We start from the raw sequence: 72089 nt of genomic DNA on the forward strand, positions 1-72089 counted from the left end.
CCTCTTGCAATCCAGGATCCCTTGGGGGATGTGCGAGAGCCAATTTTGGCTCAATCCTGCAGGCCGAGGGACCCCATTGGTGCACGAATTCATGCACCAGGACTCTAGTCATATTAGAACAGTGGTTGCCAAACTTTCGAACCTCACGGACCACTAAATTCATAGTTTTAAATCCCGTGGACCACTAATATGATTTTTTTAAAAGAAGATAAATACATTTGTAAAATAATGATCAGAGAAATTCCATTTTATTAATATGAAATGCACCCATTTAATATAACAACACTATAAATACTTATTTAACCATAACAAAATTTTCAAAGGTTGTTTAATTGTAAAAAATTTATTAAAGTAAGTTTAATTTTTACAAAATAATTGAAGCTTATTTAAGTATTACACATTTCTAGAGTGTGATATTTGCTCCTGTTTACTTGAAATAAGTTTATGATTTTTGGCTACAATGACATTACTGTAAGATGGAGAGCTGCATTTATTTCAAGCCAAGACCAGTACTGAGTTTTAATTGCTGTGACAGATGAAAATGTTTTTTTTCACACAAATATATTGTTGAAAATTGAATCAAAATTTTCATTGCTTTTTCACTCAGCAATGGTTACTCACTTTTTTTTTCCCATTGACCTTCCCCCAGCCTCCCCTAACCCCTGGCACATGCCATCATCCCCCTCCCCCAGTGTCTTGTGTCCATTGGTTGTGCTATATGCATGCATACAAGTCCTTCAGTTGATCTCTTTCCACCCCCTCCCCAACACTCCCCAGCCTTCCCGCTGTAATTTGACAGTCTGTTCAATGCTTTACTGCCTCTGTATCTATATTTTATTCATCAGGTTATAATTTTCTTTATTTTCCATAACTGAGTGAGATCATGTGGTACTTTTCTTTCATTGCCTGGCTTATTTCACTTAACATAATGCTCTCCAGTTCCATCCATGCTGCTACAAATGGTAAGAATCCTTCTTTTTTATAGCAGCGTAGTATTCCATTGTGTAGATGTACTATAGTTTTCTGATCCAGTCATCTGCGGATAGGCACCTACGCTGTTTCCAAAACTTAGCTATGGTGAATTGTGCTGCTATGAACATAGGGGAGCATATATCCTTTCTGATTGCTGTTTCTAGTTTCTTGGGATATATTCCTAGAAGTGGGATCTCTGGGTCAAATGGGAGTTCCATTTTTAGTTTTTTGAGGAAACTCCATACTGTTCTCCACAGTGGCTGCACCAGTCTGCATTCCCACCAGCAGTGCACCAGGGTTTCTTTTTCTCCACATCCTCGCCAGCACTTGTACTTTGTTGATTGGTTAATGATAGCCATTCTGACAGGTGTGAGATGGTACCACATTGTTGTTTTGATTTGCATCTCTCAGATAATTAATGACTTTGAGCATGTTTTCATATGTCTCTTGCCCTTCCTTCTGTCTCCTTTTGAAAAGTATCTATTTAGGTCCATTGCCCATTTTTTTTAATGGATGGTTTATCTTCCTTTTAAGTTGTATGAGTTCCCTGTAAATGTAGGAGATTAAACTTTTATCAGTGATAACATTTGCAAATATGCTCTCCCATAAAGTGGGCCTTCTTGCTGTTTTGTTGATGGTTTCTTTTGCAGTGCAAAAGCTTTTTATTTTTATGTAGTCCCATTTGTTTGTTTTCTCTTTAGCTTCCATTGCCCTAGGAGCAGTATCGGTGAAGAAATTGCTTTGGCATATGTCTGAGATTTTGCTGCCTGTGGATTCCTCTAGTATTTTTAGGCCTGTAGAGCTATAAACTTCCCTCTCAGGACTGCTTTCATTGTGTCCCATAGCATTTGCATTGTTGTGTTTTTATTGTCATTAGGCTCCAGGATGTTTTTAATTTCTTCTTTGATCTCGTTGATCACCCAATCATTGTTTAATAGCATGCTATTTAGCTTCCAAGTGTTTGAATTCTTTGGAATGTTTTTATTGTAGTTTATTTCTAATATTATGCCATTGTGGTCTGAGAAAATGCTTGATATGCTTTCAATCTTTTTGAATTTGGGGAGACTTTGCTTGTGACCCAATATGTGGTCTATTTTTGAAAATGTCCCATGTGCACTTGAGAAGAACATATATTCCGTGGCTTTGGGGTGAAATGCTCTGAAGATGTCAATTAGGTCCATTGATCAAGTGCGTCATTTAGAATTGCTGTTTCTTTGCTGATTTTTTGTCTAGAGGATTTATCTAGTGATGTCAGTGGTGTATTAAAGTCTCCTACTATGATGGTATTGTTGTCAATCTCTCCCTTGATATCTTCTAGGAGTTCTTTTATGTATTTGGGTGCTCCTGCATTGGGTGCATATATGTTTACCAGAGTTATATCTTCTTGTTGAATTGCTCCCTTTAGTATTATGTAGTGGCCTTCCTTATCTCTTGTTATGGCCTTTACTTTGAGGTCTATTTTATCAGATATAAGTATCGCAACCCTAGCTTTTTTCTCATTTCCATTTGCCTGAAAAATGTTTTTCCATCCCTTCACTCTCAGTCTGTGTGAATCCTTTGCTCTGAGGTGGGTCTCTTGTAGACAGCAAATATATGGGTCATGTTTTCTTATCCATTCAGCTACCCTATGTCTTTTGATTGGTGCATTTAATCCATTTACATTTAATGTTATTATTGACAAGTACATATTTGTTGTCATATTTTTCCTTAATGTTTGTGTTTCTTTTTACCTCTCTCTTTCTTCTTTTTACAGCAGTCCCTTTAGCATTTCTTGCATTGCTGGCTTGGTAGTGATAAACTCTCTTAGCCCTTTTTTGTCTGTGAAGCTCCTGATTCCACCTTCAATTTTGAATGATAGCCTTGCGGGGTATAATATTCTTGGATTCAGACGCTTGCTTTGCATCACTTTGTATATTTTATTCCGTTCCCTTCTGGCCTGGTGTGTTTCTGTTGAGAAATCAGTTGATATTCTAATAGGAGAACCCTTGTAGATACCTTTCTGTCTCTCTCTGGCAGCCTTTAAGATTCTCACTTTGTCATTAGTGTTCGCCAATTTAATTATGATGTGTCTTGGTGTCGGTCTTTTGGGGTTCAACTTGTTTGGGACTCTATGTACTTCTTGGACTTGTATAGTTTTTTTCTTGCTAATATCAGGGAAGTTTTCTGTCATTATTTCTTCAAACAGGTTTTCTATTCCTTGCTTCTCTTCCTCTCCTTCTGGTATCCCTATAATTCTAATATTTTTTTGTTTTGTGTTGTCCCAAAGCTCCCTTAGGCTCTCCTCTTGCTTTTTAAGTCTTCTTTCCAGTTGTTGCTGTGTTTGTGTGTTTTTTCCTACCTTGACTTCTAATTCTCAGCCTCTTCTAGTCCATTGTTTAAGCCTTCCATTGTGTTCTTTATTGCAGCTATGTCGTTCTTCATCTCCTCTTGGTTTCTTTTCATGTTGGTGACATTCTCATTCAGCTCCTCATAGTTCTCATTGAGTTGTGTGTATTTGTCATCCATCCATTTAAACATCCTTATAACCATTACTCTGAATTCTTTCTCTGTTAAGCTGCTAGCCTCAATTGCATTTACCTCACTTCCTGGTGATTCCTCTTTTTCTTTCCTTTGGGGATTGCTTTTTTGTCTTCCCATGTTTTCCTGTAATGTTTTAATTGTAGATCCAATCGCATTGCTACCCAGGTTCTTTTGCTGATGGTGCTACTGGTGTAATCTCTCAGTTCTCCTGGGCTTGGTAATCTAGTGTAGCTCCCTACTTGAGCTATTTGGATTCTCTTGATGTAGGCCTGCGAGCTTGAAAGGCACAACTGCAGTGTCTAGAAGTCAGCAGCCATGGAGGGAAGTATCCCAATTTTTGCTGTCTTGCACCCTTAATTGAAATCATGCGTGCCCAGTGGGGACTCACAGTGGCACCAAGGAACTGTCTGTCAGTGTGATGTGGCTCAGGGGGCCTGCAGTCTGAAAAGGCGTGACTGTGATACCCAGAGTTCTGTAGTTATGGGGTGGGCAGACTCAGCTTTTGCTGCTGCACCTGTGGTGGATAGGCACTTACTCCCAGAGGCGGATCACAGGAGTACCCACTGTAAGTTTTCCAGCGAGGCACACTGAAGCACTCTGAAGGGCCCTGGCAATGTAGCTGTGTAATAGAGGTGCCTAGCTTCTAAAGATATCTCTTTAGGGCAGATCCTATGGCTTCAGGGAGTATTCAGATTCCATGGTGTTATTGAGGGTGGGATCTGGGTGTGGCTATATTGATTGCCTGGAGACTGGAGAAAGGGGCTATCTATCAGGAGAAAATGGCGACCGGGGCTTAGATATGACTCAGTACCAGACTCACTTCCACCTCTCCTAGACCGTCCACTGCCTGCTATCCCCAGATTCCACAACTCCACCCCTTCTTCTGCACCTCAGCCACAGGTAAGTGTCTGTATCCTAAAGGTCCTACGAACTAGGTTCAGTGGAGAAAGGCACAGGCGCCAGAGCGAGGAGGGACCGCGTCTCTGCAAGTTCCTCTCTTGCTGGCACTGCATGGTCTGGCAGCTCTCCAGGGCTGCCTTTGAGCTCAGATCCCAAATCCAGACTCCAAGTTCTAAAATCCCCTACCTCCCGCAGTCCCGTGGACCCTTTTTTTTTTTTTTTTCAGTCAGACGCTTTGCCTTTCCTCAGGGACGCGGCTTGGTGCCGTGTAGTTTCTCCCTGACCTTCTGGGCACAGAGGTCCGGCAGATTATACTGCCTAGATCTTTGATTTTACCTTTATCGGGGGGATCTCTGCCCTTCCCGGCTGCAAACTGTCTCACCAGCTGCACCTCCTTCGCCAATTCGGGCTGGATTCCAATAGTTTCAGCTGCTCCCTCTATTTACTCTGGGACAAGGCTCAGGACATGTCCATCTATTCCACCGCCATTTTGTCTCCCCTATCTACTTGCATTTGAAGAGACTTTTCCTATGACCCATCATATAGCCTATCTTAGAAAATGACACATGTGCACTTGAGAAGAATGTATATTCTGTGCCTTTGGGATGAAATGTTCTGAAGATGTCAATTAATTCCATCTGGTCTAGTGAGTCATTTAGGATTGATGTTTCTTTGCTGATTTTTTGTTTAGAGGATTTGTCCAATGGTGATAGTGGGGTATTAAAGTCTCCTACTATGATTGTATTGCTGTCAATCTCTCCCTTGATATCCTCCAGGAGGTTTTTTTTATGTATTTGGGTGCTCCTGTATTGTGTGCCTATATGTTTACCAGAGTTATTTCTTCTTGTTGGATTGCTCCCTTTAGTATTATGAAGTGGCCTTCCTTGTCTATTGTTATGTCCTTCACTTTGAGATCCAATTTGTCAGATATAAATATTGCTACCCCAGCTTTTTTTTTCATTTCCATTCGCCTGAAAAACCTTTTTCCATCCCTTCACCATCAGTCTGTGTGCGTCTTTTTTTCTTAGGTGGGTTTCCGGTAGACTGCAGATATACGGGTCATGTTTTGTTATCCACTCAGTTACCCTATGTCTTTTGATTGGGGTATTTAATCAATTTACATTTAAAGTTATTATTGATAGGTACTTGTTTGCTGCCATTTTTATTCTTTATCCCTGTGTTCCTTTTTTGCTTCCTATTTCTTCTTTTTACAGCAGACCCTTTGGCATATCTTGCATTGCTGGTTTGGTGGTAATAAAGTCCCTTAGTTCTTTTTTGTCTATGAAGCTCCTGATTTCACCCTCATTTTTGATTGATAGCCTTGCTGGGTACAGTATTCTTAGATTCAGACCCTTTCTTTGCATGAATCTGAATATTTCATTCCATTCCCTTCTGGTCTGATGAGTTTCTGTTGAGAAATCAGTCGCTAGTCTGATGGAGTAACCTTTGTAAGTAACTTTCTGTCTCTCTCTTGCCGCTTTTAAGATTCTTACTTTGTCGTTGGTGTTTGCCAATTTAGTTATTATGTGCCTTTGCGTCGGTCTTTTGGGGTTCATTTTGTTTGGGACTCTGTGAGCTTCTTGGATTTGTGTGGGTTTTTTCTTCCCTATATCAGGGAATTTTTCTGTCATTATTTCTTCAAACAGGTTTTCTCTTCCTTGCTCAGTTTCCTCTCCTTCTGGATCCCCTATTATGCGGATGTTGTTTTGTTTCATGTTGTCCCAAAGTTCCCTTAGGCTCTCCTCCTGCTTTTTAATTTTTTTTTCTAGGAGTTGCTCTACTTGGGTATTTTTTCCTACCTTGTCTTCTAGCTCACTGATGGGGTCCTCTGCTTCTTCTACTCTACTGTTGATGCTTTCTATTGAGTTATTTATAGCAGTGATATCATTTTTCATTTCCTCTTGGTTCTTACACATATTTTTAATTTGTCTTCCATTCTATTCAGCCCCCTTATGACCATTTCTCTGAATTCTTTCTCTGACAGGTTGCTTACCTCCATTTTGTTTACTTCCTTTGCTGGTGATGCCTCCTTTTCTTTCATATGGGGGCTGTTTCTTTGTCTCCCCATGATCTCTCTACTCCGGGTGTCTGGTTATGTAGTTCTCTCTCTCCTTTCCCTAGGTGTAATCTGACCTTTCCTTGAGAAGGTGCAGAGCTCCCCCAAGTCAGTGTATTCATGCTGCCTGAGATACGGTGTTCCTGGTTTCACAGTTCATCCCTGGGTGTTCTGTTTGTAGTGTCATGGGATGTATAGGCTTCTGATAACAGCCACTCTCCTCTTTAAGATGGCACAGTCTGCACGGTAGAGCCCATCGCTCTGGGAGAGATTTCAGCAGCAGTGTAGGCTGCCTGGTCAGGGGAGCCCAGTCCAGCAGTCCCCAACAGTCTCTTGGAGTATACTTGACCCTCACCCACAAATATACACTCCCTGTATGTCCACACACTCTCCTTTCATTCTCTCGCTCACACGCTATCTTACAGTCTTCCTTCCCTTCGGCAGCCATCTTCCTCTCCCCCCAATGGGTACTCACTTATAATGGAGATCCAAAAATGAGGTCTTGATAAGGATGACTGAAATTTAGCTTTAAGACTGTTGTCGGATGATAGATCAATGAGGCTTTCTTTTTCATTCATGCTTAAATTGCTATCTTCAATGTTTGCTGCAAATGGATCTATTGTCCACATATTGCCCTGTCTGGGATCTTCTTTCTTTGGGTAATAATGACCAAAAGATTCTGTGAGTGATTGTAAGTGCTGTTGAACAATGGTTACCACTTGACGGTTGACATCCTTCTCTCTCATATATTCATCAGTTTGAAAACATTTGCAGATCTTCTTTAGCCAACTGTGTTTGCCACAATAATATTTTCTTTTGAAAAGCATCCATTTTACCTCATAGTGTGAACACGTCCTTAAGTTTTCCTTGCAAGGATATGTTTAGTACATTTAATAGCGAAAAAAATATCTGCCAGGTATGCAAGCTTGGCTACCTACTTATTGTCAGAGAAGAGTTCTTGTAATTTTGGATTATTTTGCCACTGGAAAAAATATTTTGACTTCTTCATGCAGGGCAAAGTCGGGTTAGTATCCTGCCCCTCGACAGCTATCTCACCTCAGCCTGGAGAAGAAGGTGAATATATTGGGAACCCATTTCTTCACAAAGTGCCTCAAATATTTGAGAATTGAGCACTTTGTGTTGAATTTCATTTATAATGTTAATAACACCTGATAATACTTCGTGTAGTTCTGGGGACATTTTTTTTGCTGCAAGTTGCTCACGTTGTATAATGCAGTGTGTAGACAAAATGTCTGGGTGACCAACATTTTTTACCTTTGCAACAATTCCTGAAAGATGTCCAGTCATGTTTGTGGCACTGTCTGTACGTATCCCAATACATTTTTCCCATTCAATTCCATGATCCAGGAAATGACTATCAAGTGCTTCAAAAATCCCAGAGCTAGTTGTTCTACCCTGCAAGTTGAGTGAACAAAGTAGTTCTTGTAACACTCCTTCACACTCGACCCTCACAAAACAAAGGAGAAGTGCCTTGTTACTTAGGTCCGTTGATTCAAGTTGAATTGAATAAAATGGTGAATTTTTCACCATTTTTATAACTTGACTTTCAATATCTTCAGCCATGTCTTCAATTCTGCGTTTGTCAGTGTTAGTGGGCATATGAATTGCTTTCAGTTTCTAGACAGCCTGCTTTCCCAAAACCTCTTCACAGGCTTGTAACATGCAAGGCTTAATCAATTCTTCTCCAATCATATATGGCTTTTTATTTTTTGCGATCTGAAGTGCTATCAAATGAGAAGCCTTTAATAAGGATTTATCTCCAACAGTCATTTTTGTTAGAGCAATTACTTGATTTTGTATATTTTCACACATTCTTTGAAATATTCAAGTGGTTTTTTAGCTAAATCCAGGCATTTTGATTGCAAGTGTATTTCAAGTTTTGAAGGTTTCATGGCATCATTGGATAAACTCTCAGAACACACAACACAAAGCAGCCGTAGATTCAGCTCACTATCAGGTTCTTGAACAAATCCAAATTTCAAGTAGTTTGAAACATATTTTCTTGATACTTTGAGTTTTTTCTTCTCTCTGCCTCCAGTTCAAATGTTCTTTCTAATGGTGCCTGATGAGGACTGTGGAGACTCTGATTCATTGGTCAGCTTACGGTTAAGTGAAGTACACATATTACTATTGTTACTATTATCATTAGTTACATTATCTTTTGTGTTACTAAATAAATGTAAAATATTTATTTGCTTTTTTTCACTCATTATGGGTTTATTTCATTCTAATCTAAAACCAAACAAGAAATGATAGTTATTAAAGTCAAAGTAACGGATGACATTAAATATAACAGTTAAAGAAAATACATAGTTACATACAATACACAAATAAAATAAAACAATTGGATGAGAATCAGTAATTGCAGAGCAGGTGACTGCTGTAATGGTCGAAACAACACTGAAGCCTCTTGCACCTCTCTTCTTTCCCCCCTCTCTAGTTACTAGAAAGGAGAATTCACAAAATGTACTAGTTATTTTGTGAATTTAGTGCAATTTAAAGGTGAAAATTGTCATTCAGCTAGAATATAAGAATTTCTTAGAATATTTTTTGTTTTATTATTATTTACTAGAGGCCTGGTGCACGAAAATTAGTGCACTCAGGGGGGTCCCTCAGCCCGGCCTGTGTCCTCTTGCAGTCCAGGACTCCTTGGGGGTTGTCCACCTGCCAGCTTAGGCCCACTCCCCGGGGGAACGGGCCTAAGCTGGCAGTCAGACATCCCTCTGGCAGCCCAGGTGCCCTCAGGGGATGTCTGACTGATAGCTTAGGCCTGCAGCGAGCGGGCTTAAGCTGTAGCCGGACATCCTTAGTGCTGCCGAGGAGGTGGGAGAGGCTTCTGCCACCACTGCTTTGTTTGCAGCCATCAGCCCAGCTTGTGGCTGAGCAAAGCTCCACCTGTGGGGGTGCACTGACCACCAGGGGGCAGCTACTGTGTTGAGCGTCTGCCCCCTGGTGGTCAGTGCACATCATAGCAACCAGTCGTTCCTGGTTGTTGAGCCTTTAGGGTCAATTTGCATCCTACCCTTTCATTCTATAGGATTAGGATTAATAGAACATAAAAAATGCAAATAATGTCCAAATTTTTCTACGGACCACCAAAATTTTCTCACGTACCACCAGTAGTCTGCAGACCACCAGTTGGCAACTGCTGTATTAGAATATTATGAAAGACTGTATGCCACCAAATTCAATAACCTATAAGAAATGGATAAATTCCCATAATTATATAACACTAGTGGCCTGGTGCATGAAATTCATGCATGGGGGGCTTACCTCAGCCCAGCCTGCACCCTCTCTAATCAGGGACCCCTTGGGATTAGGCCTAAACCAGCAGTTAGACATCCCTCTCGCAATCTGGGACCACTGGCTCCTAACCACTCACCTGCCTGCCTGCCTGATCGCCACTAACTGCCCTCCCCTGCCAACCTGATCTTTCCCCTAACTGCTTTTCCCTGCTGGCCTGGTTTCCCCCAACTGTCCTCCCCTTCCAGCCTTATCTCACCACCAACTGCTCTCCCCTGCCGACCTGGTTACCCTCAACTTCCCTCCCCTGCTGGCCTGATCTTGCACCCAACTTCCCTCCTCTGCCAGCCTGATCACCCCTAATGGCTTCTGCCTTGGCCCCCATCACCATGGCTTTGTTCAGAAGGAATTGTGGATGTCTGGAAGATGGCCAGTCAACCCGGTCTAATTAGCATATTACCCTTTTAGTAGTATAGATAGATTATATAGGATAGGATTGCTTAAATGGCGGTGGGGGAAGCCTTTTTCATCAGGAGGAGATGCTCTTGGCAGACAAAAATACATAAACCCTACATCTGGACTGATAGCCAGCCATATGCACTATACTGCTAAACCAGTCATTAAAAAATTGAACTGCTTTCTTACACCAAACAGTTGTTGCCCTTAAAACCCCTCCTCAGCCCCCACCTTAGGTTCTGCCTTTGCAGTTCACACAGATTTGGTTCTGATTGGTTGGTTATATGCCAGTCAGTGTCAAAAGCTCCGCCTCCTAGGCAGCCATTGGCTCCTTGCACTTCACCCAGATTTGGTTCTGATTGGTCGGTTTCTATGCCAGTCAGCTTCTCTGGGCCTATCAATGGGCCTGATCAGAGAGGCAGGACTGATCAGCAGCCCCAGTGAAGGCCTGAGATTAAGAGAGGCACGGCTGCTGGCCAGGCCCAGAACAAAAGAGAGAGGCAAGAGCTGATCAACAGCTGCCATGGAGGCTATGGATCAGACCCTGCTTCTCTCTCCCTGGGCCTCTCTTCAGGCCTGATCCTCAGCCCCCTTGGCAGTCAGTGCTGGGACCAGGCTCCCACAGCCAAGGTAGGTCGAGCCTTTGGTTGTTTTGGATGTTACAGACCCTGGGTTTTTATATATTAAGATTCCTAGTCTAAATCATGAAAAATTGGAAAATCTAAATAGACCAATCTGTAGTGAGGAAATTGAATAAAAACACACATCAAAAACCTCCCAAAAAATAAAAATCTGGGATCAGATGGCTTCACCAGTGAATTCTACCAAATGTTCAAATAAGATTTAAATCTTATCCTTCTCAGAAAGAAAGCCAAGATGGCAGCATAGGTAAGCACCTAAACTGCTGCCTCGCATAACAATTTCAAAACTACAACTAAAAGACAGAATGGACATCATTCAGAACCACAGGAAGGCTGGCTGAGTGGAAATTCTACAACTAGAAGGAAAGAGAAAAGCTCACGGAGAATCATAGGAGCAGCAAAGAACTGAGGTACGGAAATGCACTCAGAGAGGAAGGGCGACTGAGGGCCTGGCTGACTTTCTCTGGCAGGAGGGGGAAGGAAGCCTCCAAATGCACTGAACCCTAGTTCCAACTGCACTGAAACCCAGGTCTGGGCGAAACCCTGGGGACCCACGCTCTTACAGGGGGAATCTGGACTGTCAGGCGGAAACTCAGGGAAGTCGCTGAAGGCAGAGGTCTGGAGGCGCGCACGCAAGGGCAGGGCTGACGGAAAGCCAAGACTATCTGCTCCGCTCTGAGACTCCGCCCCATCCAAGCTGAGCACAGAGGCTTTCGCAATTTTGCAAGTCTAATCCTATAAGTCTGTCTCCAGCACTGAACCTCTCCCAGCGTAGAAACAGCTGATCCTCACAGCCAACTGGCCTGGAGGTCTGTTCCTCCCAGTGATACCAACAACAATCAAGACTTAACTACAACAAGGCTGTGCACACAGTCCACAAAGGGGTGCACCAAGAGTGTCCACATCAGGTTAACTGGGGAGGCCGACCCACTGGGCCATATAGGAAACCTAGCACACAAAGCTACCCTACCAACTCTGGGAATCAGCGATAATGTGGAGACAAAGAAACAGATCACAAACGAAAGAAATGGAGGAAAACAAACGACTGGATATAGAATTCAAAACCACGGTTATAAGGTTTTTCAAGAATATCTTAGGAAAGGCCGATAAATTTAGCGAGACTCTCAAGGATATGAAAAAGGACCAACTAGAAATTAAACATACACTGACTGAAATAAAAAATATTATACAGAGACCCAACATCAGACTAGAGGAACGCAAGAATCAAGTCAAAGATTTGAAAAACAAAGAAGCAAAAAACACTCAGCTGGAAAAGCAAAAAGAAAAAAGAATCCAAAAAGTTGAAGATAGTGTAAGAAGCCTCTGGGACAACTTCAAGCGTACCAACATCAGAATTATGGGGGTGCCAGAAGAAGAGAGAGAGCAAGATACTGAAAACCTATTTGAAGAAATAATGACAGAAAACTTCCCCTACCTGGTGAAAGAAATAGACTTACAAGTCCAGAAAATGCACAGAACCCCAAACAAAAGGAATCCAAAGAGGACCACACCAAGACACATCATAATTAAAATGCCAAGGGCAAAAGACAAAGAGAGAATATTAAAAGCAGCAAGAGAAAAACAGTTAATTACCTACAAGGGAGCATCCATACGATTGTCAGCTGATTTCTCAACAGAAACTGTGCAGGCCAGACGGGAGTGGCAAGAAATATTCAAAGTGATGAAAAGCAAGAACCCACAACCAAGATTACTCTACCCAGCAAAGTTATCATTCAGAATGGAAGGTCAGATAAAGAGCTTCACAGATAAGAAAAAGCTAAAGGAGTTCATCACCACCAAACCAGTATTATATGAAATGCTGAAAGGTATTCTTTAAGAAGAGGAAGAAGAACAAAGTAAAGATAAAAATTATGAACAACAAATACATATCTATCAACAAGTGAATCTAAAAATTAAGTGAATTAAAAATCTGAGGAACAGAATAAACTGGTGAATATAATAGAATCAGGGGCATAGAAAGGGAGTGCACTGATAATTCTCAGGGGGAAAGGGTATGGGGGGTGCAGGAAGAGACTGGACAAAAATTGTACACCTATGGATGAGGACAGTGGGGGGGAGGCAAGGGCAGAGGGTGGGGTGGGAACCAGGTGGAGGGGAGCTATTGGGGGGGGAAGGAGAAACAATTGTAATAATCTGAACAATAAAGATTTATTAAATTTAAAAAAAATAAATCTTATCCTTCTCAAACTCTTCCAAAAATTTGAAGAAGAGACAATACTTCCTAACACATTTTATGAGGCCAATATAACCCTGATACCAAAACCTGACAAAGATAACAGAAAAAAAGAAAACTACAGGCCAATATATCTGATAAATACAGATGAAGAAAACCTAAATAAAATACTAGTAAATCAAATACAACAGTACATGCAAAAAATAATACATCACAATCAAGTGGGGTTCATTCCATGGACACAAGGATGTTTCAACATTAGCAAATCAATTAATGTAATATACCACATTAACAGAAGATAAAAGTCATATGATCTTATTTGTACATGCAGAAAAAGAATTTGATAAAATACAACATCCATTTATGATTAAAATACTAATAAAATAGGTATAGAATGAAAGTACCTCAACATCATAAAGGCCATCTATGATAAACCCTCAGCTAATATCATACTCAATGATGAAAAATTGAAAGTTTTTCCTCTAAGATCAGGAAACAAGGATGTCCATGCTAACCACTCTTATTCAACACTAGAGGCCTGGTGCATTAAATTCGTGCATGGAGGGGTGGTCCCTCAGCCCAGCCTGCACCTTCTCCAATCTGGGACCCCTTGGGGGATGTCTGACTGCTGGTTTAGGCCCGATCCCTCTCACAATCTGGGACCACTGGCTCCTAACTGTTCACCTGCCTGCTTGCCTGATTGCCCCTAACCCCTCTGCCTGCCGGCCTGATTGCCCCTACCTCGCCCCCCTGCCAGCCTGATTGCCCCTACCTTGCCCCCCTGCTGGCCTGATCACCCCTAACTTGCCCCATTGGCAGCCTGATTGCCACTAACTGCCTTTGTCTTGGCCCCCAGTCTGGCCTCCTCTGCGGGAGGTGACCTGGCGTATTAAGGGAAGGCATCACCCCCATTACCCTGCTGCTGCTGCCACTGCAAGCTTGAGGCTCAGCCCTTTGCAGCTGCCCATGGCTGCCTGAGCCTAGGCAGGCAGTCCTGAAGACATCCAATCTAATTAGCATATTACCCTTTTATTAGTATAGATTTGGGGACCATTACAACCACGCAGAACTTAGAGAAAACACATGGCCCTGGCCAGTTTGGCTTAATGGAGAGAGCAGTGGCCTGTGGACTGATAGGTCCCAGGTTTGATTCTGGTCAGGGGCACATGCCGGGGTTGCAGGCTCAATCCCCAGTAGGGGGCCTGCTGGAGGCAGCTGATCAGTGATTCTTATCATTGATGTCTCTCTCTCTCTCTCTCTCTCTCTCTCTCTCTCTCTCTCTCTCTCTCTCCCCCTTTCTCTCTGAAATCAATAAAAATACTTAAAAAAAAGAAAAGACATGATCTTCACTTTAGGCTTTGTCATTTTACAATATCCTTTGTACAGTATTTTAACTTCCCTCAACTTCCTTTACCCACCCTTAAAATGCAATCTATTTTGGGGAAGATGATCAAGAAAGTGATTCTAGTGGGTAGAAGAATTTTTGAAGGGTATGGGGTAGTGAATATATTTAAAAATTGAGCATGGTGATGGTTGTACCACTCTGAATTTACTGTAAAAAAAAAACAGTTCATTGTACACTTTAGGTGACCTGTACAGTATATGAATTATATCTCAACAAAGCTGTTCTATTATTTCTTTTTAAATAAATACCAGTCTTATAATCAACTGCAGATGTTTTCAGAGGCCCCCCAGGATTTGTTTACCATGTCCAAACCATGGCTACAACTCCTAGTTGCCTCCAGTCCTGGTGGATCTGGATGGTGTGGTTTGCAAAGGAGAAGGTGGCAAGAGGCTTGTGGAATTTCTGAAACCCCATTCCCACAGTTTCCTCATAGGGCACCAGGGCCATTTCCACTGTGCCAGCTCTGTGTTTCCTTTAACCTGTTGGGCAAAAGAATCCTGCATGCTCTAGTCAGAAAGTGCATTCTCTCCTAGGTGGCCTGAATGTTTATTTTAAGGTCATTTTATGGATTCAAAAGAATAAAGAGAGATGTGGAAAGCTTTTGTCAAATTCCTTTTACATGGTTCTTCCAGTCTCATGGGAAGTGAGATGTGACTCTGAATTCATCCAAAAGGGTGTCTTTGGGCAAAAGCACCCAGAATGGCACAACTCCTGCAGGATGCCCTGCACACTTTGCTATCAGGACTCAGGGGGGCTTGAGGGTGATCGAGGCAGTGGTGCCAACACAGGACCCTGGAGAAGGTAGTGCTTTTACACTGCCCTGGCCCGCATGGACTTCAGCTGCACCCACCAAGGTGGGCAGGGTGTGTCTGCTGTTTTGTTTTGGTCTGGCCTCCATCCAGTCAGCCACGGACCCATGCCTGCACTGAGACTGTGAACAGTTCAATGGTCCTACTTTTTGGTGGATGGTGGACGCATTTCCACCTCCTGGAGACTGGAAGTTAGACACTAGCGGCTTCCGAGTCGCTCATGGGGAAAGAGCAGCCCTAGGTCCAGAACAGACTTGGGTGTCCTCGGCTAGGAGGCCTCCCCAAGCTAGGGGCCGCTGGCAGTTGGAAGGCCGGCCACAACCTCGATCATGGAGGGGGTCCCTTCTGGGGCTCTGGCCAGACTATGCTAGGAGCTACCCACAGTTTGAAAGCTGGCTGCACCCCTGATCATGGTGGGGTCCCCTCATGGTGACCATTCATCCCACTCCCTCAGCATCCTAGCCTGCTGTTCAGTCACCCGTCAGGGCATTTTGGTCATTACGGACCCTGGATTTTTATATATTAGGATAGTTCTGGAAGTCCTAGCCATAGCAATAAGGCAAGAGAAATAAATGAAAAGCATCCAAGTAGGGAAGAAAGAAGTAAAACTATCATTTTTTGTGGATGACATATTCTGTAGATAGAAAACTCTAAAGACTCCACTAAAGAGCTATTAGAAGGAGTTTAGAAAAAAATGGCGGTGGAATAGACAGACGTGTCCAGAACCTTGTCCCGGAGCAGATAGAAAGAACAGCTGAAGGTTGCATGGGGAGTGTTTGTTGGTGACTTGAAGAACAGCTATACTCCAGGAGACGGTGGGGGACTGCAGGATGGGGCTCCCCTGACCGGGCAGCCCCCACTGCTGTTGGGTTCCCTCCCAGAGCGACCGATCGGAAGTGGAGACCTCGCCATCTTGAAGGGGAAAGTGGATGTTATCGGAAGCCTGAAAATCTACAACTGTGGCACCCACTGAACAGCTGCAAACCCCTAAGCACTGGACGCCAATTGGTGCAAATACGCGGATTCAGAGGAGCTCTACACTCCACCACAGAAAGGTCAGATTTCGCCTGGGAAAAGGTGAGGTCTCTGCTCCTGGCAGGAGAGAAAAATGTGCACAATGCAGGAGCTGGGGGACCGGGGAAAGTCTGCACCTAGAAAAATCCATGGCTGTTGGGGCTGGCATGATCCGTGAATGTGGAAGGGAGTCCTCAGAGCTGCTAACAGAAAAGAACTCTTAAAAGCAACCCATTTTGATCTGATGCAAAAGGACAGCCTAAAAATTTTAAAAGTGTGCCAGCTGCTTAGACCCAAGAGGGAAAAATGCAAAGACTTGCGTGCAGCCCCAGATTTCACACACTTATGCTGGCTCTTTTTGTTTGTTTCTTTTGTTTTTTCTTTTTCCTTTAAATCCTTGCTTCTGATTACTAAGCCCAATACATAGGATCACCCAATTGGGGACACCCTAAGAGACTGCAGGGGAAAGTTGTTTTTCTGGAACCTGGAGATCAGAGTGGGGAATAACCATCAGAGTACCAGCTCTGGGGCAACCGACTCCCACATACCGGTACTGATTGCCACAGGGAAAGCAGGATCTAAGCAATAGCTAGAGAGGATCTATAGACCCGGAGGTCAATCCAGAAACACTGCCACCCAGGGATTGAATCACAATTTGACTCTTGTGTAAACACAAATAAATGAATACAAGAAATTAAGACACACTGCCTGCTTCAAAATCAGGACTGGCTTACAACACTGAGGAGCAGTGGAATGCAGGGAACTGAAATACTGTCCTGACTAGGAAATAGGCATATGAAACAGAACAGTAGAGGAAGTGAATGACCTTCACTACTGCACATTTTTATTTTTATTTATTTTTTATTTTTTACTTAAGAAACTAATTTTTTTCTTTTTTTCTCAATTGATTTTACCTTTTTAATTATTACATTTTTATTTTCAATCAGTATTATTACTACTACTATTTTACCTTTTTTTAAAAAAAAGTATCATTTTATTTTCTCTTCATTTTACTTTGGGATTAGTGTCTACATTCTATTTTCATCTTCCCTTTAGCATCATTTTACTCTATCTCAACTTTACCTTCATGCCATCACTCTCTTCCTAACTTTTCCCCTTTTGTTGTCCTGTTTCTCTTACCCTTTTCCTGCTTTACATTTTCCCTATTCTTTCTTTTTACCCCCTGTTATAATTTCACCCTACTTATATAACTAATTTCCAATCCCCTGATCCAAGTCCATACACACCTCTCTCTTCTCTGTCTTCACTATCCAAAAAATTGTTTTTCTCTCTGTTCTTTTGTTGTAGTTTATTTGATTGTTGATTATATCGATTTTTTATGCTTGTTTGTGAGATTGTTTTGCTTATTCTTTTTTTTGTTTGTTTTGTTTTTGTTTGTGTTTTTCTTCTGTTTTCCCTCAACTGGCTTGATATTAGTTGTTGTATGTACTTTGCATTCATCTCCAGGTACTTGTTGCAGGCATTTGTTGGGATTAGTGGCTGTTCTATTGGAGTTTTCTCCCCATATATATAATTTGTTGCCCTCTTCGTTCGTATTCTCTTTCTTTTCTGTCTTATTTTGTTTTTTCCTTTTCCCAATTTCATTTTTGCACTACTTTTTTTCTTTTTTTTCTCTTCTTCTTTCTCTCCTATTCTCTAATGTGCCTTTCTCTGGTGGTCCCATTTATTTTGGGTTATTTATATCGTCAATACATTTCTGTTCAGTGCCTTGTGCATTGTACCTGGTTGTATTGTATATTGTGTCTTTAAATCAATGCAGGAGAGAGAGAGAACTACATAACCAAACACCCAGAGAAGAGAGACCATGGGGAGACAAAGAAACAGCCCCCATATGAAAAAAAGCATCACCAGAAAAGGAAGTAAACAAAATGGAGGCAAGCTACCTGTCAGAGAAAGAATTCAGAGAAATGTTCATAAGGTGGCTGAAAAGAATGGAAGACAAATTCGACAATATGTGTAAGAACCAAGAGGAAATGAAGAAGAACCAAGAATAAATGAAAAATGACATCACTGCTGCAAAGAACTCAATAGAAAGCATCAAGAGTAGACTAGAAGAAGCAGAGGACCACATCACTGAGCTAGAATGCAAGGTAGGAACAAACACCAAGGTGGAGCAGCTTCTAGAAAAAAAATTGAAAAGCAGGAGGAGAGCCTAAGGGAACTTTAGGTCAAAACGAAACAAAACAACATCCACATAATAGGGGTTACAGAAGGAGAGGAAACTGAGCAAGGAAGAGAAAAACTGTTTGAAGAAATAATAACAGAAAACTTCCCTGATAAAGGAAAGAAAAAACCCACACAAATCCAAGAAGCTCACAGAGTCACTAGTAAAATGAACCCCAAAAGTCCGATGCCAAGGCACATTATAATTAAATTGAAAAACACCAATGATAAAGTAAGAATCTTAAAAGCAGCCAGAGAGAGACAGAAAGTAACCTACAAAGGAACCCCCATAAGACTAGCAACTGATTTCTCAACAGAAAAACATCAGTCCAGAAGGGAATGGAATGAAATATACAGAGTCAAGCAAAGAAAGGGTCTGAATCCAAGAATACTGTACACAGAAAGGCTACCAATCAAAATTGAGGGTGAAATCAGGAGCTTCATAGGCAAAAAAGGACTAAGGGACTTTATTACCACCAAACCAGCAATGCAAGAAATGCTAAAGGATCTGCTGTAAAAAAAAAAAGAAAAAAAAAAAAAGGGAGCGAAGAAGGAACACAGCAGTAAAGAACAAAAATGGCGACAAATAAAAAAAAATGGCGACAAATAAGCACCTATCAATAATAACTTTAAATATAAATGGATTAAATGCCCCAATAAAAAGACATAGGGTAATGATTGGATAAGAAAACAAGACCCATATATCTGCTGCCTACAAGAAACCCACCTCAGAAAAGAAGACAAACACAGAGTGAGGTTGAAGGGATGGAAAAAGGTTTTTCAGGTGAATGGAAATGAAAAAAATAAAATGCTGGGGTAGCAATACTTATATCTGACAAATTAGATCTCAAAGTAAATGACATAAACGGAGATAAGGAAGGCTACTTCATAATACTAAAGGGAGCAATCCAACAAGAAGAAATAACTCTGGTAAACATATATGCACCCAATACAGGACCAACAAAATACATTTAAAAAAAACTGCTGGAGGATATCAAGGAAGAGATTGATAGCAATACAATCATAGTAGGAGACTTTAATACCCCACTATCACCATTGGACAAATTCTCTAAACAAAATATCAGCAAAGAAACATCAATCCTAAATGACTCACAAGACCATATGGAATTAATTGACATCTTCAGAACATTTCAACCCAAAGCCACAGAATATACATTCTTCTCAAGTGCACATGTGTCATTTTCAAAGATAGACCATATGTTGGGTCATAGGCAAAGTCTCTTCAAATGCAAGAAGATATAAATAATATCAAGCATCTTCTCAGATCACAGTGGCATAAAACTGGAAATCAACTACAATAAAAACAATCCAAACAATCAAACACATAGATACTAAACAGCATGCTATTAAACAATGACTGGGTTACCAGAGAGATCAAAGAAGAAAAAAAAAAAACATCATGGCAACAAATGACAATGAAAACACAACAATCCATGGGACACAGTGAAAGCAGCCTTCAGAGGGAAGTTCATAGCTCTACAAGCCTATTGCAAAAAAACAAGAAACAATGGTAATAATTGACCTAACCATACAACTAAAAGAGTTAGAAAGAGAGCAACAAGAAACGCCCAGTGTAAGCAGAAGGAAGGAAATAATAAAGATCAGAGTGGAGATAAATGACATAGAGACCAAAAAAACAATACAAAAATCCAAAAAATCAAGAGCTGGTTCTCTGAAAGGATAAACAAGATTGATGAACCTCTAGCCAGTCTCACCAAGAAGCAAACAGAGAGGACACAAATAAACAAAATGAGAAATGAAAGAGGAGAAATAACAGCAGACCCCAATGAACTACAAAAGATTGTTAAAAAATACTATGAACAACTCTATTCCAACTAACTGGAGAACCTGGAGGAAATGGACATATTCTTAGAAAAATATAACCTTCCAAAACTCAATCAGGAAGAATCTAAACATCTCAATAGGCCAATAACTATGGAAGGAATTGAAGCAGTAATCAAAAAGCTTCCAGCAAACAAAAGCCTGGGGACAGATGGCTTCACAGGAGAGTTTTACCAAACATTCAAGGAAGAACTAAAACCTATCCTCCTCAGACTATCCCAAAAAATTCAAGAGGAAAGAACACTTCCAAGCTCATTCTATGAATACCAAAACCAGATAAAGACAACACAAGGAAAGAGAATTACAGGCCAATATACCTCATGAACATAGATTCCAAAATCCTCAATAAAATTTTAGCAAATCGGGTCCAGCAGTACATCAGAAAGATCATACACCATGACCAAGTAGGATTTATCCCAGGAATGCAAGGATGGTACAATATCCACAAATCAATAAACGTGATACATCACATAAACAAATTGAGAGTTAAAAACCACATAGTCATATCAATTCATGCAGAAAAAGCATTTAACAAAATCCAACACCCTTTCTTGATAAAAACTCTCAACAAGGTGGGAATAGAAGGATCATACCTCAACATAATAAAAGCCATATATGATAAACCCATAGCTAACATCATACTCAATGGGCAAAAACTAAAACCATTTCCCCTAAGAACAGGAACAAGACAGGGATGCCCACTCTCATCACTCCTGTTCAACAGTACTGGAAGTATTAGCCACTGCGATTAGACAAGAAGAAGAAATAAAAGGCATCCAAATTGGAAAAGAAGAAGTAAAGCTGTCCTTATTTGCAGATGACATGATATTGTACATAAAAACCATAAAGACTCCATCAAAAAACTAATAGACTCAATACATGAATTCGGCAATGTAGCAGTATACAAATTTAATGGCAAGAAATTTATGGCATTTCTATACACCAATTGTGCAGTTACAGAAAGAGAGACTCAAAAAACAATCCCATTTACCATCGCACCAAAAAAAATTTAAGATACCTAGGAATAAGCTAACTAAGGAGTTAAAAGACTTATACACGGAAAACTACAGGACACTAAAAAAAGAGATCGAGGAAGACATAAACAGATGATACAATATACCATGTTCATGGATTGGTAGAATCAACATCATTAAAATGTCCATACTACCCAAAGCAATCTATACATTCAATGAAATTCCCATTAAATTACCAAAGGCTTATTTCACAGACCTAGAAAGAACTCTCCAAAAATTCATCTGGTATACCTATAAGTAAATTATATCTAGAATATTTTTACTTTACAAAATTAATTTTCATTTGTAATGCTAACAGCAAGACACCCATGAAAAACACACATGATGTCTAAATAAGACAAAGGAAAATCGTTTGGGCAAAAATAAAAAGGATCCCAAATCAATTATATAGAAAAGATTCCTTTATTAACTTTTGGTAGAGAATATGTTTGTATATTTTCAGAAAACAACTCCAAGACCATGTGGATTCCTGCAACAGAGAGGAATTGACAGGTCTGCTCCAACCACGAAGACAAGAGGAGAAACAGTCCAGAGATGGAAGACGCTGACGCGACACCTTGCCACGCTAGGAGTCAGCAGCTGTGTGTCACAGCAGGTTGCCTAGGACCAAACCAGAGAGGGTCAGACCTGCATTGCCACCATGTGCCCACCATCCAGATATCATTGCTGACATGTACACATAAGGAACTGTTTGACATTGAAACGGGGAATCAGAACTGTTGGACATTGAAATTGGGACTCAAACATTTTTTGTTATATGTTTATTTCTAGTCTGCAGAGACAAGATATTTTAAAGGAAAGAAATGGGAAAAAATAGATACAGAGGCAAAGAAGCTGTCAAACTACAGCGGGAAGGCAGAGGAGGTTGAGGGGGCACTGTAAGAGATCAACTGAAGAACTAGTACGCATGCATATAAGCATAACCAATGGATACAAGACACTGGAGGGGCAGGTAAAGGCATGTACTGGGCGGTAGGGAAGGCCGGGGGAGAGGTTAATGGGGGGAAAAAAAGGAGACATATGTACTACTATTTGTAATACTTCAAACAATAAAAAAAATAAATAAATTTTAAAAAGACCTCGATTGGCCACAGCAATCCTGAGAAAGAAGAACAAAGTAGGTGGGTTCTCAATACCAGATTTCAAGCTGTAGTACAAAGCCACTGTTCTCAAAAAAGCCTTGCACTGGCACAAGAACAGACATATAGATCAATGGAATAGAATAGAAAATCCAGATATTGACCCAAACCACTCTGCTCAATTAATATTTGACAAAGGAGGCATGAACATACAATGGAGTCAAGACAGTCTCTTCAATAAATGGTGTTGGGGAAATTGGACAGATACATGCAAAAAAATGAAACTAGACCACCAACTTACACCATACACAAAAATAAACTCAAAATGGATACAGGACTTAAACATAAGACCAGAAACCATAAAAATACTAGAGGAATCCACAGGCAGAGTAATCTCAGAAATATGCCAAAGCAATTTCTTCACCGATTCCACTCCTAGGGCAATGAAATCTAAAGAGAAAATAAACAAATGGGACTACTTCAAGATAAAAATTTTTTGCACAGCAAAAGAAACCATCAACAAAACAACAAGAAGGCCCACTGAATGGGAGAACATATTTGCAAATGTCATCACTGATAAAGGTTTAATCTCCAACATCTACAGGGAACTTATACAACTTTTAAAAAGGAAGATAAATGATCCAATAAAAAAATGGGCAACCGACCTAAATAGAATCTTATCAAAAGAAGACAGAAGGAAGGCCAAGAGGCATATTAAAACATGCTGAAAGTCACTAATTATCTGAGAGCTGCAAATCAAAACGCCAATGTGGTTCCATCTCACACCTGTCAGAATTGCAACCATCAACAAATCAACAAACGACAAGTGCTGGTGAGAATGTGGAGAAAAAGGAACCCTCGCGCACTGCTGGTAGGAATGCAGACTGGTGCAGCCACTGTGGAGAACAGTATGGAGTTTACTCAAAAAACTAAAAGTGGAGCTCCCATTTGACCCAGTAATCCCACCTCCAGGAATATATCTCAAGAAACTAGAAGCACCAATCCGAAAGGATATATGCTCCCCTATGTTCATAGCACCACAATTCACTATAGCTAAGATTTGGAAACAGCCTAAATGCCCATAAGCAGCTGAGTGGATTAGAAAACTATAGTACATCTACACAATGCAATTCTACGCTGCTATAAAAAAGAAGGAATTCTTACCATTTGCAGCAGCATGGATGGCCCTGGAGAGCATTATGTTAAGTGAAATAAACCAGGCAATGAAAGAAAAATACCACATGATCTTACTCATTTATGGAAAATAAAGAACATTATAACCTGATGAATAAAAACATACAGAGGCAGTAAAGCACCGAACAGACTATCAAATTACAGGGGGAAGAATGGGCAGTGTTGGGGAGGGAGAAAAATAGATCAACCAAAGGTCTTGTATGCATGCATATAAGCACACCAGCGGACACAAGACACTGTGGGGGGGGTGAGAAGAGGGCATGTGACAGGGGGTAGGGGAGGCTGGGAGTAGGTCAATGGGGAAAAAAGGAGATATATGTACTAATATATGTAATATTTTAAACAATTAAAAATATTTAAAGAAATAAAGAGCTATTAGCAAAAAATAAATCCTATCTAATAAAAGAGTAATATGCAAATTGACCATACCTCCACTACACCCACCCACCACGCCCACCAGCCACGCCCTCCAGCCCATCAGGAGGGAATATGCAAATAAACCCAACCAAGATGGCTACAGCCACAGAGAGCAGGAGGGAGGCTTGGGTTTCCCCGGCAATGGAGGAAACCAAGCTTTTTGCCTGTCCTTGATAGTCCAGGCCTCCACTCAATGCTACAAAGTTTCAATTATAGAAGATAAATAAAGCCCAACAGAAATGGAGGCAGTCACGTAGCTGGAGAGAGCAGGAGGCTAGGGTTGCCCCCAGCGATGGAGGAAGCCAAGCTTCTGCAGCCCTGGCCAGCCCAGGCCTCAGCTTAAGGCTACAAAGTTTCAAGTATAGAAGATAGATAAATCCCAACAGAAATGGCTACCGCCACGGAGCAAGCAGAAGGCTTGGCTCCACTCCAGGCTACAAAGTTTCAATTGTAGAAGATAAATAAATCCCAGATCTCAGGGCCTCTGCTTGGGTCACTGGGGGGCATTGCCAACCTGCAAACCACCACAGGCCCCTCGCCCAGGCCGCCCCACAACCCAAGGGAACCCCCACCCTGATCTGGGACACCCTTCAGGGCAAACCAGCTGGTCCCCACCCATGCACCAGGCCTCTATCCTTTCTAATAAAAGAGTAATATGCAGATTGACCATCACTCCAACACACAAGATGGATACCCCCATGTGGTCAAAGATCCTGCCCCCATGTGGACACAAGATGGCCAGCAGAGGAGGGCAGTTGTGGGTGATCAGGCCAGCATGGGAGGGCAGTTGGGAGGGACCAGGCCTGCAAGGGAGGGCAGTTGGGGGTGATCAAGCCTGCTGGGGAGGGCAGTTAGGGGTGACCAGGCCTACAAGGGAAGGCAGTTAAGGGCAAACAGGTTGGCAGGGGAGCAGTTAGGCATTAATCAGGCTGGCAGGGGAGTGATTAGGGGGTGATCAGGCTGGCAGGCAGAAGTGGTTAGGGGCAATCAGGAAGGCAATTAGGCGAGCAGTTGGGAGCCAGCAGTCCTGGATTGTGAGAGGGATGTCCGACTGCCCATTTAGGCCCGTCCCACTGGGATTGGGCCTAAACGGGCAGTTGGACATCCCTTGAGGCGTTCCAGATTGGAGAGGGTGCAGGCTGGGCTGAGGGACAGCCCCCCCCCCCCCCCGTGCAAGAATTTTGTGCACCGGGCCTCTAGTATAATATAATTGCGGGATACAAAATCAATATACAAAATCCATTGCCTTCCTGTATACTAACAACAAAACTTCAGAGAAAGAAATGAAATACACACACACACACACACACACACACACACACACACACACAATTCCTTTTGCAATTGCAACTAAAATAATAAAATACCTAGGAATAAACTTAACAACGAATGTGAAAGACCTACATACTGTAAATTACAAAGAATTATAAAGAAAGATTAAAAAATAAACAACAAATGGAAAAATATCCCATGTTCATGGATTGGAAGTATAAACATAGTTAAAATGACCATATACCCAACGCAATATACAAGTTTCATGCATTCACCATCAAGATCTAATGTAATTTTTAAAGAAATAGAATAAGAAATCATCAGATTTTTATAAAACAACAAAAGACCCTGAATAGCCAAGGCAATCCTGAGAAAAAAGAACAAAGCTTGAGGTATCACACTATCTGACTTCAAATTATACTACAGACCTCCAATAATCAAAACAGCATGATGTTGGCAGAGAAACACACACAGAGATGTTTAGAACATTATGCTAAGTGAAATGAGTCAGAATGGAATAGAATAGAGAGCCTACCTATAAAACCACATGTATATGGACAGATAATTTTTGGCAAAGGAGCCAGAAACACATAATAGAGTGAAGATAGTCTCTTCAATAAATGATATTGGAAAAACTGGAAAGCCACATGCAAATGAGTGAAACTGGATTACAGTAAAAAATTAAACACAGTACAAAAATTAAATGAAAATGGATCAAAGACCCAAAACAATAGGTTACATAGGAGAAAATATAGGTACCAAAGTAATGGACCTTGATCATAGAGAACATTTTATGAACTTGATCCCCAGGCAAGGGAAGTAAAGGCAAAAATAAATGAATGAGACTATATCAAACTAAAAAGTTTCTGCACAGCAAAATAAACTGACAAAAAAATAAAAAGGCAGCCAACCAGATGGTAGATGGTACCTGCAAATAGTAGCTTTGACAAAGGTTTAATTTCCAAAATATTTCAAGAACTCGTAAAACTCAACAACAGACAAACAACCCAATCAAAAAGGGGGCAGAGGGCCTTAAAATATACCTCTCCCAGAAAACATATGAACAGCCAGTATATATATGAAAAGATTTTCAACCTCACTGTCAATTACAGAAATTCAAATCAAAATTACAATAAGATACCTCCTCACACCTATTAAAGTGTACACTATCAACAAAACAAGCAATAAAATGTTGAAAAAAAGGGAATCCTCGGAGAAACCAAGATGGCGGCATAGGTAAACACCTGAACTTGCTGCCTAGCACAACCACTTCAAAACAACTAGAGAAGAGAAGATAGCTGCCGACAGGAAGGAAGACTGCAAGATAGTGTGTGAGTGAGAAAACAAAGGGAGAGTGTGTGGTCGCACGGGGAGTGTTTGTTGATGAGTTGAGGGACAGCTATACTCCAGGAGACTGTGGGTGACGGCTGGACGGGGCTCCCCTGACCAGGCAGCCTCCCCTGCTGCTGGGTTCCCTCCCAGAGTCACCAGCTCGGATGCGGAGACCTCACCAAATTGAAAGGCAAAGTGGATGTTATCGGATGCCTGAGAAGCCCGGGGAATCTACAACTACAGCTCCCACTGAACAGCTGCGAACCCGAGAACACCGTCCCCAATTGGTGCAAGCACGCAGATTCAGAGGAGCTCTACACTCCCTCACAGAAAGGTCACATTTCGCCAGGGAAAAGGTGAGGTTTGTGGTCCTGGCAGGAGAGAGAAACGCGCACACCTTGGGAGCTGGAGAACCTGGGGAAGTCTGTGCCTAGAAAAATCCATGGCCTTTAGGGCTGGCGTGATCTGTGAATGTGGAAGGGGGTCCTCAGAGCTGCTAACAGAAGGGAACTCTAAAAAGCAACCCAATTTGATCTGGACGCAAAAGGACAGCCTAAAAACTTTAAAAGTGTGATGGCTGCGTAGACCCAAGGGGGAAAAAAGACTGCACAGACTTGCATGCAGTGCTGGAGTTCGCACACTTACTCTGGCACTTTTTTTTCCTCTTTAAATCCTTGCTTCTGATTACTAAGCCCAAAACATAGGATCACCCAATTGGGGACACCCTAAGAGACTGCAGGGGAAAGTTGTTTTTCTGGAACCTGGGGATCAGAGTAGGGAATAACCATCAGAGAACCAGCTCTCGGGCAACAAACTCCCACAAACTGGTATTAAGTGCCACAGGGAAAACAAAACCTAAACACTAGTTAGAGAGGACCTATAGACCCAGAGGTCAATCCAGAAACACTGCCACCAAGGGGTTGAATCACAAATTGACTCTTGTGTAAACACAAATAAAGGAATACAACAGATAGAGACATACAGCCTGCTTAAAAATCAGGACTGGCTTACAACACTGAGGAACAGTGGAACTCAGGGAACTTCAATACTGTCCTGACTAGGAAATAGGCGTGCCAAACAGAACAGTAGAGGAAGTGAATGACCTTCACTACTGCACATTTTAATTTTTTTTATTTTTTCATCTTTTACTTAAGAAACTTTTTTTCTTTTTTTCTCACTTGATTTTACCTTTTTAATTATTACATTTTTATTTTCAATCAGTATTATTACTACTACTATTTTACCTTTTGTTTTTAAAAAAGTGTCATTTTATTTTCTCTTTATTTTACTTTGGGATTAGTGTTCTACATTCTATTTTCATCTTTGCTTTAGCATCATTTACTCTATCTCAACTTTACCTTTATGCCAACAATCTCTTCCTCACTTTTTCCCTTTTGTTGTCCTGTATCTCTTACCCTATTCCTGCTTTAGATTTTTCCTATTCCTTCTTTTTACCCCTGTTAAAATTTCACCCTACTTATAGATCTAATTTCCAAACCCCTGCTCCAAAGTCCATACACACCTCACTCTTCTCTTTCTTCACTATCCAAAAAATTTTTTTTCTCTCTGTCCATTTGTTGTTGTTTGCTTGATTGTTGATTATATCAATTTTTATGCTTGTTTGTGAGATTGTTTTGCTTATTCTTTTTGTTTTTTTCTTTTGCCTTTGTTTGTTTTTTGCTTCTGTTTTCCCTCGCCTCGCTAAATATTAGTTGTTGTTTGTAGTTTGCATTCATCTCCAGGTACTTGTTGCTGATGGGATTAGTGGCTGTTCTATTGGAGTTTTCTCCCCATATATTTAGTATGTTCCCCGCTTCTTTCTTATTCTCTTTCTTTTCTCTCTTACTTTTTTTCCTATTCCCAATTTCATTTTTGCACTCGTATTTTTTTCTTTTTTTTCTCTTCTTCTTTCTCTCCTATCCTCTAATTTGCCTTTCTCTGGGAGTCACCTTTATTTGGGGTTATTAATATCGTGAATACATTTCTGTTCAGTGCCTTGTGCGTTGTACCTGGTTGTGTTGTATTCTGGGCCTTTAAATCAATGCAGGAGAGAGAGAACTACATAACCAGACACCCAGAGAGACCATGGGGAGACAAAGAAACAGCCCCCATATGAAAAAGAAATAAGCATCACCAGAAAAGGAAGTAAACGAAATGGAGGCTAGCAACCTGTCAGAGAAAGAATTCAGAGAAATGGTCATAAGTTGGCTGAAAAGAATGGAACACAAATTTGACAATATGAGTAAGAACCAAGAGGAAATGAAGAAGAACCAAGAAGAAAAGAAGAATGACAGTGCTGCTGTAAAGAACTAAATAGAAAGCATCAAGAGTAGACAAGAAGAAGCAGAGGATCGCATCAGTGACCTAGAAGACAAGTTAAGAAAAAATACCCAAGTAGAGCAGCTTCTAGAAAAAAAAAATTGAAAAGCAGGAGGAGAGCCTAAGGGAACTTTGGGACAACACGAAACAAAACAACATCAGCATAATAGGGGTGCCAGAAGGAGAGGAAACTGAGCAAGGAAGAGAAAACCTGTTTGAAGAAATAATGACAGAAAACTTCCCTGATATAGGGAAGAAAAAACCCACACAAATCCAAGAAGCTCACAGAGTCACTAGTAAAATGAACCCCAAAAGACCGACGCTAAGGCATATGATAATTAAACTGGCAAATTGCAACGACAAAGTAAGAATCTTAAAAGCAGCCAGAGAGAGACAGAAAGTTACCTACAAAGGAACCCCCATCAGACTAGCGACTGATTTCTCAACAGAAACACACCAGGCCAGAAGGGAATGGAATGAAATATACAGTCATGCAAAGGAAGGGTCTGAATCCAAGAATACTGTACCCAGCAAGGCTATCAATCAACATTGAAGGTGAAATCAGGAGCTTCACAGACATAAAGGATTAAGGGAATTTATTACCACCAAACCAGCAATGCAAGAAATGCTAAAGAGTCTGCTGTAAAATAAAAAATAAAAAATAAATAGGAAGCAAAGAAGGAACACAGGGGTAAAAAATAAAAATGGAGACAAACAAGTACCTGTCAATAATAACTTTAAATGTTAATGGATTAAATGGCGTAATCAAAAGACATAGGGCAGTGGTCGGCAAACTCATTAGTCAACAGAGCCAAATATCAACAGTACAATGATTGAAATTTCTTTTTTTTTATTTTATTTTTTTAAAATATATTTTATTGATTTTTCAGAGAGGAAGAGGGAGGGATAGAGAGTTAGAAACATCGATGAGAGAGAAACATCGATCAGCTGCCTCCTGCATGCCCCCTACTGGGGATGTGCCCACAACCAAGGTACATGCCCTTGACCGGAATCGAACCTGGGACCTTTCAGTCCGCAGGCCAACACTCTATCCACTGAGCCAAACCAGTTAGGGCTGAAATTTCTTTTGAGAGCCAAATTTTTTAAACTTAAACTTCTTCGAACGCCACTTCTTCAAAATAGACTCACCCGGGAAGTGGTATTTTGTGGAAGAGCACACTCAAGGGGTCAGAGAGCTGCATGTGGCTCGCGAGCCACAGTTTGCCAACCACTGAAAGAGGGTAACGGAATGGATAAGAAAACATGACCCATATAACTGCTGTCTACAAGAAACCCACCTAAGGAAAAAAAACACACACAGAGTGAGTGTGAAGGGATGGAAAAAGGTTTTTCAGGCGAATGGAAATGAAAAAAAAAAAGCTGGGATAGAAATACCTATATATGACAAATGAGATCTCAAAGTGAAGTACAACAAGAGATAAGGAAGGCCACTTCATAATACTAAAGGGAGCAATCCAACAAGAAGAAATAACTCTGGTAAACATATACACACCCAATACAAGAGCACCAAAATACATAAAAAAAACTCCTGGAGGATATCAAGGAAGAGATTGACAGCAATACAATCATATTAGAAGATTTTAATACCCCACTATCACCATTGGACAAATCTTCTAAACAAAAAATCAGCAAGGAAACATCAATCCTAAATGACTCACTAGACCAGATGGAAGTAATTGACATCTTCAGAACACTTCACCCCAAAGCCACAGAATATACATTCTTCTCAAGTGAACATGGGTCATTTTCAAAGATAGACAATATATTGGTTCACAGGCAAAGTCTCATCAAATTCAAGAAGATAGAAATCATATCAAGCATCTTCTCAGATCATGATGGCGTAAAACTGGAAATCATCTACAATAAAAACAATCCAGAAAAATCAAACACTGGGAGACTAAACAGCATGCTATTTAACAATGACTGGGTTACCAGAGAGATCAAGGAAGAAATAAAAAATATCATAGCAACAAATGACAATGAAAACAAAACAATCTAAAATCTATGGGACAAAGCTAAAGCAGTCTTGAGAGGGAAGTTCATAGCTCTACAAGCCTACTGCAAAAAAATACAAGAAACAACAGTAATAAATTACCTAACCCTACAACTAAAAAAGTTAGAAAGAGAGCAAAAAGAAAATCCCAGTGTAAGAAGAAGGAAGGAAATAATAAAGATCAGAGTAGAGATAAATGACATAGAGACCAAAAAAACAATACAAAAGATAAACAAAATCAAGAGCTGGTTCTTTGAAAGGATAAACAAGATTGATGAACCTCTAGCCAGGCTCACCAAGAAGCAAACAGAGAGGACACAAATAAACAAAATGAGAAATGAAAGAGGAGAAATAACAGCAGACCCTACTGAACTACAAAAGATTGTTAAAAAATAGTATGATCAACTCTATTCCAACAAACTGGACAACCTGGAGGAAATGGACATATTCCAAGAAAAATACAACCTTCCAAAACTCAATCAAGAAGAATCTAAACAGCTCAATAGGCCAATAACTATGGAAGAAATTGAAGCAGTCATCAAAAAAGCCTCCAGCAAACAAAAGCCCAGAGCCAGATGTCTTCACAGGGGAGTTTTGCCAAACTTTCAAAGAAGAACTAAAACCTATCCTCCTCAGACTATTCCAAAAAATTCAAAAGGAAGGAATACTTCCAAGCTCCTTCTATGAAGCCAGCATCACCCTAATACTAAAAGCAGAGAAAGACAGCACAATGAAAGAGAATTACAGGCCAATATCCCTCATGAACATAGATGCCAAAATCCTCAACAAAATCCTAGCAAATCGGATCCAGCAGTACAGGAGAAAGATAATACACCATGACCAAGTTGGATTTATCCCAGGAATGCAAGGATGGTACAATATCAGCAAATCAATAAACGTGATATATCACATAAACAAACTGAGAGATAAAAACCACATAGTCATATCAATTGATGCAGAAAAAGCATTCGACAAAATCCAACACCGCTTCTTGATAAAAACTCTCAGCAAGGTGGGAATAAAAGGATCATATCTCAACATAATAAAAGCCATATATGACAAACCCACAGCCAACATCATACTCAATGGGCAAAAACTAAAACCATTTCTCCTAAGAACAGGAACAAGACAGGGATGCCCACTCTCATCACTCCTGTTCGACAAAGTACTGGAAGTATTAGCCATTGCGATTAGACAAGAAGAAGAAATAAAAGGTATCCAAATTGGAGAAGAAGTAAAACTGTCCCTATTCGCAGATGACATGATATTGTACATAAAAAAAAAACTAAAGACTCCATCAAAAAACTATTAGACTTAATATATGAATTTGGCAATGTAGGAGGATACAAAATTTACACCAAGAAATCTATGGCATTTCTATACACCAATAGTGAAGTTACAGAAAGAGAGACTAAAAAAGCAATCCCATTTAACACTGCACCAAAAAAATTAAGATACCTAGGAATAAACTTAACGGAGGAGCTAAAATACCTATACACAGAAAACTACAGGACACTGAAAAAAGAGATAGAGGAAGACATAAACAGATGGAGGAACACACCATGTTCATGGATTGGTAGAATCAACATCATCAAAATGTCCATACTACCCAACGCAATCTATAAATTCAATGCACTCCCCATTAAAATACCAACAGCATATTTCACACACCTATAAAGAATTCTCCAAAAATTCATCTGAAATAAAAAAGACCCCAAAGAGCCTCAGCAATCCTGAGAAGGAAGAACAAAGTACGTGGGATCTCAATACCAAATTTCAAGCTGTATTACAAAGCCACTGTTCTCAAAACAGCCTTGTACTGGCACAAGAACAGACTTACACCAATGGAATAGAATAGAGAATCCAGATATCGACCCAAACCACTATGCTCAATTAATATTTGACAAAGGAGGCAGGAACATACAATGGAGTCAAGACAGTCTCTTCAATAAATGGTGTTGGGAAAATTGGACAGATACATGCAAAAAAAAATGAAACTAGACCAGCAACTTACACCATACACAAAAATAAACTCAAAATGGATAAAGGACTTAAACATAAGACAGGAAACCATAAAAATACTAGAGGAATCCACAGGCAGCGAAATCCGAGACATATGCCAAAGCAATTTCTACACCGATACCGCTCCTAGGGCAATGGAAACTAAAGAGAATATAAACAAATGGGACTACTCAAAAAAAAAAATCTTTTGCACAGCAAAAGAAACCATCAACAAAACAACAAGAAAGCCCACTGTATGGGAGAACATATTTGCAAAGGTTATCACTGATAAAGGTTTAATCTCCAACATCTACAGGGAACTTATATAACTTATTAAAAGGAAGATAAATGATCCAATAAAAAAATGGGCAACGGACATAAATAGAATCTTTTTGAAAGAAGACAGAAGGAAGGCCAAGAGACATATGAAAACATGCTCAAAGTCACTAATTATCTGAGAGATGCAAATCAAAATGACAATGTGGTACCATCTCACACCTGTCAGAATGGCAATCATCAACAAATCAACAAAGGACAAGTGCTGGCGAGGACGTGGAAAAAAAGGAACCCTCGTGCACTGCTGCTGGGAATGTAGACTGGTACAGCCACTGTGGAGAACAATATGGAGTTTCCTCAAAAAACTAAAAATGGAACTCTCATTTGACCCAGTAATCCCACTGCTAGGAATATATCCCAAAAAACTAGAAACACCAATCAGAAAGGATATATGCTCCCCTATGTTCACAACAGCACAATTCACCATAACTAAGATTTGGAAATAGCCCAAATGCCCATCAACTTATGAGTGGATTTGAAAACTATGGTACATCTACACAATGGAATACTACGCTGCTATAAAAAAGAAGGAATTCTTACCATTTGCAGCAGCATGGATGGACCTGGAGAGCATTATGTTAAGTGAAATAAGCCAGGCAATGAAAGAAAAATACCACATGATCTCACTCAATTATGGAAAATAAGGAACATTATAACCTGAGGAACCAAAGATAGATACAGAGGCAGAAAAGCACCGAACAGACTGTCAAATTACAGCGGGAAGGCAGGGGAATGTTGGGGAGGTGGGGAAAGAGATCAACCAAAGGACTTGTATGCATGCATATAAGCACAACTAATGGACACAAGACACTGGGGGTGTGGGATGAGGGCATGCGACAAGGAGTAGGGGAGGCTGGGGGAAGGTCAATGGTGAAAAAAAAAGGAAATATATGTACTACTACATGTAAGACTTTAAACAATAAAAATATTATAAAATTATATTTTAAAAAAACTACAACTAAAAGACAAAATGGACATCATCCAGAACCATAGGAAGGCTGGCTGAGTGTAAATTCTACAGCTAGAAGGGAAGAGAAAAGCACACTGAGACTCAGAGGATGTGTGGAAGTAAAGTGCGGAGGCGCGTGCACTGAAAGGGCTGGCAACTGAGTATGTGGCTATCTTTTTCAATCGGTAGGGAGACACAAGCTCCCGAATGCTCTGAACTCCAGTTCTAGGCGAGACTCTGGGGACCCAGACTCATACGGGGGGAAACTGGACTGTCTGGCATCGGGCGGAACATGGGGGAGGCTTTTTCTCAGAGGTGCTTGCAGCAATTGCTGCATGACAGTGAGACCCAGGGGCCTCATAGGGCAGAACTAAAGGTCAGCCATTGCTGTTTGCTCCACCCTGGTGATTCCCTGAGACCCTGCACCGCCCAATTTACAACCCCACCCTAGCTGTGTGCAGAGGCTTTTGCATATGAATGGCCTGGCCCTTTGCAATCTAAAATTACCTAACATACTGCAGCTGAGTCAGAAAGCCCCAAGACTTCCAAATGAAGGCCCAAGGCTCCACAGTAGCCTGCATTGCTTAACAGCTGGGCCTCATCTGGGCACCTCCAAACCCCAAACAAATAAAGATGAATCTACAGATCTCTCCATAGCTACTGCTGGGTGGCCTCAGCAGAGCGAAATTTGCACCTCCTTGGAGATCCAAGAGCCAGTGTACCCAGTGGTCAGAGTGGGACCATCCAGATTACAACTCCTCAGATCCATAAGTGACACACTCAGGGGCAGACTCAGTGAGCACCAAAGCCCCACTGAAGCAAGTCCTGACCCATAAGGGTGTCTCCAGCACAGAAGTTCTCCCATCATAGACACAGCTGATCCTCACAGCCAATTGGCCTGGAGGTCAATTCCTCCCAGGGATACCAACAACAATCAAGGCTTAACTACAACAAGACTGTGCACATAGCCCACAGAGGGGTGCACCAAGAGTGTCCACCTCAGGTAACTGGGGAGGCTGAGCCACTGGGCCCTATAGGACACCTAGCACAGAAAGCCACTCTATCAACACAGGGAAGCAGCCAAAATGTGGAGACAAAGAAACAGATCACAAATGAAAGAAATGGAGGAAAACAAATGACTGGATATAGAGTTCAAAACCATGGTTATAAGGTTTTTCAAGAATTTTCTAGAAAAGGCTGATTAATTTAGTGAGACGCTCGAGGATATGAAAAAGGACCAACTAGAAATTAAGCATACACTGACTGAAATAAAGAATAATATACAGAGATCTAACAGCAGACTAGAGGATCGCAAGAATCAAGTCAAAGTCCTGAAATATGAAGAAGCGAAAAACACCCAACCAGAAAAGCAAAAAGAAGAAAGAATCCAAAAATATGAAGACTGTTTAAGGAGCCTCTGGGATAACTTCAAGCGTACCAACATCCGAATTATGGGGGTGCCAGAAGAAGAGAGAGAGCAAGATATTGAAAACCTATTTGAAGAAATAATGACAGAAAACTTCCCCTACCTGGTGAAAGAAATAGACTTACAAGTCCAGGAAGCACAGAGGACCCCAAACAATAGGAATCCAAAGAGGACCACACCAAGACACATCATAATTAAAATGCCAAGAAGAAAAGACAAAGAGAGAATCTTAAAAGCAGCAAGAGAAAAACAGTTACCTACAAGGGAGTACCCATACAATTGTCAGCTGATTTCTCAACAGAAACTAAAGTGCTGAATAGCAAGTACCTACAACCAAGATTACTCTACCCAGCAAAGGTATCATTCAGAATTGAAGGTCAGATAAAGAGCTTCACAGATAAGAAAAAGCTAAAGGAGTTCATCATCACCAAATCAGTATTATATGAAATGCTGAAGGGTATTCTGTAAGAAGAGGAAGAAGAAGAAAAAGGTAAAGATAAAAAATTATGAACAAAAATACATATCTATCAACAAGTGAATCTAAAAATCAAGTGAATAAAAAATCTGATGAACAGAATAAACTGGTGAGTATAATAGAATCAGGGGCATAGAAAGGGTGTGAAGTGACAATTCTTGGGGGGAAGGGGGTGTAGGGGGTGCGGGAAGAGACTGGAGAAAAATCGTACACTTATGGATGAGGACAGTGGGGGGGAGGCAAGGGCAGAGGGTGGGGTGGGAACCGAGTGGAGGGTAGCTATTGGGGGGAGGGGGAAGGAGGAACAACTGTAATAATCTGAACAATAAAAATTTATTTAAAAAATAAAATTTAAAAATTTAAAAATTTAAAAAAAAGAAAAAAGGGAGCCCTCATCCACTACCTGTGGGGATGTAGACTGGTACAACCAGTATGGAAAGCACTCTGACAATTCCTCAACAAATTGAGAATAGAGCTACCATACGACCCAGCAATTCCGCTCCTGGGTATATAACCAAATACCTCAAAAATCATGTATTCGCAAAAATATATGCACATCTATTTTCATTGCAGCATTATTCATGGTAGCCAAGGCATGGATACAACCAAAGTGTCCTGTGATAGAGGACTGGATAAAGAAGAGGTAGTACATACACACAGTGGAGTACTACTCAATTATAACAAAGGATTAAATAGCACCATTTTCAGCAACATGAATGGACCTTGAGAACATTATGCTAAGTGAAATAAGTCAGTCAGAAAAAGCTACAAACCATGATTTCACTCATATCCATATATATAAAAAGCCAGGGGCTGTCACAACTGACACTGGTTGGACGACTGAACAGGCTGCGTGGGGTGACCAGATCGGCAGGGGTCTTAGTGAGGGACAAACAAATGAATGAACAGCAGGCTGCATGGGCGACCAGGCAGGTAGGGGGGTTAGTGAGGGCCAACCAAATGACTGAACATCAGGCTGCAAGGGCGACCAGGCTGGAAGGGGGTTAGTGAGGGCCAAACAAATGACTGAACAGGAGGCTGCTTGGGGCAACCAGTCTGGCAGTGTGGGAAGTGAGGGGCAACCAGGCCAGTGGTGGTGGGGGGGGCTGTTAGGGGCGACCAGGCCAGTAGAGTGGGCAGTTAGGGGTGATCAGGCCAGCAGGTGTGCAGTTGGAGTGACCAGGCTGGCAGGGGGGACAGTGAGGGGTGACCAGGCCAGCGGGGGGGGGCAGTTGGGGGCGACCAAGCTGGTAGGGGGCAGTTAGGGGCAACCAGGCCAGCATGGGGGGCAGTTGGGGGTGACAAGGCCGGCAAGGGGTCAGTTGGTTGTAATCAGGCCAGCAGGAGGGGGCAGTAACAGGTGTCTAGGCCAGCAGGGGGGCAATTAGGGGCAACCAGGCTAGCAGGGAGGACAGTGAGGGTGACCAGGCTGGCGGGGGGGCAGTTGGGGGTGACCAGGCTGGTGGGGGAAGGGCAGTTAGGGGAAAGCAGTTCAGCATGGGGGGGCAGTTTTGGGTGATGAGGCTTGCAGGGGGGCAGTTGGTTGCAACCAGGCTGGCAGGGGAGGCAGTAAGGGGTGACCAGGCCGGCGGGGGGAGCAATTAGGCTAAACCAGGCTGGCAGAGGGGGGCAGTTAGGGGAGACCAGGTCAGCAGGGGGGGCAGTCAGGGGTGACAGACTAGCAGAGCGGGGCAGTTGGGGGCAACCAGGCTGGCGGGGCGGGGGCAGTTAGAGATGACCAGGCCAATGGGGGCAGCAGTTGGGGGTGACCAGGCTGGCAGGGGTGCAGTTAGGGGCAACCATGCCGACAGGGGGCCAGTTGGGGGCAACCAGGCCAGAAGGGGGCAGCAGTAAGGGGTGACCAGGCTGGTGGAGGGGCAGTTAGGGACGACCAGGCCAGCAGGGGTGGGGCAGTTGGAGGTGATCAGGCCAGCAAGGGGGGCAGTTAGGGGCAACCAGGATGGCAGAAGGTGTCAGTGAGGGGTGATCAGGCCAGCTGGCAGAGGTGGCTATGGGTGATCAGGCTGGCAGGGGAGCAGTTAGGGGCAATCAGGCTGTGGGGGGGGGCAGTTAGGGGCAACCAGTCTGGCACGGGGGGGCAGTTAGGGTCAATCAGGCTGGCAGGCAGAGGCAGTTAAGGGTGATCAGGATGGCAGGGAGGGCAGTTAGGGGTGATCAGGCAGGCAGGCAGGTGAGCGGTTAGAAGCCAGCAGTTCAGGATTGTGAGGAGGATGTCCGACTGCCAGTTTAGGCTCGATCCCAGAATCGGGCCTAAACCGGCAGTCGGACATCCTCCGAGGTTCCCTGAGGGTTCCGAATTGGAGAGGGTGCAGGCTGGGCTGAGGGGACCCTCCCCCCCCTCGTTCATGAATTTCGTGCACTGGGCCTCTAGTGTGGATGTAAAACTGAAACTCCTATACACAAACAGTGGTGTGGTGGTTGCCTAAGAGAAGGAAGTGGGGAGAAGAAAGCAGTCCTAATATATGGTGACAGAAGATTTGACTTTGGATGGTGAGCACATGGTGCAATATACAGATCTTGTAACATAGAAACCCACCCTTGGCCTGGCCAGTGTGGCTCAGTAGTTGAGTGTCAACCTATTAACCAAGAGGTCACGATTCAATTCCCGGTAAGGGCACATGCTCAGTCGGGTGTGTGCAGGAGGCAGCCGATTGATGATTCTCTCTCATCATTGATGTTTCTCTTTTTCCCTCTCCATTCCTCTCTGAAATCAATAAAAATATATTTTTAAAAAGAAACACACACCTGAAACCTATATGTTCATGTTGATCATTGTCACCCCAATAAATTAATTTTTTTAAAAAGTTAGATGGCCCTAGCCGGTTTGGTTCAGTGGATAAGAGCATTGGCCTGTGGACAGAAGGGTCCCAGTTCGAGTCCAGTCAAGAGCACATACCTGGGTTTCGGGCTCAATCCCCAGTAGGAGGCGTGCAGGAGGCAGCCGATCAATGATTCCCTCTCATCATTGATGTTTCTAGCTCTCTTTCCTTCTCCCTTCCTCTCTGAAATCAATAAAATATATAAATTAAAAATTTTAAAAATTAAAAAGTTAGATGGTAGAGCCTCCTACACACCTAAGTTATATGGTATAGCATATTGCTCCTAGCCTAGAAACCTGTGCAGAATGTTACTGTACTGAATACTGCAGGCAATTATAACAAAATGGTACATATTTGTATACCTAAACATATCTAAACATGGAAAAGGAAGAGTAACGATATAATATAAAACAAAATGTGCTACTAGTGTATAGGGCCTTTTCCATAAATGGAGCTTATAGGACTGGAAGTGGCTCTGAATGACATAGTAGTGGTGAGTGAATGTGAAGGCCTAGGACATTATTGTGCAGTACTGTAGCCTTTAAAAACACTATGCACTTAGGCTACACTACATTTATACAAATATTTTTTGTTCTTCAATAATAAACTAACATTAGCTAACTCAAAATTATTTTTACTTTATAAGTTTTTAAATTTATTTTAACTTTTTTACTCTTGTAATAACAGAGCTTAAAACACAAATACATTGCACAGCTGTACACAAATATTTCCTTTCATTAATTCTCATTATATCACCTTTTTATAGTTTTTAAATTTAATGAATTTTTTTTTACTTTTATTTTTTTTTGTTAGAAACTAAGACAAAATATATACAGCCCCAGGTTTATAGGGTCATGATCATCAATATCACTGTCTTCCACCTCTATATATTGTTACATGGAAGGTCTCCAAGGGTAATATCACCTATGATAACAATGCCTTCTTCTGGAACACTTCTTTTTTTTAATATATATTTTTATTGATTTCAGAGAGGAAGGGAGAGATAGAAACATCAAAGATGAGAGAGAATCATTGATTGGCTGCCTCCTGCACACCCCACACTGGGCATCGAGCCCACAACCCTGGCATGTGCCCCTGACTGGAATCGAACCCGGGACCCTTCAGTCCGCAGACTGATGCTGTATCCACTAAGCTAAACCAGCTAGGGCCTGGAACACTTCTGGAAAGACCTGCCCAAGATGCTTCTTGAGGAGGTGTTACTTTGATCAGAAATATGTTCATTGTAGTTTGCTTGATTTATTTAATTCATCAAAGATTTGTTTGTAAGCAGATAATGCACCATGAATATATCTGTTGATGAAAACCTTTCAATGTTGAGGTCAATGTTTTCACACATTTTCAGGAGCTTATTGAGGTCTGCAAAAGCTTCTGCTAATCCCTTAACTTTTAATTTTCTTGAGCCCATTCTTTTATTTCTTTTGCAGTTTCCTTTTCTGTTGCCTCTTCTTCAGCTATGTGTTCCTGTTTCAGTTCCACTAACTCCTCATTAGTCAAATGCTCAGGAACCACCTCTAGGAGCTCCTCAAGGTCATCTACACACTTAGGTTAAATTTGTTTGCCATCTCAACCATAAACTTGTTGATTAGTTCTTCTATATTGTTACCATTTCTTCTTCATTTTATTGGTATGGAACAGAATTACATGTTTTGTTTTGTTTTAAAACATACATGAATGTTTATTCCAATAATGCCAGCAATATGGGAGAGCAGCAGGTCATCCACAAAAATCTGCTCTAGCACCTCCTACTAGCTGGTTTAAATAGGGACAAGGAAGAAAGGCTGTATGCAAGGGGTAAAAGAGGAGTTGGCTGCAGGGTCTGTGGTCCTGTGTCTCTTTCCAGGATCTTCAGGTTTCAATGGTGTTAAAACCCAGCTAGGCCAGTTCCTGGAACCTGAAAATGGTCAGTATTCCTTGAGGCAAACTCACGGAGGGGGTCAGGGTCTATAATTCCCATTTACAGAGAATGCATCTTTTTCTCAAATATCCACGGAACATTCACTAAAACAACCCATTACTTTCCAAAGAAAGTATATTCTTTTTTATTTTACTTTTTTATTGAATTTATTGGGGCAACATCACTTAATAAAATCATGCAGGTTTCAAGTGTACAACTCAATAAAATATCATCTGAATATTGCATCATGCACTCATTGGCCAAAGTAAAGTCTCCTTCTGCCCCATTTATCCCCCCTTTGCCTACTTCCACCTCCCAGCCCCTTTCCTCTGGCTGTCACTATACTGTATATATATCCTATCTAATAAAAGAGTAATATGCAAATTAACCCTCACTCCGATACACCCACCAGCCACGCCCACCAGCCAATCAGGAGCGAATATGCAAATAAACCCAACCAAGATGGCTACGCCCACAGAGAGCAGGAGGGAGGCTTGGGTTTCCCTGGCAATGGAGAAGCCAAGCTTTCTGCCTGCCCTTGCCGGCCTAGGCCTCCACTCAATGCTACAAAGTTTCAATGATAGAGGATACATAAACCCAAACAGAAATGGCAGCAGCCACAGAGCTGGAAAGAGCAGGAGGCTAGGGTTGCCCACGGCGATGGAGGAAGCCAAGCTTCTGCAGCCCTGGCCGGCCCAGGCCTCAGCTTAAGGCTACAAAGTTTCAATTATAGAAGATACATAAATTCCAAGAGAAATGGCTGCTGCCACAGAGCAAGCAGAAGGCTTGGCTCCGCTCCAGACTACAAAGTTTCAATTGTAGAAGATAAATAAACCCCAGATGCCAGGGCCTCCGCTGGGGTCACCAGGGGGTGTGGCCGGCCTGCAAACCACCACAGGCTCCTCGCCCAGGCCATCCCATGCCCCAAGGGAACCCCCACCCTGATCTGGGACACCCTTCAGGGCAAACCAGCTGGCCCCCACCGGTGCACCAGGCCTCTATCCTATCTAATAAAAGAGTAATATGCAGATTGACCATCACTCCAACACACAAGATGGCTGCCCCATGTGGTCAAAGATCCTGCCCCCATGTGGACACAAGATGGCCACCACAAGATGGCCTGCAAGGGAGGGCAGTTGGGGGCAATCAAGCCTGCAAGGGAGGGCAGTTAGGGGTGACCAAGCTGGCAGAGGAGGGAAGTTGGGGTGACCAGGCCTGCAGGGAAAGGCAGTTTGGAGGGACTCAGGCCTACAGGGGAGAGCAGTTGGGGGGTACCAGGCCTGCAGGGGAGGGCAGTTAGGGGTGACCAGGCCTGTAGGGGAGGGCAGTTGGGGGTACCAGGCCTGCAGGGGAGGGCAGTTAGGAGTGACCAGGCCTGCAGGGGAGGGCAGTTAGGGAAAAACAGGCTGGCATGGGAGCAGTTAGACATCAATCAGGCTGGCAGAGGAGTGGTTAGGAGGTGATCAGGCTGGCAGGCAGAAGTGGTTAGGGGCAATCAGGAAGGCAGGCAGGCGAGCAGTTGGGAGCCAGCAGTCCTGGATTGTGAGAGGGATGTCCGACTGCCCGTTTAGGCCCGATCCCAGTGGTGGGATCAGGCCTAAACAGGCAGTCGGACATCCCTTGAGGGGTCCCAGAATGGAGAGGGTGCAGGCTGGGCTGAGGGACTCCCCCGCCCCCATGCACAAATTTCGTGCACCGGGCCTCTAGTGTGTGTGTGTGTGTGTGTGTGTGTGTGTGTGTATATATATATATATATATATATATATATATATATATATATATATATATATACCCTATCTAATAAAGAGGGAATATGCTAATTGCCATCACTCCGTCACAAAGATATATATATTTGCTTAATCCTTTCACCTTGTCTCACTCAGCTTCCCTTCTCTCCACCTCTCTGACTGCTGTCAATCTGTTCTATGTATCTATACTTCTGTTTGTATTTTGTTATTTTGTTCATCACATTCCACATATAAGTAAGATCATATAGTGTTTGTTTTTCTCTGACAGGCTTATATCACTTAGCATAATACCCTCCAGGTCCATCCATGCTGTTGCAAAAGGTAATATTTCCTTCCTTTTTGCAGCCACGTAGTATTCCATTGTTTAATGGAACTCAGGTTTTTTGTGTGTTTGTTTGTTTTAATATTTTTTTTTATTGATTTCAGAGAAGAAGGGAGAGGGAGAGAGAGATAGAAACATCAATGATGAGAAAGAATCATTGATTAGCTGCCTCTGGCTTTTCCCCTACTGGGAATTGAGCTTGAAACCCGGGCATGTGCCTTGACTGGTATTGAACCTGGGACCCTTCAGTTCACAGGCTGATGCTCTATACACTGAGCCAAGCCAGCTAGGGCCCTCAGTTTTTTTTTTAATCCACTCTATTGATGGGCACTTGGGCTGCTTCCAGATCTTGACTATCTATACCAGGGGTCCTCAAACTTTTTAAACAGGGGGCCAGTTCACTGTCCCTCAGACCATTGAAGGGCTGGACTATAGTTTAAAAAAAAAAACTATGAACAAATTCCTATGTGCACTGTGGGCCCGGGACGAGTCGGCTGCTAAGCAGGACAGGCAGCGGCACCTGGTGGGCCAGATAAATGTCCTCAGTGGGCTGCATGTGGCCCGTGGGCCGTAGTTTGAGGACCCCTGATCTATACTAATAAAAGGGTAATATGCAAATTGGTCAGGACACCCTCACAGTAACAACTGAACAGCAGGCTGCATGGGGCGACAAAGCTGGCAGGGGGGGTTAGTGAGGGATTACCAAATGACTGAACAGCAGGTTGCATGGGGTGACCAGGTCAGCAGGGGGATCATGTAATAATTGTCTTTCTCTGACTGGCTTATTTTGCTTAGCATAATAATCTTCAGGTCCCTCCAAGCAGTCACAAAGGATAAAAGATCTTTCTTTTTTACAGCTGCATATTATTCCATTGTGTAAATGTGCTACAGTTTTTTTATCCACTCATTTACTGATGGGGACTTGGGCTGTTTCCAAATCTTAGCTACAATAAATAACGCTGCTATTAACATAGGGGTACATATATTCTTTCTGATTTGTATTTCAGGATTCCTGGGATATATTCCCAGAAGTAGGATTGCTGGGTCAAATGGCAATTTACTTTTTAATTTTTTAAGGAAACTCCATACTGTTTTCCACAGTGGCTGTACACATCTTCATTCCTACCAGCAGTGTCCTAGGGTTCCCTTTTCTACACATCCTCAAGAGCACTTGTTGTTTGTTGATTTATTGATGGTAGCCATTCTGGCAGGTGTGACGTGATACCTCATTGTAGTTTTAATTTGCATTTCTATGATGATTAGTGACTTTAAGCATTCTTTCATGTCTATTGGCCATCTGTATGTCCTCTTTGGAGAAGTGACTATTCAGGTCCTTTTCCCATTTTTTAATCGGATTATTTTTCTTTCTGGTATTAAATTGTATGAGTTTTTTTATATATTTTGGAAATTAACCCTTATCAGATGTATCATTGGCAAATATGTTCACCCACACCATGGGCTCGTTTTTCATTGTGTTCATGGTTTCTTTTTCTGTACAGGAGCATTTTACTTTGATGTAGTCCCATTTGTTTATATTTTTCCTTTGTTTCTCTAACCCTAGAACAGTGGTTCTCAACCTTTCTAATGCCGTGACCCTTTAACACAGTTCCTTATGTTGTGGTGACCCCCAACCATAAAATTATTTTCGTTGCTACTTCATAACTGTAATTTTGCTACTGTTAATGAATCATAATGTAAATATTTGTGTTTTCCGGTGGTCTTAGGCTCTACAGCAGTGGTTCTCAACCTGTGACCATCGGAAAACACAGATATTTACATTACGATTCATTAGCAGTAGCAAAATTACAGTTATGAAGTAGCAACGAAAATTTTATGGTTGGGGGTCACCACAACATGAGGAACTGTATTAAAGGGTCACAGCATTAGGAAGGTTGAGAACCACTACTCTAGAAGATGTATTGGCAAAAACACTTCTATGTGATGTCTGGGATTTTACTGACTATGTTTTCTTCAAGGAAATTTTATGGTTTTGTAACTTACATTTAATTATTTTATTCATTTTGAGTATATTCTTGTGTATGGTGCAAGTTGTTGGCCTAATTTAATTTTTTTGAAAGTACCTGTCTAATTTTTCCAACACCATTTATTGAAAAGACTGTATTTACTCCATTGTATGTTCCTGCTTCCTTTGTTAAATATTAGTTGCATGTAATGGCTTGGGTCTATTTCTGGGGTCTCTGTTCACTTCCATTTATCTATATGCCTGCTCTTTTGCCAATACCAGGCTGTTTTGATTACAATGGCTTTGTATTATAGTTTGCTATCCAGTATCATGATCCCTCCAACTTTGTTCTTTTTTCTCTTCCTGGTGTTTAGTTGTATAAGTTGTTTTTATATTTTGGAAATTAACCTCTTATTAGCTGTATCATTGGCGAATATGTTCTTCCATTACATGGGTTGCCTTTTCATTTTGTTAATGGTTACTTTTGCTGTGAAAAAGCTTTTCAGTTCGATGTAGTCCCATTTTATTATTTTTCCTTTGTTTCCCTTTCCTGAGGAGATATTTCGGCAGAAATATTGCTGTGAGAGATATCTGAGATTTTACTGACTAGTTTTCTTCTAGGATTTTTATGGTCTTGTGGTTTACATTTAATTCTTTTTTTCATTTATACATTTAACTCTTTTGAATTTATTCTTCTATATGGTATAAGTTGGTGTTCTAGTCTTATTTTTATTGTATATACCTGTTCAATTTTCCAAACACCATTTATTGAAGACACTGTCTCTACTCCATTGTATGATCTTGCCTCCTTTGTCACATATTAATTGACCATAGAGGTGTACGTTTTTCCCCTGGGGTCTCTGTTCTGTTCCATTGATCTAAATGTCTGTTTTCAGGCTAGTAACATGTTTTTACTACAAGGGCCTTGTAGTATAATTTGATATCAGGTAGTGTGATGCCTCCAACATTGTTCTTCTTTTTCAAGATTGTTGAGAGTAATTTGGGGTCTTTTGTGGTTCCATATAAATTTCTAGAATATTTGTTCTAGATCTGTGAGATATGCCATTGGTATTTTCATAAAAATTGCGTTGAATCTGTATATTGCTTTGGGTAGTATGGACATTTTAATGAACACTGTGTATGCTTCCACTTATTTGTATCTTCCTCAATGACATTCTTTAGTATCCCATAATTTTTCAAATACAACTTTTTTACTTTGGTTAAATTTATTCGTAAGTACCTGATTTTTGCTGTAATAGTAAATGGGATTGTTTTCTTAATTTTTCTTCCTGATAGTTCATTACAGATTTTATATATATATATATATATATATATATATATATATATATATATATATATATGCCACTGATTTATGCACATTAATTTTGTACCCTGCTATGTTATCAGATTTATTTATCAGTTCCAGTAATTTTTTGATTGAGTCTTTAGGATTCCCTATGTACAGTATCAGCTCATCTGCATATAATGACAATTTTACTTTCTATTTTCCAAATTGGCTGTCTGTTATTTCTTTTTCTTATCTAATTGCTATAGCTAGAACTTTCAGTACTATGTTGAATAAGAGTGATGAAAGTGAATGTACCTGATCTTAGGGGAAACACTTTGAATTTTTGTCCATTGAGTATGATATTGGCTGTGGATTTGTTATTATGTTGAAGAATGATCCCACTATTTCCACTTAGCTGAGAATTTTTATCAAAAACTAGAGGCCCAGTGCATGAAATTCGTGCACGGGGGGGGGTGTGTCCCTCAGTCCAGCATGCACCCTCTCCAATCTAGGACCCCTCAAAAGATGTCCGACTGCCCATTTAGGACCGATCCTAATGGGAAGTCAGACATCCCTCTCACAATCCAGGACTGCTGGCTCCCAACTGCTCGCCTGCCTACCTTCCTGATTGCCCCTAACCACTTCTGCCTGCCAGCCTGATCACCCCATAACCACTCCCCTGCCAGCTTGATTTCCCCTAACTACCCTCCCCTACAGGCCTGGTCACCCCTAACTGCCCTCCCCTGCAGGCCTGGTATCCCCAAACTGCTATCCCCTGCAGGCCTGGGTCCCTTGCAACTGCCCTTCCCTGCAGGCCCGGTCACCCCCAACTTCCCTCCTCTGCTGGCCTGGTCACCCCTAACTGCCCTCCCAGGCAGGCTTGATCGCCCCCAACTGCCCTCCCTTGCAGGTCTGGTCCCTCCCAACTGCCCTCCCCTGCTGACCTGATTGCCCACACTGCCCTCCCTTGCAGACCTGGTCCCTCCCAACTGCCCTCCCCTGTTGGCCATCTTGTGGTGGCCATCTTGTGTCCACATGGGGGCAGGATCTTTGACCACATGGGGGCAGCCATCTTGTGTGTTGGAGTGATGCTCAATTTGCATATTACTCTTTTATTAGATAGGATAGAGGCCTGGTGCATGGGTGGGGCAGGCTGGTTTGCCTAGAAGGGTGTCCCGGATCAGGCTGGGGGTTCCCTTGGGGCATGGGGCAGCCTGGGCGAGGGGCCTGTGGTGGTTTGCAGGCTGGCCATGACCCCCGGCGACCCAAGCGGAGGCCGTGGTATCTGGGATTTATTTATCTTCTATAATTGAAACTTTGTAGCCTTGAGTGGAGGCCTGGGCCTGCCAGGGTGTGCGGAAAGCTTGGCTTCCTCCATTGCCAAGGCAACCCAAGCCTCCTGCTCTCTTCGATGCCACAGCCATCTTGGCTGGGTTAATTTGCATACTCACTCCTGATTGGATGGTGGGCGTGGCTTGTGGGTGTAGCGGAGTGTTGGTTAATTTGCATATTACTCTTTTATTAGATAGGATGGCTGCTGTGTTTTTTTAATTTCTTTACTGATTAAGGTATTACATATGTGTCCTTATTCCCCCATTACTCCCCACCTCCCATTCATGCCCCCAACCCCCTGTTGTCTGTGTCCATTAATTAGGCTTATATGCATGCATATAAGTCCTTTGGTTGATCTCCTCCCCTTACCCCCACTGTCCCCTACCATCCCTGAGGTTTGACCTTCTGATTGATGTTTCTCTGTCTGGATCTATTTTTGTTCATCAGTTTATGTTGTTCATTATATTCCACAAATGAGTGAGATCATGTGATATTTATCTTTCTCTGCCTGGCTTATTTCACTTAGCATAATGCTCTCCATCTCCATCCATGTTGTTGCAAATGGTAAGAACTCCTTCTTTTTTACCGCAGCATAGTATTCCATTGTGTAGATGTACCACAGATTTTTAATCCACTCATCTGCTGATGGGCACTTAGGCTGTTTCCAAATCTTAGCTATGGTGAATTGTGCTGCTATGAACATAGGGGTGCATATATCCTTTCTGATTGGTGTTTCTAGTTTCTTGGGATATATTCCTAGAAGTGGGATCACTGGGTCAAATGGGAGTTCCATTTTTAGTTTTTTGAGGAAACTCCATACTGTTCTCCACAGTGGCTGCACCAGTGTGCATTCCCACCAGCAGTGCACGAGGGTTCCTTTTTCTCTGCATCCTCACCAGCACTTGTCATTTGTTGACTTGTTGATAATAGCCATTCTGACAGGTGTGAGATGGTACTGCATTGTTGTTTTGATTTGCATCTCTCTGATGATTAGTGACTTTGAGCAGGTTTTCATATGTCTCTTGGCCTTCCTTCTGTCTTCTTTCGAAAAGTGTCTATTTAGATCAGTTGCCCATTTTTTTGATTGGGTTGTTTATCTTCTTTTTATTGAATGTTTTTTTCTGCATCTATTGAAATGATCATGTCATTTTTATCATTAATTTTGTGTATGTGCTGTATCACAATTGTTTGCAAATATTGTACCAACTTTGCATCCCCAGAATAAATCTCACTTCATCATGGTGTATGCTTTTTTAAAATCCTCACCTGAGAATATTCTTTTCATTGGTTCTAGAGATAGAGAAAGGAGAGGAAGAGAAACAGAGAGAGAAACTTGGATGTGAGAGAGAAACATCTATTGGTGGCCTCACGTATTCACCCTAACCAGGGATTGATCCCACAAGCTGGGTATGTGCCCTGACCTGGATTCAAACCAATTAACATTTGGTGCACAGGATGATGCTTCAAACGACTGAATCACACTGGCCAGGGTTCATGGTATATGTCTTTTTCATGCATTCCTGGATCAACTTTGCTCATATTTTGTTGAGGATTTTAGCATTTATGTTCATCAAGAATATTGGCCTATAATTTTCTTTCTTTGTAATATCTTTATCTTACTTTGTGATAAGGATAATGCTGATCTTGTAAAATGAGCTTGAAACTCTGCCCTCTTCTTGGATTTTTTGAAATACTTAGAGAACGATTGGTGTTAGTTCTTTGAATGTTTGTTAACATTTGCCAATAAAGCCATCTGGTCAAGAACATTTGTTTGCTAAGAGTTGTTGTTTTTTTTAATTTTTATTACTGCTTTAATTTCATTAGTTGAAATTCGTCTATTAACATTTTATGATTCTTCCAGATTGATTTTTGGAAGATTGTACATTTCTAGAAATTTATCCATTATGCCCTGTTACTCCAATTTTTTGGCATATAATTGTTCATAGAATTGTCTTACAATCCTTCGTATTTCTATAGTGTCCATTGTTACTTCTCTTTCAGTTATTTATTTATTTATTTATTTATTTATTTATTTATTTATAACCTCTATCTTTTTTTCTTGATGAGTCCAGTTAAAGGCTTGTCAATCTTGTTTATATTTTCAAAGAACCAACTCTTGGTTTCACTGACCTTTTATTGTTTGTTTTTTCTAACCCTCACCTGAGGAGTGAGGATATTTTTTTCCATTGATATTTAGAGAGAGTGGAAGGGAGAGGTAGGGGGATAAAGAGAGAAAGAGAGAAATATCGATGTAAGAGAGACACATTGACAGGTCACCTCCCACATGGGCCCCAAGTCTGGTATCAACCTGCAACCCAGAAACATGCCCTAAACTTGGAATCAAACCTGAGACCCTTTAGTACACAGAATGGGGCTCTAACCACTGATCTATGCTGGCCAGGGCTTTATTATTGCTTTTTTTAGTCTCTATGTCATTTATTTCTGCTCTGAACATTATTATTTACTTCCTTCTATTTACTTTGGGGCTTTTTGCTGTATTTTTCTAGCTTTTAGATGTATGGTTGGATTGTTTATTTGAGATTTTTCTATCTTCTTGAATTAGGTCTCTAATACTATGAATTTCCCTCTCAGGACTGCTTTCACTGTGTTCCATATATTTGGGGTTGTTTTGTGTTCATTTACATTTGTCTCCAGGTAGATTTTTATTTTTTCCTTGATCTCATTTTTAACCCATTCACTATTTGATAACATGTTATTTAGTCTGTGTGTTGGAGTGTTTTTCAGTTTTTTTTTCTTGTGATTGATTTCTAGTTTCACACCATTATGGTCATAGAATATGCTTGATATGATTTCAAATTTCTTAAATATATTGAGACTCTTGCATCCTAATATTTGATCTATCCTAGAAAATGATCTATGTGCACTTGAAAAGAATGTATATTCTGCTGCTTTGTGGTGAAATCTTATGAAGATATTAATTAAATATATTTGATCTAGTGTGTCATTTAAGGCTGCCATCTCCTTGATCATGTTCTGTCTGGAAGATCTATTCATTAATGTCAATGAGGTGTTAAATCCCTTACTATGACTGTATTACTGTCAATTTCTCCCTTTAGGTCCATTGCAATTTGATTTACATATATAGGTGTTCCTATGTTGGGTGCATAAATGTTTACAAGGGTTATATCCTATTGTTGGATTCCTCCCTTTACCATTATGTAGTATCATTCTTTTTCTCTCACTATATCCTTTGTTTGAAAGTCTGTGTTCTCATATAAGTATTGTTACCCCCAGCTTTTTTCTCACTTCCATTTGCATGGAATATTTTTTCCATCCCTTCACTTTAACTCTGTGTGTATCTTTTGTTCTGAGTTAGGTATCTTGTAGACAGCATATAAATTGGTCATGTTTTCTTATCCATTCAGTAATCCTATGTTTTTTATTGGAGCATTTAATCTGTTTAAGTTTAAAGTTATTAATGATAGGTACTGTTATTGCTACTTTATTCTTTTTTTTTAATATATTTTATTGATTTTTTACAGAGAGGAAGGGAGAGGGATAGAGAGCTAGAAACATCGATGAGAGAGAAACATCGATCAGCTGCCTCCTGCACACCTCCCACTGGGGATGTGCCCGCAACCACGGTACATGCCCTTGACCGGAATCGAACCCGGGACCCCTCAGTCCGCAGGCCGACGCTCTATCCACTGAGCCAAACCGGTTTCGGCAACTACTTTATTCTTTATGCTTATGTACTTCTCTCTCTCTCTCTCTCTCTCTCTCTCTCTCTCTCTCTCTCTCTCTATATATATATATATATATATATATATATATATATATATCCTATATAATAAAAGGGTAATATGCAAATCAACTGAACAGCAGAACAACTGGTTGCTATGACACACACTGACCACCAAGGGGCAGATGCTCAATGCAGGAGCTGCCCCTGATGGTCAGTGCTCTCCCACAGGGCGAGCACCACTCAGCCAAAAGCCCAGATGCCAGGCTCATGGCTGGCGAGTGCTGCAGTGGTGGCTTTTCATCTTCAGCAGTGCTAAGGATGTCTGTTGGACATCCCTCGTGGGCTCCTGGAATGCGAGAGGGTGCAGACCAGGGTGAGGGTCCTCCCCTGCACCCCGAGTGCATGAATCTCATGCACCGGGCTTCTAGTATATGTATGTATGTATATATATATATATATATATATATATATATATATATATATATCCTATCTAATAAAAGAGTAATATGCAAATTAACCATCACTCCACTACACCCACCAGCCATGCCCACCAGCCACACCCACCAGCCAATCAGGAGCGAATATGCAAATAAACCCAACCAAGATGGCTACAGCCACAGAGAGCAGGAGGGAGGCTTGGGTTTTCTTGGCAATGGAGGAAGCCAAGCTTTCCACACACCCTGGCCGGCCCAGGCCTCTGCTTAAGGCTACAAAGTTTCAATTATAGAACATACATAAGTCCCAACAGAAATGGCTGCTGCCACAGAGCAAGCAGAAGGCTTGGCTCTGCTCCAGGCTACAAAGTTTCAATTGTAGAAGATAAATAAACCCCAGATACCAGGGCCTCTGCTCGGGTCGTGGGGGGCATGGCCGGTGTGCAAACTACCACAGGCCCTTGCCCAGGCTGCCCCACGCCCCAAGGGAACCCCCACCCTGATCTGGGACACCCTTCAGGGCAAACCAGCTGGCCCCCACCTGTGCACCAGGCCTCTATCCTATCTAATAAAAGAGTGATATGCAAATTGACCATCACTCCAACACACAAGATGGATACCCCCATGTGGTCAAATATCCTGCCCCCATATGGACACAAGATGGCCACTGCAAGATGGCCTGCAAGGGAGGGCAGTTGGGGGGGACCAGGCCTGCAGGGGAGGGCAGTAAGGGGTTACCAGGCCGGCAGAGGAGAAAAGTTGGGGGCAACCAGGCCTGCAGAGAAAGGCAGTTGGGAGGGACCCAGGCCTGCAGGGGAGGGCAGTTAGGGGTGACCAGGCCAGCAGGGGAGGGCAGTTAGGGGAAAACAGGCTGGCAGGGGAGCAGTTAGGCATCAATCAGGCTGTCAGGGGAGTGGTTATGGGGTGATCAGGCTGGCAGGTAGAAACAGTTAGGGGCAATCAGGAAGGCAGGCAGGCGAGCAGTTGGGAGCCAGCAGTCCTGGATTGTGAGAGGGATGTCCGACTGCCCATTTAGGCCCGATCCTGGTGGGCAGTCGGAAATCCCTCGAGGGTTCCCAGATTGGAGAGGGCGCAGGCTGGGCTGAGGGACACCACCCCGCCGTGCACGAATTTCATGCACTGGGCCTCTAGTATATATATATATATATATTTCTCTTTCTTCTTCTTTTTTTTTTTCAAATTTTTATTAAGGTATATGTGTACATATCTTACCATTGCCCCACCCCACCCCACTCCCATACATGCCCTCACCCCCCAATGTTTTGCATCCGTTGGTTACTCTTATATGCATGCATACAAGTCCTTCAGTTGATCTCTTATTTCCCCCACCTCTCCCTAAACTTACCGCTATAATTAGACAGTCTGTTTGATGCTTTACTGCCTCTGTAACTATCTTTTGGTTCATCAGTTTATAATGTTTTTCATTATCCCCAATGAGTGAGATCATGTGGTATTTTTCTTTCATTGACTGGCTTATTTCGCTTAGCATAATGTTCTCTAATTCCATCCAGGTGCCTACAAATGGTAGTAATTCCTTCTTTTTTATGGCAGCATAGTATTCCATTGTGTAGATGTACCATAGTTTTCTGATCCAGTCATCTGCTGACAGGCACCTAGGCTGTTTCCAAATCTTAGCTATTGTAAATTGTGCTGCTATGAACATAGGGGTGCATATATCCTTTCTGATTGGTGTTTCTGGTTTCTTAGGATATATTCCTAGGAGTGGGATTACTGGATCAAATGGGAGTTCCATTTTCAGTTTTTTGAGGAAACTCCATACTGTTATCCACAGTGGCTGCACCAGTGTGCATTCCCACCAGCAGTGCACGAGGGTTCCTTTTTCTCCGCATCCTCGCCAACACTTGTCGTTTGTTGATTTATTGATGATAGCCATTCTGACAGGTGTGAGATGGTATCGCATTGTCGTTTTGATTTGCATCTCTCGGATAATTAGTGACTTTGAACATGTTTTCATGTGTCTCTTGGCCTTCCTTCTGTCTTCTTTTGAAAATATTCTATTTAGGTCCTTTGCCCATTTTTTTATTGGATCATTTATCTTGCTTTTATTAAGTTGTATAAGCTGCCTGTAGATATTGGAAATTAAACCTTTATCAGTGATACCATTTGCAAATATGTTCTCCCATACAGTGGGCTTTCTTGTTGTTTTGTTGATGGTTTCTTTTGCTGTGCAAAAGCTTTTTATTTTGATGTAGTCCCATTTGTTTATTTTCTCTTTGGCTTCCAATGCCCTAGGGGTAGTATCGCTGAAAAAGTTCTTTTGGCATATGTCTCAGATTTTGCTGCCTGCGGATTCCTCTAGTATTTTTATGGTTTCCCGTCTTATATTTAAGTCCTGTATCCATTTTGAGTTTATTTTTGTGTATGATGTAAGTTGGTGATCTAGTTTCATTTTTTTGCATGTATCTGTCCAATTTTCCCAACACCATTTACTGAAGAGACTGTCTTGACTCCATTGTATGCTCATGCCTCCTTTGTCAAATATTAATTGTGAATAGCGGTTTGGGTCGATATCTGGATTCTCTATTCTATTCCATTGATCTATATGTCTGTTCTTGTGCCAGTACCAGGCTGTTTTGAGGACAGTGGCTTTGTAATAAAGCTTGAAATCTGGTATTGAGATCCCTCCTACTTTATTCTTCTTTCTCAGGATTGCTGTGGCTATTCGGGGTCTTTTTTTATTCCAGATGAATTTTTGGAGAGTTCTTTCTAGGTCTGTGAAATATGCTGTTGGTATTTTAATGGGGAGTGCATTGAATCTATAGATTGCTTTGGGTAGTATGGACATTTTGATGATGTTGATTCTACCAATCCATGAACATGGTATGTTCTTCCATCTGTTTACATCTTCCTCTATCTCTTTTTTCAGTGTCCTGTAGTTTTCCGCATATAGGTCTTTTACCTCCTTGGTTAGGTTTATTCCTAAGTATCTTAATTTTTTTGGTGCGATGGAAAATGGGATTGCTTTTTTAGTCTCTCTTTCTGTAAGTTCACTGTTGGTGTATAGAAATGCCATAGATTTCTTGGCATTAATTTTGTATCCTGCTACATTGTCAAATTCATTTATTAAGTCTGTTAGTTTTTTGATGGAGTCTTTGGGTTTTTTATGTACAATATCATGTCATCTGCAAATAAGGACAGCTTTACTTCTTCTTTTCCAATTTGGATGCCTTTTATTTCTTCTTCTTGTCTAATTGCAATGGCTAATACTTCCAGTACTATGTCAAAAAGGAGTGGTGAGAGTGGGCATCCTTGTCTTGTTCCTGTTCTTAGGGGAAATGGTTTTAGTTTTTGCCCATTGAGTATGATGGTAGCTGTGGGTTTATCATATATAGCTTTTATTATGTTGAGGTATGATCCTTCTATTCCCACCTTGTTGAGAGTTTTTATCAAGAAAGGGTGTTGGATTTTGTCAAATTCTTTTTCTACATCAATTGATATGACTATGTGATTTTTATCTCTCAATTTGTTTATGCGATGTATCACATTTATTGATTTGCAGATATTGTACCATCCTTGCATTCCTGGGATAAACCCTACTTGGTCATGGTGTATGATTTTTCTGATGTACTGCTGGATCCGATTTGCTAGAATTTTGTTGAGGATTTTGGCATCTACATTCATGAGGGATATTGGCCTGTAATTCTCTTTCATTGTGTTGTCTTTATCTGGTTTTGGTATTAGGGTGATGCTGGCTTCATAGAAGGAGCTTGGAAGTGTTCCTTCCTCTTGAATTTTTTGGAATAGTCTGAGGAGGATAGGTTTTAGTTCTTCCTTGAATGTTTGGTAAAACTCTCCTGTGAAGCCGTCTGGCCCCGGGCTTTTGTTTGCCTGAAGCTCTTTGATGACTGCTTCAATTTCTTCCATAGTTACTGGCATATTGAGCTGTTTAGATTCTTCTTGATTGAGTTTTGGAATGTTATATTTTTCTAGGAATATGTCCATTTCCTCCAGGTTGTCCAGTTTGTTGGAGTAGAGTTGTTCATAGTATTTTTTAACAATCCTTTGTATTTCGGCGGGATCTGTTGTTATTTCACCTCTTTCATTTCTGATTTTGTTTATTTGGGTCCTCTCTCTTTGCTTCTTGGTGAGCCTGGCTAGAGATTCATCAATCTTATTTATCCTTTCAAAGAACCAGCTCTTGGTTTTGTTGATCTTTTGTATTGTTTCTTTGGTCTCTATGTCGTTTATCTCTGCTCTGATCTTTATTATTTCCTTCCTTCTGCTTACACTGGGCTTTTCTTTTTGCTCTTTTTCTAACTCTTTGAGTTGTTGGGTTAGGTAATTGATTACCATTGTTTCTTGTTTTTTGCAGTAGGCTTGTAGAGCTATGAACTTCCCTCTCAAGACTGCTTTCGCTGTGTCCCATAGATTTTGGATTGTAGTGTTTTCATTGTCATTTGTTGCCATGATGTTTTTTATTTCTTCTTTGATCTCTCTGGTAACCCAGTCATGGTTTAATAGCATGCTGTTTAGCCTCCATGTGTTTGATTTCTTTGGGTTGTTTTTATTGTAGTTGATTTCCAGTTTTATGCCACTGTGGTCTGAGAAGATGCTTTATATGATTTCTATCTTCTTGAATTTGAAGGGACTTTGCCTATGTCCCAACATATGGTCTATCTTTGAAAATGACCCATGTGCACTTGAGAAGAATGTATATTCTGTGGCTTTGGGGTGAAATGTTCTGAAGATGTCAATTAATTCCATCTGGTCTAGTGAGTCATTTAGGATTGATGTTTCTTTGCTGATTTTTTGTTTAGAGGATTTGTCCAATGGTGATAGTGGGGTATTAAAGTCTCCTACTATGATTGTATTGCTGTCAATCTCTGCCTTGATATCCTCCAGGAGTTTTTTTATGTATTTGGGTGCTCCTGTATTGGGTGCATATATGTTTACCAGAGTTATTTCTTCTTGTTGGATTGCTCCCTTTAGTATTATGAAGTGGCCTTCCTTATCTCTTGTTATGTCCTTCAATTTGAGATCTAATTTGTCAGATATAAGTATTGCTACCCCAGCTTTTTTTTCAGTTCCATTTGCCTGGAAAACCTTTTTCCATCCCTTCACCCTCAGTCTGTGTACGTCTTTTTTTCTGAGGTGGGTTTCTTGTAGACAGCAGATATATGGGTCATGTTTTCTTATCCAGTCCATTACCCTATGTCTTTTGATTGGGGCATTTAATCCGTTTACATTTAAAGTTATTATTGATAGGTACTTATTTGTCGCCATTCCTATTCTTTACACCTGTGTTCCTTCTTCGCTTCCTTTTTCTTTTTCTTTTTTACAGCAGACCCTTTAGCATTTCTTGCATTGCTGGTTTGGTGGTAATAAATTCCCTTAGTCCTTTTTTGTCTGTGAAGCTCCTGATTTCACCTTCAATTTTGATTGATAGCCTTGCTGGGTACAGTATTCTTGGATTCAGACCCTTCCTTTGCATGACTTTGTATATTTCATTCCATTCCCTTCTGGCCTGATGAATTTCTGTTCAGAAATCAGTTGCTAGTCTGATGGGGGTTCCTTTGTATGTAACTTTCTGTCTCTCTCCTGCCTCTTTTAAGATTCTTACTTTGTCGTTGGTGTTTGCCAATTTAATTATAATGTGCCTTGGCGTCGGTCTTTTGGGGTTCATTTTGCTTGGGACTCTGTGAGCTTCTTGGATTTGTGTGGGTTTTTTCTCTATATCAGGGAAATTTTCTGTCATTATTTCTTCAAAGAGGTTTTCTATTCCTTGCTCAGCTTCCTTTCCTTCTGGAACCCCTATTATGTGGATGTTGTTTTGTTTCGTGTTGTCCCAAAGTTCCCTTAGGCTCTCTTCCTGCCTTTTAATTTTTTTTTTTCTAGAAGTTGCTCTACTTGGGTATTTTTTCCCATCTTGTCTTCTAGCTCACTGATGTGGTCCTCTACTTCTTTTAGTCTACTCTCGATGCTTTCTATTGAGTTCTTTACAGCAGCGATGTCATTTTTCATTTCTTCTTGGTTCTTCTTCATTTCCACTTGGTTCTTGCTCATATTGTCGAATTTGTCTTCCATTCTTTTCAGCCACCTTATGACCATTTCTCTGAATTCTTTTTCTGGAAGGTTGCTTGCCTCCATTTCGTTTACTTCCTTTTCTGGTGATGCCTGCTTTTCTTTCATATGCGGGCTGTGTCTTTGTCTCCCCATGGTCTCTCTTCTCTGGGTGTCTGGTTATGTAGTTCTGTCTCTCCTGTGTTGATTTAAAGGCACAAACTACAGCACTACCAGGTACAACACACAAGGCACTGAACAGAAATGTATTCACGATATTAATAACCTCCAATAAAGGTGACCACCAGAGAAAGGCAAATTAGGGGATAGGAGAGAAAGAAGAAGAGGAAAAAGAAAGAAAGAAGAAGAAAAAAAAGGAGTGTCAAAATGAAATTGGGAAAAGGGAAAAAAAGAAGAAAAAAATAAGAGAGACAAGAAAGTGACTAAGAGAGAAAGGGAAACAGACCCAATATATTGGGGATAAAACTCCAATAGAACAATCACTTATCCCAGCAAATGCCAGCAACAAGTACCTGGGGATTAATACAAACTACAACACCAACTAATATTGAGTGAGGCAAGGGAAAACAGAAGCACTAAACAAACAAAAAAAATAAACAAAAGAAGAATAAGCAAAACTATCTCACAAAAAAGCATAAAAATTCGATATAATCTACATTCAAGTGAACAACAACAACTCACTACCAGTTTGTGGGAGTGGGCTGCCTCAGAGCTGGCTCTCTGATGGTCACTCCCCGCTCCAATCCCCAGGTTCCAGAAAAACAACTTTCCCCTGCAGTCTCCCAGGGTGTCCCCAACTGGGTGAGCCTATGTATTGGGCTTAATAATCAGAAGCAAGAATTTCAAGAGGAAAAAGCCCAAGTGTACGCACTCCGTGGCTGCGCGTAAGTCTAGCACACCCCTGAAATTCTTAGGGTGTCCCTGCACGTCAGATCAAAATGAGTTGCTTTTTAGAGAGCCCTTCTGTTAGCAGCTCTGAGGACCCCCTTCCACATTCACAGATCACGCCAGCCCCAACAGCCACGTATTTTTCTAGGCACAGACTTCCCTGGTCCTCCAGCTCCCGCAAAACGCGCATTCCTCTCTCACGCTGGGACCAGAGACCTCACCTTATCCCAGGAAAAATCTGACCTTTCCATGGTGGAGTGTAGAGCTCCTCTGAACCCGTGTGTTTGCGCCAATTGGGGAGCGTTGTTCTGGGGCTCGCAGCTGTTCCGTGGGTGCCGCAGTTGTGGATTCTCAGGCTTCTGATCTCTTTCTTCTTCTTCTTAAAGTAGGCCCTTTAACACTTCTTGCAATACTGATTTAGTGGTAATAAATGCCTTTAGCTCTTTTTGGTCTGAAAAGCTCTTTATTTTGCCTTCAAATATAAATGATAGCCTTGCTTGAGAGAGTAATATTGGTTGTAGTTCCTTGCTTTTCATCACTTTGAATGTTTTATGCTAATCCCTTCTGAACTGAAGTGTTTCTGTTGAGAAACCAGATGACTGCCTTATGGGAGCTCCCTTGTAGGTAACTGTCTTTCTTTTGCTGTTTTTAAGTTTCTCTCTTTGTTTCTCACATTTGCCATTTTAAGTGTCATGGTGTGGGCCTCTTTGGGATCATCTTGATTGGGACTCTTATTTTCCTGAACATGTGTGACTCTTTTCTTTACAAGGCTAGAGAACTTTACAGCCATTAATTGTTCAAACAAGTTCTTGACCCCTTGCTCAATCTTTTCTCCTTCTGGTACACCTATGGTGCAGATGTTGTTACACTTGATGTCCCAGAGGTTTTTTAGGATTTCCTCATTTTTTTAAATTATTTTTTTCTTTTTATTGGTCTACTTGGGTGTTTACTATTATCTTGTCCTCTAAGTCCCTGATTCAATTGTCTGCTTCATTTAAACTGCTGTTTATTCCTTCTAGCATATTTTTCATAGCATATATTGTTTTCTTTGTTTCTGACTGGTTCTTTTTTATTATTTCTATATCCTCTTTAATGTTTACTATCTCTTTGTTTAGGTTTGCACTGAGATTACCCATTCTTCCCCTAAGATCTGTGAGCATTCTTATAATCATTGTTTTAAACTCTGCATCTGGTATTTTGGTTGCTTCCATTTCATTTCATTCTTTTTCTGAGGATTTATCGGTTTCTTTCATTTGGGGTATATTTCTTTGTCTCTTCATTTTGTCTGCCTTTATATGTTTGTCTCTGTTATTAAATAAATCTGCTATCACTTCCAAGCTTGTATAAGGGCTTTCTGATTTATGTACTTTGTGGGTCTCAGTTGCATAATCTTCTAGATCGCCTTAGCTTGATGTTGCAGAAATGATTCTTGTGTGGGCTATATTTCTTCTGTTGTAATTGAGACTTGAATGTTGTTAACCCATTCGTGGATAGAGTTTACCCGCAGACTTGCTGACTATAAGGTTAGACCTCATTCAATATGTATGAATCACTGCTTAAGGGCTACACCCCCCAAACACCAGACAGAGTTGTTCCCAGTAGGGTCTGGTGCCTGCTAGAGTACCCTTTTGGCTGTGCCATTTGTGTGGCTAGTAGAGTTATGCTCTGGTGTGGTTTGATTGTGTTGGTTCTGGGCCTACTTGGCTGGGGTTATGGTGAATGTTGATGTCAGACGTTGTCTGTAATTAGCCTCCGGCTACTCATCTGGAGTTACCAGGCTATTCACTGTTTGTGGCTTGGGTGTGCATGGGAGAGAACAGGTTGTATACAAGGATCAGCTTCCTGCAGTTTTGAGCTGGGAGCAGATCAATAATTGGCCCAATGTTTCCTGAGGTTGATGCCCACCTGTTGGCTACTTTGCCAACCCCTGAGTTTGCCTTGACTCACTCCACAATATTATGAAGAAAGACTGTAGAGTGTATTCAAGCTGGCTGCGCCACACTGACTTTTCCACATGGCTCAAGCTCAGTAGTACATTGTGACCAGTTTGGGAGGATGGGGTTAGTGGGTCCACTACTTGATGTTAGCATGTTTAGGCACTCAGTAGGGAGAATGTGGCCCCTACTCCAGAGCCATACCACTCAGTCTCTGCTAGAGTCTTCAACTCTAGCTCCCCCAGTAGGAGCACACCACAGGTTCATTTTGGGTGCAACCAACCAGCCCCAGTGCAGGAGCAAGCTCAGCTGTGCTGGGCCACTCGGACTTGGGCAAAGAGATCAAGAAAACCTTCTGTTGGGGTTAGTACTGGCTAGGCCATGAGAGGGGGATGAGCTGCACTCCTCCCCTTAGCTGTGTATTCATACTTGCTTGAGTCCCGGACAGGAGCTTCTGAGGAAGATGCATTCTGGGTGTCCAAACTCTCCTTGGTATCCCCTTCCCTTCACAGAACTGAACTCATCAGGACAGGGACAGTAGGACTTGAGAAAACTGATCAAGGCAATTTCTGTTGGGGAAGGTGCTGGCATGTGAGAGAAGGACAAACTGCCCTCCTCACCTCAGCTATGCAATTATACCATCAAAGACCTGGACAGTAGGATCTGAGAGAGACATACTCTGAAGGTCCAGCTCTGAGAGGTGTTCCCTTTCCCCCGTGGAACTGAGTTCAGCAGGATGGGGCCACCAGGACTTGGGAAAACAAATCAAGGCAGTCTTCTGTTGGGGTGGTGTCAGCCTACAGGAAGAAGGCAAGCTTCATGCTTCCCCTTAGTTCCAAGGCACACTGTTAGAGACTCTGACATGTGGTTCTGAGGGAGAAGCTCTGAGGGAGCAGAATGGGGACATATTTAACTTAAAGAAAAAGAAAAGTCAAATTCACGAAATTATAAATGACAAAAGGAAAATAACCATCAAAATAAAGTCACTGTGGGCTCGATCCCCAGTAGGGGCCTGCAGGAGGCAGCTGATCAATGATTCTCTCTCATCATTGATCTATCTCTATCCCCCTTCCTCTCTGAAATTAAAAATATATATATTTTTAAAAACATTGCTTTTAAATCATAAAATTACTTAACACAACTCAGTGCAAATAACTTTGACAATTCATATAAAGTTATTAGGGAAAAATTAATGCAGCTTATCAAAACTGACATTTGTAGAGAAAGTTTAAGTGAATCAAATGCTACAGAATAGAGAAAGTAGTTAAAGAGACCCTCTAAAAACAAACAAATACAAACATACCAGCCCATGTGTTTTACTGGGGGAATTCTAGTAAAATTTAAAAATGAGATTATCTCAATGTAAATTAATTCAGAACATAATGTAGAAAAATATGTAAAATTAATTTTACAAAGCAAAACAGTGATCCCCACACATGACAAGATTATATAAAAGATGGAAATAATGGACAACTCTCATTCCTGAATGATGATGCAAAATCTTCAATAAAATATTGACCATTGGAATCCTACAGACCACATATATATTACAGCCAAGTAAGGTTTATACCAGGAAGACATAGGTGATTCACTATTAGAAGATCCATGAATATTATTTATGCTATTAATAGAGATAAAGAGAAAATTATATGATAATATCCATATATGCAAAAAAACTTCTTATAAAATCTAATACTCAATCATATTAAAATCACTAAAAAGAGGAAAAAGAATTTATAGAAACATTTTTATTATGATACAGTTAAACATTCTTTAGATTCAAAAGAATTGGAAGGAAGTAACTATATTTATAGAAGGTATGCCTGTATATCTGAAAAGCTTGAAAAAATCAATGTAAAAAATTAGTAAGAACAATGAAAAGTTATTTAGCAAGTTATTAAATTAGTATACAAAATCAATAGCTTTTTTGTATATATAAACAAAATCAGATAGAATATATAATAGAAGAGGAGACCTTATTTACAATAGCATAAAATAAAGTTAAATACATAGGAATAAACTTACTAAGAAATGTCCAAAACCTATATGAAGAAAAAAATAAAATACTCCTACATGCACAAAAGTAGATTAGAATAAATGGAAAGTTATAACATGTTCTTGGATAGGAAAAAAAACTAAATAACTTTAATTACCTCTATCTCAGGGGTCCTCAAACTTTTTAAACAGGGAGCCAGTTCACTGTCCCTCAGACCATTGGAGGGCCAGACTATAGTTTAAAAAAAAGCTATGAACAAATTCCTATGCGCACTGCGGGCCCAGGACGAGTCGGCTGCTAAGCAGGACAGGCAGCGGCACCTGGCGGGCCAGATAAATGTCCTCGGCGGGCCGCATGTGGCCCGCGGGCCGTAGTTTGAGGATGCCTGATAAATCATTAATTAATTAGAATCTCAATAAAAATGCCATAGATTTTTTCCTGAACTAGGCAAGGTAATTACAAAATTTATATAAAATACTAAACAATACCCTGATCAAGTGGTCACTTGGTTGGAGCAGCATCCCATACACCAAAAAGGTTGTGGTTCTATTGCCAGTCAGGGTACATACCAGGTTGCAGGTTTGAAACCCTGTCAGGTCACATACTCAAAGCAACTGATTGATGTTTCTCTCTCTCTCTCTCCCCCTCTTCCTTCCTCTCTCTCTCTGAAATCAATAAAAATATATCCTCGAGTGAGGATTTAAAAAAAAACACACACAACTAAACAATCAAGGATTGCTGGGAAAACCCTGAGACAAAGAGCAAGGAAATCTGACCACACCAGATTTTAATAATAACTATAAAGTGTCCATGATTAAAACAATATGGCATCAGAGAATAAATAAATGAATGTAGAAAATAAAATAAAATATGCAAATTTAATATATGATAAAGGAAGTGCCTTAGCTTGGTTCCCTTAGGCTTGGTTCCCAAGCCTTATCCCAGAGCAGATAGAAGGAGCATCTAAATCGAATAACTTCCACCAGGAATTGGCAAAGTAGACACAGCTGGTGAAACAATTCACAGCCAGGAAGGGCAGAGGAAGCCTGGAGAACAGTAGGATTGGGGACCTGGGCTGGAGAGAGTTGTGAGACCTCTGAGCCAAGAGTGTCAGAAAAAAGTCGCACTGCACCAAGTCTGCTTCCATCTTGCAGGCATAACATCTGACTACAGAAAGGAAGTCCACAGGGCTGCTGGCAGTGGAGGATTCTAGATCTAAGTCCACAGCTGTAAGAGGCTAAGCCCAGAGGGGGTGGCCTGAAGAGCTGCCAAAGCCGCACGGTGCTGTGGGGTAGAGAAACTCAGAGTGGCACAGTTATTTCACCTCCTTTTGGTCTTTGCTTTTATTTGTTAAACCCAGTTCATAGGACCTTTCAAATACAAACACTCACCAGTGTCTGAGGTGTAAATGGAGGTGCAGACTTGTGGAGTCTGGAGAGCAGGTTGGGGAGAGGTGACCTGGAGTCTGGCACTGGGACATTCTGGACACTCCAGACCTAAGCAGCCATTTTCTCCTGAAGAGCTAGCCCCTCCCAGCAGCCTCAAGACAACCAATAGAGCCACACCCAGACTGCACAGAGTGGTACAAAAGATACAAAAAATTTCAATAGCCCCTAAGAGCCCTCAGGGACTGGGTTGAAGAGGCTATGCAGTCCCAGAAAGCAATACTGCAACCTCCCTAAGTATAGGCCTGTCAGAAACAGCTGCTTGAAAGAATAAGATTGACAGTGGGCAGACAGGCTAAGTGGGCAGATTGGTCCTGCCTGCTGGCAGTCAAGGCAGTGGAGATAGACACAAACAGGAGTGGTGGATCACTTGGAACTCAACATGGTGCTGACAGGAAACTGAGAAGTGGCAGACAGTACTGAAGAGTGGGATCTTAAACCAGCCCCCATGGGGCATTAAAACTCAGCTGAAATTAATGACACTTCACTTTTTAATTTTTATTTTATTTTTTATCTTTTATTTAAAGTTTTTTCTTTATTGTTTTTATTTTTTCACATTATTTTTCTTCATTCTATTTTTATTTTTATTGTTATTTTATCTTATTTTTATTTAAATTTTTTCTTTTACTTTTTAATTTTTTTCTTCTTTCTCTTTCTTTTCTTCTTATCCACTCATCCTCTTTATATCTCCTCTATATGAACCAAGGTCTTCCCCATAGTCATTCATTTCCTTAACCTTACTTTCTGTATATAAGCTATGCTTCAACAGATTCTTCCCCCACCCTCTTTTCTGGGTGTTTATTTTTTGCATTTTTTTGCTTTATCTGTTTGTTCTGTGGTGTTTCCATATATATATATATTTCTTTTTCTTCCTTTTTCTTCCTTTTTCTTCTATTTATTTTCTCTCTTAGCATTTTTTTATTTCCTTTATATCATTTTTGCTCTCTTTTTTCTCCCCTAATTCTCTTATAGTGGGGTTATTAGTGTCACTTATATTGGGGTTATCGGTGTCATGAGTACATTTGTGTTTAGTTCCCTTTGTGTCATGTCTTGTCGAGTTGTATATGTTGCTATTTGGTTAATGTGGTAGAGAGAGAGCCACATAACCAGACACCCTGAGAGGAGATTCCATTCACTAATGGGACAATAACACTCAAGACACAACTACACCAAGAGAACCCAAATATCCCAAGTAGGGGGCACCCCTAGATTCCCCAGCCCAGAAGACTGGAGCAATTGCACCACTGGGTCCCACAAAATGACAACTACATAAGATAAACTAAAAAAATCTGGGTGGCACAGCCATTTGATCTGATACGTAGAAATAATCACAAAGGTGCAGCAAAAATGGGGAGACAAAGAAACAACCCCCATTCGAAAGAAAAGGAGGAATCACCAGAAAAGCAAATAAACGAAATGGAAGCAAGCCATTTGTCAGAAAAAGAATTCAGAGCAATGGTTATGAGGACACTGAAAAGGATAGAAGACAAATTCAACAACATGTATAAGAATCAAGAGGAAATGAATGATATAGCCACAATAAAGAACACAATAGAAAGTTTCAGCAGTAGACTAGAAGAAGCTGAGGACTTCATCAGTGAGATAGAAGACAAGGTAGAATATCCTGAGACAAGATTTAGGGTGCGCATGTTTATTTGTGAAGTGATCGTAAGAAATACCAGGAATGGTAAGGGGAAATAAAAAAAGAAAGAAAGGAAAGGCAGTCAATAAAGAGTATGTTATCAGCAAATTACCTCTGTAGGTACCTATAGCTAATTTATCCTGGGTAATTTTTGGAAGAACATGTGCAACAAAGTTATCTCTCACCCTAGCCAGTTTGGCTCAGTGAAGAGAATATTGGCCTGTGAACTGAAAGGTCCCAGGTTTGATTCTGGTCAAGGACACATGCCCGGGTTGTGGGCTCGATCCCCAGTGGGGGACTTGCAGGAGGCAGCCGATCCATGATTCTCTCTCATCATGGATGTTTCTCTCTCTCTCTCTCTCTCTCTCTTCCTTCCTCTCTAAAATCAATATATATATATATATATATATATATATATATATATATATATATACATACATACATATATATATATATATTTTTTTAAAGTTATCTATCATTAAGCTCATTTTGTCAGCAACTTTTATTAGTCATTGATTGTAGGCCGCTTTTGAGGAATGTTAATTCACAAGTACTTTCAGCCTGCAGTGTATGAGCAAAATAGGTTCTGATGGCCAGAGAAAACCTGCAGGTAAAGAAAGGCAGTTGATGGTAATTGGAAATCCTTTCGGCATGAACTGGAATGGTAAGTGCAAGGGTATATAGTCAGGGCAACAAAAGTTTCTGCCTCAGGTAGAGCTCAAGTCAGTAGGAAAGATGGACTTCATAATGAGTAGCATAGGATAACTGGAAAGTCATATGGAGTGAAGAAAATACTGCACTTATTCTTCAAACTATGCAATAGAACAGATTTATAAGAATCAGAAATTTAAGTGTAAAAAAATGAATCCATACATGTACTAGAAGGAAATAATGGTAAATTACATTATAATATTGGAATTGGGAAATATTTAACTATGACTTAAGATACAGAGGCAATAAGCAAAAAGATAAATAAATTTATATATATTTTTATTTAGCATGATAAAAAATCTCCATAAACAAAAAAGACAAATGACAATATTTGAAAAAACTTTCAACTTATATCACTAACAAAGGGTTAATATTTATATATAAAAGTTTTTTTAAGTAGAGAATAAAGAAACCAACCACCCTTAAAAAATAAAGAAATGAATAGTCACTTTAGAGAAAAAGAAACCTTAACAGCTTTTAATTCTATCATTCCTAGTGACTGAGAATTGGGATATTCTACATTGAAGAAAAAAGATACAGATATAAGATCAAAGAGGATAATTTAAAACCTGTGGCCTGGGATTTGAATTTTAAGTATCAGTATGAACTCATGAAATATCTAATCTTTAAGATAAATTCCTAGCTCTGTCCACTAAAAATATATAGAAATAATGACCAACTCAGGAACAAAAAGCACTTCTAGTACCCAGATTGTGGTTTTAGAAGAAATATTCTCTCTAAAATGAAGCAGTGTTACTTGGAGAAATTCAAGGTTTGAGACAGCAAATGTACAAGATAAGCCTGTAACATCTTGTCATACCAGAAATAAGAAAGCTATTTTTAGATTTCTGGGGGTTGTGTTAAAAAAACTCAGGGGCCAACTTGAACAGACTCCCACAGGTAAAAGAAGGATAATTTAATCACCCATCCTAATATATAAAAACCCTGGGTCATAACAACCAGTAATGACCAAGGCTCGACCAACCAGAAGTCAGTCCTGCAGTCAGCGCTGGGTTGCTATGGCATGGTTCCCCAGCACTGACTGCTGAGGAGGCTGCAAATCAGGGCCAGAGAGAGGCCTGAAGAGAGAAGCAGGAACTGATCCATTGCCTCTGTGGCAGCACTTGCCTCTCTCTTTCTCTCCCAGTCTGGCCAGCAGCCCCACCTCCATTTCTCTCCAGGCCTCCACCGGGGCTGCTGATCAGCCCCGCCTTTCTGATCAGGCCTTATTGATAGGCCCAGAGACACTGACTGGTATAGAAACCAACCAATCAGAAATAAATCTGGATGAAGTGTGAGGAACCAATGGCTGCCTAGGAGGCAGAGCTTTTGACGCTGACTGGCATAGAAACCGACCAATCAGAACCAAATTGGCTGGCAAAGGAGGGCAGTTGGGGGCAAGATCAGGCCTGCAGGGGAGGGCAGTTGGGGGCAAGATCAGGCTGGCAGGGGAGGGCTGTTGGGGGTGAGATCAGGCCAGCAGGGGAGGGCAATTGGGGGTGAGATCAAGCTGGCAGGGGAGGGCAGTTGGGGGCAACCAGGCTGGCAGGGGAGGTTCATTTGGGGGCAAGATCAGGCCGGCACGGAGGGCAGTTAGGGGCAACCAGGCCAAGGGGAGGACAGTTGGGGGCAACCAGGCTGGCAGGGGAAGGCAGTTGGGGGCGAGATCAGGCCAGCAGGGGAGGGCAGTTGGGGGCAAGATCAGGCTGGCAGGGGAGGGCAGTTAGGGGCGATCAGGCAGTCAGGTAGAGGGGTTAGGGGCAATCAGGCAGGCAGGCAGGTGAGCGGTTAGGAGCCAGCAGTCCCAGATTGCAAGAGGGACGTCTGACTGTCAGTTTAGGCTTGATCCCACAGGGATCGGCCCTAAACTGGCAGTCAGACATCCCCCAAGGGGTCCCCAATTGGAGAGGGTGCAGGCTGGGCTGAGGGAACCCCCCTCCATGCATGAATTTTGTGCACCGGGCCACTAGTAAGGACAATAATTGTCATGGATTGAAACATATTATTCAATTGGATCATGCTGAAAGTTAAAAAAATGAATCGGTCACCACTGGAAGCTTCTTGTAAACAAATTTATTTTGAAAGTTGGTAAATAAAAAGAAAGAATCAATATTTTCCTGTCTCTCTTAAATAAAATGCATCTCAGAGTAACCACTGAGCGGTTGTTGTTTCCCTTTAGGTCTAACTATCTAGTTACTGGAAATACAAAAGGCATAGGTACATGTTAAAAGATACCTCTAGGATACAGTCATCTAAATCCAGACCTTAGAAAATTCTATAAGACAAATGACCTAGCTTCTTCATATGAATAAATTGCAAGAGAAAATAAAATTGAGCATAAATCTAACACTTAAAAGAGACAAGAAATAGGACTTTTTGTGAAGATGGTGCACAAACAAAAGCAGGAAGCCTCTGCCCCTCCAAAAGCTGAAGCCAAAGCAAAGGCTTTGAAGGGAAGAAAACAATGCTGAAAGGCAAACACAAAACACAGCCACACACACAAAGAAATAAGATCCACACATCACCCACCTTCCAACTCTGAAGACACTGCAGTTCTGAAGGCAGCCTAAATATCCTCAGAAGAGGGCCCCCAGCAAAAACAAGCTTGGCCACTGTGCCATTGTTAAGTTCCCCTGACTACTGAATCAGCAATGAAAAAGATAAAAGGCAACAATACACTTGTGTTCATTGTAGATGTCAAGGCCAACAAGCACCAGATAAAAGAGCTGTGAAGAAGCTCTATGTCACAGGCGTCCTCAAACTATGGCCCGCGGGCCACATGCGGCCCACCGAGGACATTTATCCGGCCCGCCGGGTGCCGCTGCCTGTCCTGCTTAGCAGCTGACTTGTCCCGGGCTCGCAGTGCGCATAGGAATTTGTTCATAGTTTTTTTTTGTTTTTTTTTAAACTATAGTCTGGCCCTCCAACGGACTGAGGGACAGTGAACTGGCCCCCTGTTTAAAAAGTTTGAGGACCCCTGCTCTATGACATTGATGTAACCAAGGTCAACACCCTGATCAGGCCTAATGGAGAGAAGAGGGAATGTGTTTGACTGGCTCCCAACTATGATGCTTTGGATGTTGGCAACAAAATTAGGATAATCTAAACTGAGCCCATTGGCTAATTCTAAATAGAAAAATTTTACAGTGTATAAAAATAAATAAAAGAGACAAGAGATATATCAAGCAATCACAGTGTGTGGACCTTGTTTAGATCCTGATTCAAACAGACAGCTGCTAAAAGTGTATTATCCAACTAATAAAAGAGTAATATGAAAATTGACTGTACCTCCGCTACACCACAAGCCACACCCACAAGCCAATCAGGAGCAAATATGCAAATAAACCAAACCAAGATGGCTGCAGCCACAGAGAGCAGGAGGGAGGCTTGGGTTTCCCTGGCAATAGAGGAAGCCAAGCTTTCCGCCTGCCCTTGCCGGCCTTGGCCAGGGGCAGAGCTGGGCGATCAGAGCAAGCTGGGGGTCCCCCGCCCAGGGCCCAAGCCTGGGCCAGTGGTGAGCTGGGGTCCCCTGCCCAGGGCCCGAGCCTTGTTCAGAGGCTTGCAGCCTTGGCCGGGGGCGGAGCCGGGCGATCGGAGGGAACTGGGGGTCCCCTGCCCAGGGCCGGATGTTTTAGGCCTTGGCAGGGACGGAGCCAGCGATTGGAGGGAACTGGGGGCCCCTGCCCAGTCCCCAAGGCTTTAGGCCTTGGCAGGGGTGGAGTTGGAGATCAGAGGAGATACGTGTGAACTACAGAGGAAACACTTTTTCTGACCGCTCATTGGCTAAGTTCCCTGTATGCCACTGGTAATATTCTTAGTAACTTGGGTATAAGAATCCAAAAAGGTGATCTAGGGCTTTTCCACCACACTCCTGGAGAAAAGAACGAAATGTCATATCCTGCCCTAGGCAGTTGGCTCAGTGGATAATGCCTAGGTTTGCCAACCACAGGGTCCGGGTTAGATTCTGATCAAGGGCATGTACATATGTTGCAGGCTCCTCCTTGGCTGGGGCCCAGGTCAGGGCTCATGCAGGAGGCAACCAATCAAAGTGTTCCTCTTGCTTTGATGTTTCTGTCTTTCCCTTTCTCTTCCACATTCTCTAAAAATCAATGGAAACATATCCTCAGGTGAGGATTAAAAAAAATAGAAAGAAATGTCATATCCTATGAAAGACACTTCTTGAAAATGCCTAAAGAAAGTTGTCATTTTTTCATGGTGAAGCGACCGGAGTCCGTGTTGATGAAAACACCTTTGTGGCTGCGGTGACTGGCAGTGGCTGCAGCAGCCAGGTGATGGGGCTGGTGCCTTTCCCTGATCAGCCCAGTCGCCTCTCACAAAGGGAGGCCAGACTGTGGCTTAGGCCCGTTCCCCGCCTAAGCCGTCAGTAGGACATCCCCTGAGGGCTCCCAGTATGTGAGAGAGGGCAGGCTGGGCTGAGGGGACCCCCCCCCCCAGTGCACGAATTTTGTGCACCAGGCCCCTAGTAATATTTATAAGATAATTGGAAATTTGACAGGATATTTCATAATTTTAAGAAATTACTTATTTTTAGATGTGACAATGGTAGTTTGATATGTTTGATATACTTATCCTTTAGAGAGAAATAATAAAATATTTATTTATTAGAGGCCTGGTGCACGAATTTGTACACAGGTGGGGTTCCTTGGCCTGGCTGATGATCAGGGCCGATGGGGGGGGGCAGCTGGGGGGAGAGACCAGGGTAGGTTGGTGCCCCAGAAGGAGGGCCAGAAGGAGGGACCATGGGAGGTTGGCTGGTCAGCCCCCCAATTGGGGCCAATGGGGGGCTGGCCAGCCAAGGGGAGGGACCGCAGGAGGTTGGTCAGCCATGGGAGGTTGGCTGTAGGAGTACACTGACCACCAGGAGGCAGCTCCTGCATTGAGTGTCTTCCCCCTGGTGATTAGTGCACATCATAGCAACCGGTCAACTGGTCATTTGGTCGCTTAGGCTTTTATATATATGGACTAGGGGCCCAGTGCACGAATTCATGCATCTTGAAAGGAACTGTGGGCCGTGAAGCTGTGGTGGGCATAGGGGCAGGTCTTGGCCCATCCTCCACACCCCCACCTGGACCCTCTCACTGCAGCCCCCCAGCCCCAGTGCCCTGTCTTCCGGCAGTCCCACTCCCACTGCCGCCACTCCCATGCGCTGATGGCACCAGCCCCACTCATACCTGCTCTTGGTGTGGAGTGATTGGGGTCGGTGCCAGCAGCGGGTGTGAGTGGGGCCGGAACTGTCAGCAGGTGCAAGTGGTGGCTGCTGCCCCGATTGATCACCCCTCAGGAAGAGGGGGAGGTGGAGAAGCCCTTAGGGGTGATCAGGGCCAGCAGCTGCCACTCGCACATGCTGATGGCACTGAGCAATCGGGACCAGCTCCAGGCACTGGCAGTGGGTGTGAGCAGGGCTGGTGCTGGCAGCAGGTGTGAGCGGCGGCTCCAGTGCTGGCAGTGGGTGCAAGCAGCAGTTGTTGGCCCCAATTGCCACTCAGGAGCAGGGGGAGGTGAAGCAGCCCTGAGGGGCTATTGAGGATGGCAGTCACTGCTCACACCCACTGATGGTGCCGAGTGATTGGTACTAGTGCCAGGTGCTGGCAGTGGGTGTGAGCAGGGCCAGTGCTGCCATCTGGTGTGAGCACTGGCAGCAGGTGTGAGCACCAGGCAGGACTGCAGCGAGCGGGAGCAAAAACTTTCAGTAATCACCAGAGGCTCACCCTGATG

The sequence above is a fragment of the Plecotus auritus genome, assembly GCF_963455305.1.
Source record: "Plecotus auritus genome assembly, chromosome: X".
NCBI classification, from domain to species: Eukaryota; Metazoa; Chordata; class Mammalia; order Chiroptera; family Vespertilionidae; genus Plecotus; species Plecotus auritus.